The sequence below is a fragment of the Malania oleifera genome, chromosome 11, assembly GCF_029873635.1.
Source record: "Malania oleifera isolate guangnan ecotype guangnan chromosome 11, ASM2987363v1, whole genome shotgun sequence".
Lineage (NCBI taxonomy): Eukaryota > Viridiplantae > Streptophyta > Magnoliopsida > Santalales > Ximeniaceae > Malania > Malania oleifera.
This window is the reverse complement of record NC_080427.1, coordinates 32,685,855-32,757,943: the sequence shown is the minus strand read 5'-3', so window position 1 is coordinate 32,757,943 and position 72,089 is coordinate 32,685,855. Positions and strand designations below refer to the sequence as shown.

At 36.3% G+C, this 72,089-nt stretch overlaps 4 protein-coding genes across 4 annotated transcripts; 1 reads left to right on the top strand and 3 right to left on the bottom strand.

The window, feature by feature from the left end:
* Window positions 1–21,574: 21,574 nt before the first annotated feature.
* Window positions 21,575–27,479, bottom strand: LOC131167907 (uncharacterized). The gene is made up of 3 exons (XM_058126972.1): window positions 27,078–27,479; window positions 23,172–23,436; window positions 21,575–22,021 (listed from the first exon to the last, which is right to left on the bottom strand). Exons 1-3 carry the CDS (start codon window positions 27,331–27,333, stop codon window positions 21,787–21,789), a joined length of 756 nt encoding a protein of 251 aa, XP_057982955.1. The 5' UTR covers window positions 27,334–27,479; the 3' UTR covers window positions 21,575–21,786.
* A 1,476-nt stretch (window positions 27,480–28,955) lies between these two features.
* Window positions 28,956–31,019, top strand: LOC131168445 (lycopene beta cyclase, chloroplastic/chromoplastic). The gene has a single exon (XM_058127874.1). The coding sequence runs from the start codon at window positions 29,372–29,374 to the stop codon at window positions 30,884–30,886; it is 1,515 nt and encodes a 504-aa protein (XP_057983857.1). The 5' UTR covers window positions 28,956–29,371; the 3' UTR covers window positions 30,887–31,019.
* Window positions 31,020–34,343: 3,324 nt separating this feature from the next.
* LOC131168446 (putative UPF0481 protein At3g02645) lies at window positions 34,344–36,154 on the bottom strand. The gene is made up of 2 exons (XM_058127875.1): window positions 35,925–36,154; window positions 34,344–35,807 (listed from the first exon to the last, which is right to left on the bottom strand). The coding sequence occupies exons 1-2, from the start codon at window positions 35,939–35,941 to the stop codon at window positions 34,367–34,369; spliced, it is 1,458 nt and encodes a 485-aa protein (XP_057983858.1). The 5' UTR covers window positions 35,942–36,154; the 3' UTR covers window positions 34,344–34,366.
* Window positions 36,155–41,806: 5,652 nt separating this feature from the next.
* LOC131168355 (putative UPF0481 protein At3g02645) lies at window positions 41,807–43,404 on the bottom strand. The gene is made up of 2 exons (XM_058127719.1): window positions 43,357–43,404; window positions 41,807–43,239 (listed from the first exon to the last, which is right to left on the bottom strand). Exons 1-2 carry the CDS (start codon window positions 43,371–43,373, stop codon window positions 41,820–41,822), a joined length of 1,437 nt encoding a protein of 478 aa, XP_057983702.1. The 5' UTR covers window positions 43,374–43,404; the 3' UTR covers window positions 41,807–41,819.
* Between the last annotated feature and the right edge of the window lie 28,685 nt (window positions 43,405–72,089).

Sequence of the window (72,089 nt, the reverse complement as noted above, 5' to 3'; positions counted from 1 at the left end):
AGGCATCTACCACTTTGTTCCCTTCTCTATACCAATGATTTATCGAAAAGTCTACTCCCTCCAATAAACCAATAAGTTGCTCCCAAAAATCCCACAAATACCACAAAGAGCACCTACTGGATCTTATCCAATTTACTACAATATTCAAATCACATTCAATATCAATACTAGCATGGCTCAAATATTTGAGAATCTTTATTCCCTCCAACACAACTCTCAATTCAGCTTCAATATTTGAATAAGAACCAAAATATTTTGAAAAATCAAAAACAAAAGAACATGTATGGTCTCTAAGGATGCCACCACCACCCGTCGGCCCTGGGTTCCCCAAACTGCTCCCGTCCAAATTTAGTTTCAACCTCCCTTGCCTTGGTTTTATCCATCTCACATATTGCATAGTTTTAATTCTTTTATTCATAATTTGCACTTCCAGATTCTGCAATATCCGAAAATCAATGTCCTTTAACTGAGTCATTCTTGTCATGTTCCTGCTCAAAACCCTCACCAAATACTTAATGGATAACCACACATATGTACTACTCTCCAATTTCCCCTCAATTCTAGCCGCACATCTCCTTCTCCATAGCCTCCAAACTACTTAACAAGAAACCAAACCCATCAATGATCCCAATTGAGAAAATATGGAAGCCCTATTAAACCACATTTGGACTCTTTCTTTCCAACTTTGTTGCCTAAGGAAAGGTACACCTACCTCCACCGAAACCTTCCTCCAAATCTCAGTAGCAAGGTCTCCTTTATTTTACACATACTCTATATCTTCTGGCTGCCTCATCTCACAACAATTACATGCCGAAGCAAGTGAAACCCTTACCCTTCTTACCTTTTCATCAATGCTTAAGCACTCAAAAGCGGCCTTCCACATACAGATAGTAATTTTCTTCGATAACCATTTATTCCAAACCCACTTTGCCCAAACAAATTTTGGAGCTCTAACTCTGATAACATCTCATGTGGACTTTGTATTAAAGCAATCATCCTTTTCCAGGAGCCATAACAGTATGTTCGAAGAGTTTCTAAGATTTCCCACTTTTTCCTTCACTTCTTCCGCTTTATTATACCCCAAAATCCTCTGCAAATTTTCCACATCCCACGCATTATTGATAACCAAATCTTTTAATCTAATATGTGAATGTGCACCATCTGGACAATTTGCAAACAAAGGTCCCGAATCTAGAAACTTATCATACCACAATTTTACATCTCCCTCTCTAACCTTCAATTTAGATTTACTTAACAGTTCAGGCATACCCTACAGAACTTTCCTCCAAAAGGAAGAATCTGATCCATGAGGTCTGTAAAGAGTAATATGTCCTCCTTTCACATATTTAACTTTAAAAAATCTAGCCCATAAAGAATTTTGTGTTAATAAATGCCAACCAAACTTCATTAACAAAGATCGCTGCACTTCCAAAATGTCCCTTACTCCTATGCCCCCCTCCTCCACAGGAACACACAATTTCTTCCAAGCCCTCCATTTCATTTTTTCTTTTCTATCCTTAAATCCCAAAAAAAAAAAAAAAAGTAAATATACCTTGTATCTTTTTTATCACCAATTTCGGGACATTTAGAACAGCTAACAGATACAATGACATACTCAAAAGCACATGTCTCAACAAAACTAGACGACCTCCTTGAGACAATAGTTTACTTTTCCATCCCTCAACTCTCTTACTAATTTTTTGAATTAAAGGGTCAAAATGACAGCCCTTCAATTTACCATCCACTATCGGCATACCCAAATATGTAAAAGGAAATTTACCTTCAATAAAACCAGTCTCTTGAAGAATTTCTCCCTTCCTATGAACACCCAACATCTTTGAGAAAAAAAATAACTGATTTATCTTTATTCACTCTTTGGTCAGTCCAATTTTCATACTCCTTAATCACCTTCATTATCTGCCTAACAGATTTTTTTTCAGCATTAGCAAATATAACAACATCATCTACGTACATTAAATGCGATATAATAGGTGCACCACACGGATGTGCAAACGGTAAAATCCGCTTCTCAGACAACTTTTTTTGAATTAATTTAGAAAGAACTTCTTCCATGATGATAAAAATAAACGGCGACAACGGATCCCCTTGCCTCAAGCCCCTTTTTGACTTGAAGAAACCTCTATATAAGTGGTATGCATCATGATAGAAAACCATGAAGTAGAAATACAATTCTAAATCAACTTACAAAACCAATCTGGAAAACTTAGAGCATGGAAAATCTAATCTACCACCTGCCACTCCAATCATACGCTTTGCTCATATCAAATTTTAGCATTATATTACCTCCTCTTACCCGCCTATGTAATAATTTTGTCATCTCTTGAACAAGCGTTATATTTTCAAAAATATTCTTCCCTTTCACAAAAGTACTTTGTTCTAAAGATATTAAATCACCTATCACCAACGAAAGCTTACCAACAATGATTTTGGAGAAAATTTTATAGATTAGGTTACAAAAGCTTATCGGCTGCAATTTATCAAAAGACTGAGGATCCTTTACTTTAGGAATAAGCACTATGTAAAAGGAACAAAAATACCGAGACAACATATCACCTCTGAAGAATTCTCTTACCGCATCCATCACATCATTTTTAATAATCTTCCAACAGGTAATATAGAAAGAAAACCCAAACCCATCCGGTCCCGAGCTACTATTCATAGAAATAGAAGAAATAGAAGAAATAGCTTCATAAACCTCCTCCACAGTCGATTCTTCCCTCAACTAACCTATAGACTCCTCAAAAACCACCGAATGGATAATACCACCGAGATTTGACCTTTGCACTGAACTATTTCACTTTAAGAATTGTTCAAAATAATTCACAGCCTCATCATGGACCATCTGCATATTTTCCAACACCAAACCATCAGAAAGCACCATTGAATTTACACAAGAGTTACGCCTTTTTTATGTAATCACAGCATAGGAAAATTTTGAATTCTAATCACCATCAATCAACCATTTCACCTTTACTTGCTGCGCCAACCTAGCCTTTTCCCTTTTATACCATACCTCCAATTCAGCCTTAGAAATAAGGAACTCTTCTTCAACTGATTCTGAGTACTCTATCTGTAGTAAATTCACATATTTTTCCATCATTTCCTCCAACTCTTGAATAAAACCACCAACATGACCGAAAGTTTGTTTATTCCACACCCTAAGCCTTTGTTTTAGTCTTTTCAATTCACCCGCCAATTAAAACAATCCTGAATCCATCACAATGTGTTCTCTCCAAGATGATTCAACCATTTCCAAAAAATCCCCATGCGACGTCCATATGTTCTGAAACCTAAAAGGCGCTGGCCCATACCTCTCCATACTTGCACATAGTTGTAAAATGATAGGAGAATGATCTGAAGTATTACTTTTCAACAAAGATGTCTTAGCTTCACCATATTTTATAGAAAAAATATTATTAATCAGCACCCTATCTAGTTTCGCCCAACTTCTCATCAAACCTTGTTGGCCGTTACACCATGAAAATTGACTTCCTTCGAATTTGAGGTCCAATAATCCACAACTATTAATACAACCATTGAATTCAGTCATAGATGAACCCAAGCGAGGTCTACCTCCCACCCTTTCCTCATCTGACTGAATTACATTAAAATCTCTCATAACAACCCAAGTCACATCAAAACTCGACATCCCCTAAAGCTGTTCCCATAAATTTCTTCTCTCAATATGATAACATTTAGCATATACAAAAGTAAAAAGCAAAGAACCTTTATCCTCTGTTAACAAAATTATCACACATTGATTTGAGGCACCCACCCAATCCACTTGAACATCATCTTTCCAGAACAAGCAAATCTTCTCACCTTCCTCTACATTAGAGTAAAAGTTAGTAAATTGCAAATACAGCGCCCACCTACGTATCTTTTCTATATCTTAAAAAGGTTATGAAACTGCCAAAATCAAAACTTTCTGATCTTTCACAATTTGTTTCAATCTTCTCTTCGACGTGCACAACCCTCTTATATTCCAAAACATAATTTTTTCAATCATAAGTTCAACTTTTGAGGCACTGCCTTAGCCCTCTTAGACTTTCTCACTTGACCATCATATTTATTTCTTCCTTCCAATTCTCTCATTGTTACATTACCTGGATCAGAGTAATATTCTTTTTGAGTATCAATGTAAACCTCCATATCTCCCTCATATAACACATCATAATTATCCCTACACACTACACCCTCCACATCCCCTCTCTCTCTCATCCACCTCCTCCACCAAAATCACCTCCTCATCCTTGTCCTTTTCAACTTTTCCCCTCCCCCTTTCATAAACAACTCCAATTTCTTGGGCAGACCTAGAACAACCTCCCAGTTCTACCTGCACCCCTACCACCCCTGACTTCTGGTCTTGACAACGATCAGCTTTCTCTCCACTATTCTTCTTTACCAAATTAACTTCATCCACTTTTTGAGTACCCACATTATTAACCTCATTTACAATTTTTTATTTTTCTCAATCACATTCGACGGACCACTCACATTTGCCTCCTTCTTCTCCTCCACCCTCTGATCCTGAATCTTCAAAACAAGACCTTCCTCTTCAACTATCATAATCTATTTTCTACCCACTTCTTTCCAAACCATCTCATCTCCCTCCTTCCTTATACCTACCTTCTTTTTATCCTTAGGCTTAACTCCAAACTGGCATACTACTTCAGTGTGACCTTGCCTACAACATTTATTACAATAGAAACCCCTCTTCTTATATATTACCCTTTGTCAATTCTACTTTTTTCCTACCACCAATGGAAAACCCTCCACAGGATCCTTCTGCAAATCCACTTCAACACATAATTTCGCACCAGTGGCTCGTGTTCTATATAATGTGGCATTATTTGTCCCCAAGAATTTACCAAATTTAGTGGCCAAACTTTGTAAACAATCCATTCTATATAATTGTAAAGGTAGACCTGGTAAGAAAATCCACTAAGGCGCGATCGATGGCTCCTTGTTGACATCAAAATTCACAGATCAGTTTAAAAGCTGAAATTGGCACCTTGCCACCCATCTTCCTTCTCGTGCCCATGCATGAATGTACTTCTTTTTGTTTACCAAATGCAACAGAACATGATAGTTGTCTATAAAATTTATCATTGGGACTTCGAAGAGACCCCAGGATTGGATAATATGCCTTCGAAGGACATCGATAGACGATTTTGTAGAAAGAAATTTAAGTACCAACGCAAACTTCAGATCCTTAGTAGCCTTTTCTATCTCCACATCCGAGAAAACAAAACCTAATTCCCCACTAATTAGTTCCGGTTTCCTTAACGGGATTTTGAATTTTGAAGATGGAATTGGCCTCTTCAAGGCTTCTGCAAATGATTTTCCCCTAGCGAAACCTTCCCCCTTTTTGACCTTATCATCCCCCAAACCACTTCCCGCAACCCGTAAACTAGCGTTAACACCTCCCCTCAACCCTCCGATAACAGCTACCATAGACGGCGCGATCATGTCTATCAGCTACTTGTTTTCCATATCGAACACCAAAAAAACAAAATAAAAATAATCAATAAAAAACCAAACCTGCAGTAGACCTACGTCTGCCGTCACCGTATGTCGCCGATGCAGGTTCGCCATCACCATTTCGTCGTTGTTGCCGTCTCAAATTCTCGCAGCCCAACTCGCTGCCAACGCCGGAGACAAAGTCACTACTTCTCTCCGATGAGAACCGCTGCCACTGCAATGCCTAAGTTCTGACTCCTCCTCCTCGTGTGCGGCGTAGATGGTAGCACAAAGATGCTGAGGCGGACAAGTTCTTCAATGCGGAAGAGATGGTGGCGCTGGCAAAGACAGATGCAACTCCTCCTTTCCCTTGGAACTGCACGAGAGCTAGTCCCAACGCCACCACTGGCCGCCAACAGCACCGACGGTGACACCCAATGTCGTATGGGGCGACGAAACAACAGGGCACAACCAGTCCCCTCGCTGAAGTCCTCGCTTAACAGAGGCAAAGCTCCAACGCCGTCGTCATCGTCTCTCGTCGCGACGGTGACAAGGGTTTCACAGAAAACCTCGCGGGGCAGAAGAGAGTCTTTTCGCAACCAGCAGAGCTCCAACGCCGTCGTCGTTCGTCGTGACGGCGACTAGGGTTTCACAGAAAACCTCGCGTGCAAGAGAAGCCGAAGAAAGACACCCGAAGTGTCTCGCGGACCTCCCTGTAAGGGGTTTTGTCTTTTACGTTATTGTCTTAAATGGTTTATCATTAGATTAATTAGTTTCTTTGCCTTTTACTTTATTGTTTTGAATGGTTTATCATTAGATTAATTAGTTTCTTTATTTTCAATTGTCCATTTATTTTAGTGTCTTGAATGAGTCATTGTAGGTTAATTTGTTGCATTTTTTTTTTGTGTAATTTTTTGATTTGATTGGTGTTTATGGACTGTTTTATAACTCAAGGAGATTAGAACCTAGTTTAATTTCAAGGTGCACACAAGGTGTTTGAAAAAATGGCCCTTAGAGCATAAGTATTGTACCTTGCCATTTATTGTTGGAAATAGGAGGATTATATGATGTTGATGATTATGATTTAACTTCTTGAGCAAGGATAACCAAAATTCATTCAACACACATTCTCAAATTCCTTTAATTTAGGGGTAAGAGTAATGTTACTGTAATAACCCGAACCCAGAAGATAAAATAAAAATAAATAAAAGAAAAAGGAAAAATAAATATAAAAAGAAGAACATTTTAGGGCAGCACAGTGGGGCTTCGTCGATGAGTGCCCTGCACTCATCAACAAAAAGATACCGAGAGCCAAAAAAATTCAAATTTAATGGATTCGTCGACGAACTGGATGTTCTCGTCGACGAATGTTGTTCTTGGGTTCGTCGACAAACCTTTTAGACTCGTCGACGAACACCAATTTATAAAGAGGCCCTGGATCCATTTCAGCAAAAAAATTTCTCTCCTCTCTCGCTCTCTCTCTAGGGCTATGGCTCCTTCCTCTTCTCTTTTCGATTCTGGCCCGGATTTAGCTCGATTCAATGATTAGAAACCACCACGAGGTTCCTAGGGCGATTCTCTCCAAGTTAACCGGAGTAGAAACTTGATTTGGAGTTCTTAGGCACCACTCTAAAATTAGGGTAAGTATGATATTTTTAATATTAAATTAATTATTGGGAGTGTGTGGGCATATGAGTTGTTAAAGAATAAATATTTTGGCGTTGAATTGATTAAGTTAGGATTTTTGGAATACAGGGTTCCGTTTTCCGTTCGTTTTAAACAGAACTTCGAGGATCGGGTAAGAGGAATAAATTATACTAGGCTTTTTATTAAATTGAATCGGTTATTTTTGAGTATAGGAACCGTATATATATAGTATGATTTTTCTGAACAGATTAGGCATTTAAAAATGATTGGTTTTGATTATAATTCATATTTAGGAAAAACCATGTGGCATGAAAATAATCCTTCATAATCAACTGGTTGTAAATATTGTTCAGTTGTGAATACTGTCTGCTTGTTAGTGCTGTTTGGTTGTGGATACTACTTGGTTGTGAATACTGCCTGTTTGGGTGAATACTGTCTGTTATGAGTGTAATCGTGCAGTAAAATACGTAGTTGCCTTATGTGAGCCACGTACGGAGATAGTACGTAGTTGTCCTATATGGGCCACGTACTAGGTAGTACACAGTAGTCTTATGTGGACCACGTACTGGGTTGTACACAGTAGTCCTATGTGGACCACGTACTAAGATAGTACGCAATGGTCCTATGTGGGTCACATACTGGGTAGTACGTAGTAGTCCTATGTGGGCCACGTACTGGGTTGTATGTAGAAGCCCTATGTGGGCCACGTACTGCGAGGTATGCAGTTGTCTTAATTGGGTCACGTACTAAGATCAATGGAATGTATTGTAATTCTGTGTGGTGATGTATGTGAACACGTACATTTCTAGAATATGATTGATATTGGAATATGTGTGAATACTGATTTGTGAATTTTAATTACGTGAATATTTATGACAAAGTAAATCTCTCTGACCGAGGGCTTATTGTGAAAGGTAAGTGTCCTAATCGGTATCAATTGTAGCCACACCAGAATCAAAGGGTACAGTTACAAACGGTATCAGAGCAGAGGAAAGGTACATGTATAGGCGTGTAATCTTTCCAATCCTCGGGAACTTTCGCTATAAATGTTGGTTTTGTTTGTGTGACTACAGTTTGTATACGCTTTGGCAGTTGTTGTTGATTAATTGATGAGTTTATTATATATATATATATTAAAACTCTTGTACCACACATTGCTATAGTTTATTTCTTCCTTACTGAGAGGTGTCTCAACCTAGCGAATTATTATCTTTTCAGGTCCTTCAAGTGATCGAACTTAGAAAGCTCTGAGGGCAGGGTTAATTTCTTTTGGAAAGTTTGGGTTGATGTAAGAACATATATATGTTTAGTTAATATTTTGATATTTTTTTGGTGATGTAATATGAAGAATTTGTTATACTCCTTTTTGGGGTTGTATAAATTAGAACTCTAGTATTTTATTTGTGGTTATTTTATTATTCCGCTGTGAGAATGGTATCAGAGATGTTGAATGGTCTCATCACACCCCGAGCCCCACCTGGCAGGTTTGGAGCGTGACAAAGTGGCATCACAGCTTTAGGTTATAGATTCTATAGACTTTAGGAGGATTAATGCCAGAGTATAGGTTCGATTTAGGATGAGGGTAAAAACGTGTAGATTAAGATATTGATAGGAATTTGAGTATTATTTCATAGCTTGAAGGCATAAATCTCTTGACGGACTTCTATGATTTTCTAAATCGATCGATGCTTTTAGAAAACCACGGTAAATTCATCAACGGTGATGTTTCCAAGCAAGGAGACTGAAACTTGGAATTAGAACTTGAAAGTTAAGATCGTTAAGGTTAATTGGGTGTTGGATGTTTAATTGAGGATTTGAATATTAATCTGGTTTCTTTTTTTATAACTGTGTCAGTTATGTTAAGATGTGGAGATTTTAAACTTGCCTCTTTCCTATCTTCAGGATGGATCCTAGAGGTAAAGGTGTGGAGCTAGATGGGAGAATGAGTTGGGGGCTTCCAGCGGAGATGAGATTGAAATCTCCAGACTACTGCGAGGTATAGCTCGGCAAGTCAGGGAAGAGATGATGTGGGACCCCAAGGGATCGAGCTGCCCACCTGTGAACCAAGGTTGTTCAATCAATCAATTCACTCACCTGAAACCCTCTTATTTTGCGAGAGGTACCGACCCAATCATAGCTGAGAATTGTGTGCAAGAGATGGAAAAGATACTGATAGTGCTGGATTGCACTGAGAAATAGAAGGTTCTCTTTGCCACTTTCAAATTGATAGGAAAGGCCGCGCGGTAGTGGCTGGTAGTGAAACTGTTGGAAGAGCAGCGAGCAGTACCAACAGTTATGACATGGAAGCGTTTCAAGGAGGTCTTCTACGGCCGGTATTTTCCCGCCACCGCCAAGAATGCGAAGGCGGAGGAATTCTTCAACTTGACACAGGGACATCTCATTGTGCAGCTATAACGACCAGAAGAATAATGGTATTTAAAAAAATAAAGAGGGAGGGAAATGGAAACAGAAACAGAAGGAGGCAGCAGACTTCGTCGATGAACGTGACGCATTCGTCGACGACATTGCACTTTGGGATTTAATGACCCAAGAAAATATATCAAGACCTCGTCGACAAACACAGGAGATTCCTTGACGAGGGTACAAGTGGGCCTTGTCGACGAAGAGGAGTTTCGTCGATGAGAAGATACCGAGAAGCTGTTTTCTAAACTCTGAAATTCGTCGACAAAGAGATGGTGTTCGTCGACGAACATTCTTCATGACCTCGTCGACGAGATGATGTGGCTCATTGACGAAGGCAAGTGTATAAATAGTGTTAAACTTGGATTTTAAGCAGAATTTTCAGAAAAAAACTTTACTTTTTCTCTCCTCTTCGGTTTCTCTCCCTTCTCTCTTCAATTCTGGCCCCGTTAGTCGCCAGATCGACTATATGAGGCAACCACGACGCTCCTGGGGAAGTTTTCTTCAAGTTACCAGAACAGATCGTCAGTGGGATGAAGTTGGACTTCATCTCAGATTCAGGCTAAGGTCTTTTAAGTGGCTTTCCAGTAGTTGTAGGAAATGCAGTAGATGTAAAAATAGTGATATTTTGTTCTGGAATATATGGTTTTCAGGGTGTTGAGTGGAGAACCCTGCAGGTGCAGGACCCATCATATAGGAGATTTTTAGCAGGAATCAGGTAAGGGAAATATGCTATGCTAGGCAATTCTAATATATTTTTAGTATAAATTATACGTTTTTACCAGATTATTATTCACAGCAGAAATTTATACAGTTTATCAAGTATGCTTAATATGCTTTAAATTAATGTGTGGCTTGAGAATATAGATATAGTACCGAAACATGCTTTACAGTATTTTTCAGAGTTATGTTTTACAGAATATACAAACAGTGGATATGTTTTATAGCAATTATAGAATACCATGATTATACAGTTTACAGTACCATGACATACATATTTATAGTTAATTTTAGAAACATAGTTGATATAGATACAGTTTACTACAGCGTCATGGTTAATACAGTTATTACAGAATCATGGTAAAACAAATAGTTGTATATAGAGATGTATTATATAGTATCAGACCCTAATGGACCATTACAGATACAGTTACAGAGTACGGTACCGTTGTTATGTATAGAATAGAGTGCAACCACCTATTTAGATAATACATGGTAAGTAGGTCGATCGTGCCCACGTGTGGACAAGCTCCCCATTATATATGGGTTGAGGAGGGCTGATCAGACTAATGGAGTATAGTGGTTTACCCTAGTCGGCCAGTCAGGTTAGATCCCGCCTACGGGTAGAAATAGATTTTCATAGTATTGTAACTCATTTGCCACACACTAGTAATAGCATATTTCGTCTTACTGAGCATCGTCTCATCCCATTACTTTAACATTTTTCAGGTGATCCATGCAGGCGAGCAGATCAGGCTCGCAGATAGAGGGACTTCAGTACCGCCCTGTCAGCAGAGTGAGTATTTTTGGGAGTATTTATCTAACCCAGTTGAGGGTATTTTGGGAAACAGTCATATATGTATAGTTTGGGAACATTGTAGCTCTTTGGTATTGTACATATTTATATACGGTGGTAGTTGTGTGTGATTTTAGCTTCTTGCTACTTAGGTGGATGACTAATTTTATATAGGAAGGTATCAGAGAAATGGAATTTCACGATAATTATTTATAAAAGAAAAACTCTGTTAATTTAGGAGGTCGTTACAATTTGGTATTAGAGCATTATAAATTTCATAGTATATAAAAAAAAAAAAAAGAATTGGAAAATAAATAGTAGGTCGTTACAGCAGCAGTACATTGCTAGGTTCGTGAAGCTTTCTCGTTTCGCTCCTTTCATGGTCCTAGATGAATATCAAAAGGTAAGGTGGTTTGAAAAAGGCTTGAAATAGAGAATCCTTGAGCGTGTGGCATGCTTACATATAAAACTTTTCAGAATTGGTGGATAAATTCACCATTGTAGAGTCGGGCCTACAGGGAGGTGTAAGGATATCAGAGCAGAGAAAGAGACCCATGTCTCCCAGCTCCCATGCTAATGTCAGACAGGGTCCATGGAGGGGAGACAAAGATACTGGGGGCTAGAGGCCAGTTAGGAGTGATCAAGGCCATCGGGGTAACTCAACACCCTCTAACTGTGCGAGGTGTAATCAGAGGCATTGGGGAGAATGTCGGTGTAGGGGTCCTATGTGCTACTGATGTGGCAAGTACGACCACATAGCTCGGGATTGTCATGAGCCGCTGGGTCAAAACTAGGGACCGTTGAGCAACACACCCACTCTAGATCAAAATCGGGGAAATAATCCGGTGCCACGCGGCGAGCCAGCGCGTGTCTACACACTTTGCCCCACCTGAGACAGACACTGCTAGAGGCACAGGTAATGTGTTTATATTTGGGATAAAAAATAAGTTTCATTTGATTCTAGGTGATGCAATTGTACGCATGCTAAAATAGATTGAAATGTGTGAAATGCGTGATAGAATATATGTTGATTAATGAATTTCGAGAACAAAATTTTGTAAGGGGGGGAGAATGTAATAACCCAAACCTAGAAAATAAAAGAAAAATAAATTTAAAAAAAGGAAAGGAAGAACATTTCAGGGCAGCACAGTAGGGCTTCCTCGACAAGTGCCCTGCGCTCATCGATGAAGAGATACCGAGAGCCAGAAAAATTCAGATTTAATGGATTCGTCGACGAACCGTATGTTCTCGTTAACGAATGTTCTTTTTGGGTTTGTTGACAAACCTTTTAGACTCGTCAACGAATGCCAGTTTATAAAGAGGCTCTGGATCCTTCCCCTTCTCTATTCGATTCTAGCCCAGATTTAGCCCGATTCGACGATCAGAAACCACCACGAGGTTCCTAGGGTGATTCTCTCCAAGTTAACTGGAGCAGAAACTTGATTTGGAGTTCTTGGGAACCACTCCAAAATTAGGGTAAGTAGGATATTTTTAATATTAAATTAATTATTGGGAGTGTGTGGGCCTATAAGATGTTAAAGAATAAATATTCTGGCGTTGAACTGATTAAGTTAGGATTTTTGGAATACAGGGTTCCGTTTTCCGTTCGTTTTAAACAAAACTTCGAGGATCGGGTAAGAGCAATAAATTATACCAGGATTTTTTTTAAATTGAATTGGTTATTTTCGAGTATAGAAACCGTATATATATAGTTTGATTTTTCTAAATGGATTAGGGATTTAAAAATGATTGGTTTTGATTATAATTTATATTTAGGAAAAATCGTGTGGCATGAAAATAATCCTTCATAATTAACTGGTTGTAAATACTGTTTGGTTGTGAATACTGTTTGATTGTTAGTGCTGTTTGATTGTGAATACTATCTGTTTGGGTGAATACTGTCTATTGTGAGTGTAATCGTGCAATAAATACATAACTGCCCTACGTGGGCCACGTACTGAGATAGTACGCAGCTGCCCTATGTGGGCCACGTACAGGGTAGTACGCAATAGTCCTATATGGGTCACGTAATGGGTAGTACGCAGTAGTCCTATGTGGGCCACGTATTGGGTAGTACGTAGTAGTCCTATGTGGGCCACGTACTAGGTAGTACGAAGTAGTCCAATGTGGGGCACGTACTGGGTTGTACCCATAAGCCCTGAGTGGGCCACGTATTGAGATCAATGGAATGTATTGTAATTTTGTGTGGTCGTGTGGTGATATATGTGAACACGTACATTTATGGAATATGATTGATATTGGAATATGTGTGAATACTGATTTGTGAATTTTATTACTTGAATATTTATGGCAAAGTAAATCTCTCTACTCGAGGGCTTATTGTGAAAAATGAGTGCCCTGATCGGTATCAGTTGTAGTCACACCTGAATCAAAGACTACAGTTACAAACAGTATCAGAGCAGAGGGAATGTAACGACCCAAAAAATAATGATATTTAAATCTTAAAGAGAGAGGAAAATGGAAACAAAAGCGGAAGGAGGCAGCAGGCTTCGTCGACGACATTGTATTTTGGATGGAATAACCCGAAAATTTTACACAGGGCCTCATCGACGAGGGAGGAAGTTCGTCGACAAAATTATTGAAGGACTCGTAGACGAGGTGACATGTCTCGTCGACCAATCCGGCTCTATAAATAGTGAAAACCCAAATTTTTATGAAATTTCAGCGTAGGAAATCCCCTTCTCTCTCTCTCTCTCTCTCTCTCTCTACGTCCCTCTCTCCTTCTCTCTTCGATTCCGGGCTCATTTCTCGCCAGATTGAAGATCTGAGGCTACCACGACGCTCCTGGCAAAGTTCTCTGCAAGTCTGTCGGAACTGATCGTTGGAGAAGTTGGTTTGGATTTCATCACAATCTTGGGGTAAGACATTTTATTCAATATTTGTCTTTCCCTCAGTTATAAGAAATACAATATACGAAAAAATACTGATGTTTTGTTATGGGGGATGTGATTTTTAGGGTGTTGAGTGGAGAGCCCTATGGGTATCGGGTTAGAGTACAGTATGGGCTTTTTTGAGATAAGGTAAGCGAAATATGCTATACTAGGAGATTTACTTACGTTATCAGAAATTTTATATATGTATGCATGTATACCAGATATTATACAGGATATGAATTTTTAAAGCATGTGTGACCAGAGTATATGATATTGATATGGAGTTTTATGTAGTTTTTCAGTATTTCAAGTTATACAGATACAGTTAGATAATTGCAGATTTTATACAGACATAATTTGCATACATATACAGTTTATTTCAGATGATTATATAGACAGTTATATATATATATATATATATATATATATATCAGTATACAGATATTTATTTAGAATAGTATATACAGTATATATAGAAAGTTATGTTTTCCTAAATGTCATAACACTTAGATTATACAGAATGGAAGTATAAACAGATTATATAGAAAGAAAGCACAGACAGATTACACAGTTATAGCATCAAGATGCTACAAATATTACAGTATTTACAGTACAATAATATAGTGTTATGGTTATTTTGGAAATATAATGAAAAAAGTATAAAGAGTATAGTATGTATATATATATATATAGTATCAGATTCCTGTGGAAAGATTACACACAGATACAGTAGAGATATAGAATACAGAGCACGATACCGTTGCTAGATATAGATAAAGTGCAACCACATATCTCATATAGTGTGTGGCTACCGTCAGCCGTGCTCGGAGAGTATGCAGCTCTCCAGTTCGCTGGGTTGAGGGGGCCGATTTGACGAGGTAGTAGCCAATCTCGCGCCTAGGAGAGTATGCAGTTTGGCCGAGCTGAGGTAGTGTAGAGTATAGTGACTTACCTAGAGGGCTGACCAGGTTAAGTCCCGCCTACGGGCCGCACAACCCTGTCATAAGGGGTCAAATCATGACATACAGAGTCCCAGAGAAAGAACACAGTTATGCATATGTATACAGTTTTACAGCTTCTATTGTATATAGTATGATGTAGCACTATGAAAGATAGAAAGTTCAGATGATACAAATGTTTTAAGTTATTATACATGTGTTGTACAGAATTACCAGATTATGTAGTTTTTAAATACTATTATTATAATTTTATGACTCGGTCGCCACACACTAGTAATAGCATATTATTTACTTACTGAGCGTCGACTCACCCCATTACTTTACCATTTTTCAGGTGAGATAGTTAGGCGAGCAGATTAGGCTTGCGGATAGAAAGTTTACTTGATTACCCCGATTGTAGGGTGAGTTATGACAGAGTTTTGTATTTTTGAGGAAGATGATGCTGGAGGGGTTTATTTTGTATGGTATGGCTTGTATATACTAGATTCTGGTATTGTATAGTATATATATATAAATGGTTATATGATTTGTGTTTCCGCTACTTAGGTATGGATGTAGATATACAAAAAAAAAAAAATTATAAGAATTTTGAGGATGTTACAGGAAAGGTACATGTATAAGCATGTAATCTTCCCAATCCTTGGGAACTTTCATTATAAATATGGTTTTGTTTGTGTGACTACAGTCCGTATGCGCTTTGCCAGTTGTTGTTGATTAATTGATGAGTTTATTTTGTATATATATATATATATTAAAACTCTTCTACCACACACTACTATAATTTATTTCTTCCTTACTAAGATTTGTCTCACCCTAGTAGATTATTATCTTTTAAGGTCCTTCAAGTGATCGAGCTTAGAAAGCTCTAAGGGTAGGGTTAGTTTCTTTTTGGAAAGTTTGGGTGGATGTTAGAACAGATATATGTTCAGTTAATATTTTGATATTTTTCTGGTGATGTAATATAGAGAATTTGTTATACTCCTTTTTGGGGTTGTATAAATTACAACTCTGGTATTTTATTTGTGGTTATTTTATTATTCCGCTATAAGAATGGTATCAGAAACGGTGAATGGCCTCATCACACTTTGGGCCCCACCTAGCGGGTTTGGGGCGTGACAATTACTGCCAAGAGCATCAGAGCATAAATCCTAAACTTGTTATGTAGCTGTGTTCGACTTCTCACTTGGGTTTACTAACACGCTGCATTTAAAATTCTTTTAGTTTATTGAGTACACATTTTATCAATCTCATACAAAAGAAGAACAAATAATTTTTGGGTTATGCCCGAAAACCCCTTTTCACAGTAAATAACACTTTAATTTGTTGTAGTGTTTAATTCTCCTTCATTTTTTATAATAGTTAAATTTGGAACTCGAACATACCATTCCTTGTGGAAATGACTTAGGGACTTCCCTAATACTACTTGGTGACACTCTTATACTTAGGAGTTATTCTCTAAGGTTTTTAGAGTGAGTCATCCGGCCTCGTACATACCATGGCATGCATCAGACACCCCACTGCAGTGGTATAGGGGACCTTCGACATGTCACGAACCTCATCATCCGTCTTTGGGCATTGGGCAATAGACAGCCTGAAATGACTCGTCAACAGTGTGCTCACCGGCTTAACATTAGTCATGCTAAACCTCTTTAGTGCTTTCTCCATATAGCCGCTCTGAGATAATCATAGTCTCCCTACAGCTCTATCCCTGCGAATATCCATGCCAAGTATCCTCTTAGTTGCACCCAAGTCATTAATCTCGAACTCTTTTCTCAACAGAGTCTTCAACTAATTTATCTCAATTATGTATTTAGCAGTAATCAACATGTTGTCAACAAACAGCAATAGAAATATGAGAGACCCATCTTCAAGACTCCTCACATAGACGCAACAATCGTACTCACTCCTCCTACAACCAATACAGAACATATAGGGGTCAAACTTTTTGTACCACTACCTCGGAGACTGTTTCATCCCGTTAAGTGATTTCTTCAGTTTGCAAACTAAGTGCTCTTGTCCAGGTTGGCTAAACCCTTCTCATTGTGTCATATACGTCAGCTCCTCCAAATCACCATGGAGGAACGACATCTTTACGTCCATCTGCTCTAGATGCATATTATGTTGCGCCACCAGTTTGAACACTACCTTGATGGAAGTGTGTCTAACCACAAGGGAGAAGATTCATCATAATCAACTCCCTTCCTCTGCAAGTATCCCTTTGCTACCAAGCGAGCCTTATACTTCCCTTTTTCCTTTTTTGAAATCGCTTATATCTTTCCATATACCCACTTGCATCCAATCGCCACCTTCCCAGCTGAAAGCTTCATCAAGTCTTACGTCTAGTTCTTATGCAACGACTCCATCTCCTTCACCATAACACCCATCCAACTATCTTTCTTCTAACTATGCACGACCTATTGAAAGGTAGTAGGATCCTTGCTATTAGTGATAAGCGCATAAGACACCAGATCATCAAAATCGTACCTGGGGGTGGCCTGACGATGCGTCTGGGTCTGTCTACAGCTATTCCGCGACGCGGCTACTGGTCATCCGAGCTAGAACTCCTCGTGTTTTGAACACCGTCATCTCCACCCTGAGTTTCTAAATCCACCTACACCTCCAGCTAATCTCTCAAGCTAAAATTCCCTGCATTTCTACCCCGAGTCTCCAACTCCACCTGAATCACATGCTCATTGTTGTTACGATTTTCTAGCATCTATTTCTCTATCCTCTTGAGTACGCCACAACATTGCTTTCTCATCGAAAATCATGTCTCTACTAATCACCACCTTGTTTACCACTAGATCCCACAACTTGAATCCTTTCACGCCTTTCAGATATCCCAGAAAGATGCACTATTTATACTTCGCCTCATGCTTTGATCTCTCCTCACCAGGAATGTGTGCATAGACTAGACACTCAAAATACTCTCAATCCGGAATAGTCTACCTCGTTACCTATCCATACCTTCGCGACAACTTTCCCATCTTGTGATGCCCTTGGTGATCTGTTTACCAAGAAACAAGTCATACTAACCGCCTTAACACAGAAATTCATAGCGAGCCCAGGATTCAACCTAAGACACTAAACCCTCTCAGCTAGGATTCGGTTCATCTTTTCTGCCACACCATTTGTTATGGTGTCCGGCGTATTGTAAAATGTCTCCTTATGCCATGCTGCTCGCAGAACTCTCTAAAACTCGAGTTTGTGTACTCAGTTGTATTGTTTGTCCCGCGGAACTTAATATTTCTCTCGGTTTGGTTTTCCACCTTAGCTTTCCACAGTTTAAACTTGGCAAATGTCTTTGAATTGTACCGCATGAAGTACACCCATACCTTCTGTGAGTAATCATCAATGAAACTCATGAAATACACATGTCCCCCTAGTGATGCCACTCTCACCGGCCTCTAAACATCCGAATGAATGTAGTTCAACATTCCCTCCATCTTGTGCGTGGCTATCATGAATTGAACTCTATTCTACTTCCTAAGCACACATTATTTGCAAAAATCCAGCTTACATGATTTGACCCCCTTCAAAAGATTTCTCTTGTAAAGTTCCTTCATTCCACGCTCACCCATATGCACTAAACGCATATGCAACAAAATAGTACTATCATACTCAGACTCTGCGGCTGCAACTCCACCTACAACCGTAGTACCTAGCAGTGTGTATATATTTTCCGGTACTCTCTTTCCCTTAATCACGATCATAACGCTCTTTCTCACCTTCATTACCCCACCTTCAGATTTGTAACTAAACTCGTTACAATCTAAGGTGCATAACAAAATTCTTCCTCAACTGCAGTATGTGCCTCACATCACATAATGTCCTCACCACACCATTATACATCTTGATTATGATATTCCCCATCCCGACAACTTTGCACGCAGTATTGTTCCCCATCAGATCCAAAATCTGTATGTAGTGAACCAATCCTTGTTGGGCGTCATATGATAAGAATAGGCCGAGCCCAAGATCCAAGAATATGCGAACTCATCCAACCCAGATGAAACTGAGAGCATATCACCATCACCACTCCCAAAGTCTCTTTTTTCTACTACATTCGTTGTGTTTAATGACCCTTCTTTGTTTTCAGCATTTCCCTTCATCCTCTCTGAACACTCGGTTTTAAGTGCCCCTTTTTCCCGCACTTAAAACATCGCATGTCCTTTCTCTTCTTGGAATTGAATAAAGCCTTATTGTTGCTCGATCCACCACGAAACTTGTCTCTCCCATGATCTTAATTATCCTTCACCATGAGCCTTTCACCTTATGAACTCTCATCGCTGGCCTTCTTCCTCTGATGGAACCCCAGCAATGCACTTGTGATGTCCTCCAACTCCATGGTTTCTTTCTCCCAAGTCAGAGTCGTAACCATATTCTCGTATGTAGGAGATGTAGGTAGGAAATTAAGCAGCATCAATGCTTTGTCCTCTTCCTCAAACTTCACATCAACTCACTTCAGAATACTAATGATCTGATTGAATGTATTGATGTGCTGAGTTAGGTCTGAATCCTCTGTCATCTTAAGTCAATATAGTTTTTTCTTAAGATATAACTTGTTCGTGAATGACTTTGACATGTACTGAGTTTCTAGTTTCAGCCAATCCCCTGCCTGTGATTCCTCATTCATGATGTGATACATCACGTCATCGGCTAGACAATGCCAGATAATGGACACAACTTTCGCTTCCAGCTCCTTCCAACTTGTGTCATCCATGTCATCCAACTTCTTTCCGTATAGTGCCTTCACCATACCTTACTGCACTAGCAAGTCTTTCACACTCCTCTGCCAAAGTCCAAAATTTCCAATTACATCAAACTTATTAACATCAAACTTCATTGAAAAAATCTCAATCATTGCAACCAATAGCTCTGATGCCAATTATTGATGCGAGTGCGCAGCGGAAACCTTACACAAACTTGAAACAATCACGGAAAAAGCAATGCAAGCACTCAATGATGAACAATATGGAACAAGCAAACACTCACAAAGAGAATTGACGAAAGCAATAATCAAAGACATAAGATTTACGTGGTTCAACAATTTGCCTACATCCACGGGAGCAACAATTGAATTTTCACTATCAATAATGTCCAATGTACAACTAGGGTTACAAAATATGATTATATATGAACCCTAAGCATCCAGGAACCTTAGAACCTATCTAAATCATTCATGTAACAATCCCTGGAGGAAAATCCTCCAATCCCCCCAATCTACTGATCACCAAATTCAAAAAATCGTAACCTGCGCCGAACGAAACTGTTGACGGTTTCAGCCAAACCGTCAACGATTTGAAGCCAAGAGCATTCCTTCTGTAGTTTGTCTAAAACCATTGATGATTACAGTGAAATTGTCGGCAGTTATCCCTCGATGCTGAATCCGTCGAGCAAATCGTCGCCCAAACCAGCAACGATTTCTTCCTACAAACTTCTCCCTTTGTTCTTTACTTTACGATGTTTTCCCGGTATATGCATTCCACTCAAAATATGAGGCACAAACCCAACATTTTGGGCCTTAAATTTGAAATTATGTAAATTTAAATGAGGTTCAATATAATTTTATACTGTATTTTGTTTAAGCCTACACAAATTCACCAAATTATCAAACACAAGATAAAAAATGTTGAGCCTTAAAAACATAAGGGCCTATATAATTATGGAACATAATTTTTATTTTTCATTTTAGTTTCCCAACAAATTACAAGTTAGTTACCTACTTTTCATTTTTATGACATTTGTGTGGAATGAATGGATAAGAATAGACATGTTTAACCGTGAAAATAGTTTTATTTTTTGTTTTAAAATTTTCAAATAATTACATAAATGCCACCTTACTTTTCAATTTTTTAAATTTATATACAAAAAGTTAGAAAACATTTTTTCATTATTTTTTCTTTCTAAATTTCTAACTATTTTTGTATAGAGAACATGGAATTCAAATCTTAGCCTGTTTTTATGTATATGATTTCTTTCAAATCTACACAAACCCAAATTCAAGTTTCAAAATCTATAATTTCAAATATTACTATATGTAATTTTAAAAATGAACTTTGACAATATTATTGATTCCATAATGAGTAAAGTTTTACCTACATTAGCCCCAAAATTAGAAAACAACTTGTCCTTTTGTGATTATTTAAAATTTGAAAAAATAAAAATAAAAATTATTTTGTATAAAAACAAAATTTTTTATTTTCAGCCTTTCTGGTACAAATTTTGAAAATTTTAAAAATCAGCTAAAGTTTTTTCTAATTCTTCAAAAAATAAAAATTGGGAAGAACAAAAACAGAATTTTTTTTTTTCAAAACCAAACAGTCCCAAATTTATCAACATTAGAAAAAATTGCTTTCAGAAAGATACAATTCCAAATTCATCATAAATCTTACTAAAGTAAAAACAAAGCATGATCCAACTCTGATCAGCAGTAAATTGTCTTGGTTTCCAATGCTGTTATGGTCTAAAAACTACTCAGGATTCAGAAATCACCATGGATAATTGTTGTGATCTTTCCTGAAAAAATAAAAAGGTGAAAAAAATGCATGCTGGAACTGTTATAGCTCATTAACATCTCTCTCTCTCCACTGCATGCTTGCACAAGGTAAAAAAGAAGAAGGATAAACAGAATAAAGAAAGGGAAAGCAACAAGACACAAAGCAGCACTCCAGTGCATGTCTCAAACTAAACGTGCATAGAAGTAAAACATTACATTTCAGGAGGGCAAATCTCATGCATGTATCCTTAGAGCATGCTGAAACTTAGGTCACAACCATAAGTTATAAGAGCTCACAGCAGAAAATATGAATTTAGTACTATACAAAGCTCATGCCCTCACGACAAGCTATATAGATAGCCAGACTTAAGATGTGCAATCCCTAGATATCCATCTCTCTTCATACCTCCCAAACGTATAGGCTGTCAATGGAATCTCTGTTAAGTGAAGCGGGTCTGGTTCGATTCCATAGTCTGTCAGCGGTCTATGCTCAAGAATATCATCATGATTTTTCACAAATTCGGGGATATCAACCTCTCCCTTCTTTATGTCATCCCAAAGGTATTGCAGGCGGCTAATGTACTTTATTTTCCAGTAGAGACTGCAATAAAAAGAACATGATGAGCACAATGCATATGCTAATTTTAATTCACAATTACAAACTAGAGAAGTTTGGTGATGTACAACCAGAATGAAGATGGTGGAGGAGGATGGAGAGAGAGAGAGAGAGAGAGCAAAACACTTACATTTTATTCATTTTAATTAGCTCAATCTCATTTCGGTACAATAGACCTTATTTATAAACTCTAACCTAGTGTTTGGGATCTTAGGATCAGATCTTGATTTGGATTTAGTGTGGATTTGAACAAAGCATAATACAAAATCATATTGAATTTCATACAAACCAAATTGAAGACTCGAAATCCAAGCTTTCAAACACAACCATAGAAACTTACTCGACAAGTACACACCTCCAAAATACAAGCCTTGCTGCAATTAAACTAGGACTCAAATTTCTCTAAACTGAAAAAAACAATTCCCATAGCCAAAGTGACCAATCAAATTTTAGTAATATCTGAATTACAAAAGTACCTTCTGATGAGACATAACAATCACAATACAGGGGAACATCCAAATAATCCTAAATTAACCCACAACCAATATTTTCTTATCTTCCTCAAGATGACTATTTCCCGCAGGGTATTATACAAATTCGGCAACTACTTCCCAGAACACAAAAGCCAAACTTTTCTGCAGTCATATTTCTCACTTCTTCAACTTAAGCAAATATCATGTGAAAAAAAATTCATGACGAATTAAGACAAAGAATTGGGGAATAGCATTGGAGAAATTAAATAAAAAAGGGAGCAAAAACTGATCCAAATAATTCATGGGAATGAGATTATTTTAAGAACAGAAGAAAGAATTTCCAATAAGATGATTCCTTATCTTCAAATATCATTTTAAGGATCTTTTTTTGGTTACTGCTGCATTTGCTTTTTCAAGAAACCACTGCATCACCATATATAAGCATTTCATTGGCAGGTCCTATGATCATAAACGCACCACATATCTTAACTCCAGACACCACTACCATTAAGAAACCATTCTTCCTAATACTTCCAAATAGACAATTAAAGTTTATGACGGACTTATCTGAATCAATGCTTGTTGAAACACAAATTCATGTAGTAATAACACGTCCAAGTAATCAAGTTATGTGGCCCCCAAAACATCAAGAAACCACTCACCCTCCACTTAAGAAGAAACGACCAACGGTGGCAAAAAGAACCCTTGAGCGCAGCCCAGGATGTATGAAGTACACAACTTGAAGCCTGTCTTTGAAGTCAGACGGAAGTTCTTCATATATCCACCGCAGCATGGTCATGCCAGGAGAGTTGTCATCCTTCTGCACAGTGCTATGCATGTAAACAATGCAGAATGGTCCTTCTGGAAACTCACTGAATATTTTGTGAAATATATATTTTTTCAGCCGTTCCCCACTGACAACAGAAGCTGGATATCACAAGGAAAAAGAAAATGTTTCCTTAGAATATTAAATTAACCCTGAAGGGGGACATAATAAATATCAAAATAGAGGGAAAATTTTAGACAAGTTGGCCCCTGTAAGTCCAACCCAAATACATAAGTATCAAAGGGAAAAAAGGATGGTGTAGAAAATGGGGGAGCATACAACCAGAGAAGGCACAACAATAAGTAATGTTAAAATTTATTTCTTGAAATCCTAGAAAGAGTTCACCAATAATTGCATAAGAATCCTTTGATTGATCGTTAATTTTCCTGTCTTTGGAGTGTCTGCCTTCAGTCTCAAGCCGAGGCAAAACCTTAACATTCGCCTATATGATGGACATGGATGACATTCAAAGTATATTATGCATTGAGAAATTGGTTTCTTTCTAACAGCATGATTTTAAAGAAGATGCACAGCACAGACCATTTGCCACCAAAAGCATCATAGAAAATGGTATCAACCACCAATGCGGAAGAAAATAAGATCTTCCTTCCACCATATAAGAGATCAAACAACCTTTTTCCATGAGCAGGACTTTAAAGAAGAGGCACAGCACAGACCATTTACCATGAAAAGCATCATGGAAAATGGTATGAAGCACCAATGCAGAAGGAAATAAGATCTTCCTTCTACCATATAAGAGATCAAACAATCTTTTTCCATGAGCAAGCATAGTTGGCTACTCATGGCTGCAATGCTAAATCACAAGAAAACTACCCTACGTTCCAACTTTTCTTGTGGTTACTTTAATCAATTGTTAAACAATTAGATAGCAATTATTCATGATATAAAGAAATTGAAGTGCTCTTTAGAATCCTATGTCAACTTCTAGTCTACTGAAGTACAATTGGCAAACAAGTGCCCTTTTTTATGAACCAGACATAGGGTCTCTTAAGGTCTAATCTACTCTCATCTTTCAATACAGGATATCCAATAACAAACATAGACCCATTTTCGCTTTTATACACAAGGAAAGGTACTAATCCATCACTGTGAACAAGGCCGTTACAGAAACTAGCTGTCACCAACTCAGCATATATCTGTAACTGCAGCACAAATTAAAATCCAGCATGATTTCATATCACAGTTTGGTGATAACTGCATCTCTGGTTGATGGTCTCATCCTAGATGAAATTTAACGATTCACTTCATTCAGGAAATCTTTAAAAATTTCAGAGAATGTAGACTATGAATCTTAATACTTACTTTTAGTTCGTCTCGAGAATCTTATGTGACTAGCATCCAAGGTTCTCTGGAATCCACTATTGCAGTTTTTTTTTTTTTACTCACGATTCGCATGGGGCAACTTCCAATTACTATGTAAACTTCTAGTCTACTAAAGTACAATTGGCAAGCAAGTGCCCTTCTTTATGAACCAGACATAGGGTCTCTAACGGTCTAATCTACTCTCATCTTTCAATACAGGATATCCAATAACAAACGTAGACCCATTTTCGCTTTTATACACAAGGATAGGTATAAATCCATCACTGTGAACAAGGCCGTTACAGAAATATATCTGTAACTGCAGCACAAATTAAAATCCAGCATGATCTCATATCACAGTTTGGTGATAAATGCATCTCTGGTTGATGGCCTCATCCTAGATGACATTTAATGATTCACTTTGTTCAGGAAATCTTTAAAAATTTCATAGAATGTCGACTATGAATAATACTTACTTTTAGTTTGTCTCGAGAATCTTATGTGACTAGCATCCAAGGTTCTCTGGAATCCACTATTGCTGTTTTTTTTTTTAAAATCACGATTCACATGGGGCAACTTCCAATTCCTACGTCAACTTCTAGTCTACTAAACTACAATTGGCAAACAAGTGCCCTTTTTTATGAACCATACATAGGGTCTCTTACGGTCTAATCTACTCTCATCTTTCAATACAGGATATCCAATAACAAACATAGACCCTTTTTCGCTTTTATACACAAGGATAGGTATAAATCCATCACTGTGAACAAGGCCGTTACAGAAACTGGCTGTCACCAACTCAGCATATATCTGTAACTGCAGCATAAATTAAAATCCAGCATGATCTCATATCACAGTTTGGTGAAAACTACATCTCTTGTTGATGGCCTCATCCTAGATGACATTTAACGATTCACTTCATTCAGGAAATCTTTAAAAATTTCAGAAAATGTAGACTATGAATCTTAATACTTACTTTTAGTTCATCTCGAGAATCTTATGTGACTAGCATCCAAGGTTCTCTGGAATCCACTATTGCTGTTTTTTTTTTTAAAATCATGATTCACATGGGGCAACTTCCAATTCCTATGTCAACTTCTAGTCTACTAAAGTACAATTGGCAAACAAGTGCCCTTTTTTATGAACCATACATAGGGTCTCTTACGGTCTAATCTACTCTCATCTTTCAATACAGGATATCCAATAACAAACATAGACCCTTTTTCGCTTTTATACACAAGGATAGGTATAAATCCATCACTGTGAACAAGGCCGTTACAGAAACTAGCTGTCACCAACTCAGCATATATCTGTAACTGCAGCATAAATTAAAATCCAGCATGATCTCATATCACAGTTTGGTGAAAACTGCATCTCTTGTTGATGGCCTCATCCTAGATGACATTTAACGATTCACTTCATTCAGGAAATCTTTAAAAATTTCAGAAAATGTAGACTATGAATCCTAATACTTACTTTTAGTTCGTCTCAAGAATCTTATGTGACAAGCATCCAAGGTTCTCTGGAATCCACTATTGCTGTTTTTTTTTTTTAAATCACGATTCGCATGGGGCAACTTCCAATTCCTATGTCAACTTCTAGTCTACTAAAGTACAATTGGCAAGCAAGTGCCCTTCTTTATGAACCAGACATAGGGTCTCTTAATGTCTAATCTACTCTCATCTTTCAATACAGGATATCCAATAACAAATGTAGACCCATTTTCGCTTTTATACACAAGGATAGGTATAAATCCATCACTGTGAACAAGGCCGTTACAGAAACTAGCTGTCACCAACTCAGCATATATCTGTAACGGCAGCACAAATTAAAATCCAGCATGATCTCCTATCACAGTTTGGTGATAACTGCATCTCTGGTTGATGGTCTCATCCTAGATGACATTTAACGATTCACTTCGTTCAGGAAATCTTTAAAATTTTCAGAGAATGTAGACTATGAGTCTTAATACCTTTAGTTCGTCTCGAGAATCTTATGTGACTAGCATCCAAGGTTCTCTGGAATCCACTATTGCAGTTTCTTTTCTTTTCTTTTTTTTCTTTTTCTTTTTCTAAATCACAATTCGCATGGGGCAACTTCCAATTCCTAAGTATAGGATTTCAAGCACAAAATTCCTTAAATCAAACACCTAATTAGTTCAACGATTAATTAGGTAAACTCAGAACAAGAACATCAAGTAAGCAATTTAAAACCCTGATGCACTTACCCTCTCCCATATCACGATTTCAAAACAACCAAATTTGCTTATATTTTGGGTTGAACAAGAACCAAGACAACCCACTTTAACTAAACCACTATGCGGCAAAAAAGAAACACAAATGAAACCCAAATATCGATAAAAAGACAGAAACCATAAATCCTACGTATTGATTTGAGGATTGAGAGATGAGAAAGGGACCTGGGAAGAACTTCCCTACGATGCGCAGTATACGGTTACCACATCTGTCGGAGCCTTGGGCGCAGGCGAACTGTAGGAAATCAAGATCGGAGAAGTCTTCGTCAGCGAGGTAAGAGGGACAGTCTTGCCAGTTCTCTTGAGGCTCTTCAGGTTCTTCCGTTCCTCTTTCAGATGGGGTTAAGAAGGGCCGAGCATCCATACCCAGATCAGATGCCAACACCACCACCAAAAAATCATCGGGCGATGAACTCCCCATCTCCGATACTCTCCCGGCTGGCGCCTCAAAAGTTTTCTGTTTTTCGTTCTGGTCAGTCTGTGCGCCGAAGAAATTTGGTTGCGGATAAGGACGGGGAAATTAAGTACGCTGGGCACGTGAGCACGAGCATGCTTTTGAGCTTTCCAAACTAGAGAAAGTAGTAAAATTAGTAGGTTAATAATCAAATATTTGAATTTTATTTATTTATTAGATAAGAACTCCCGTCACTAATAAATTTTTCGGATCTCTTGGTGGGACACCAAACTTACATATCAGCGTCCTCCTCCTAGGTCTCTCTGATCAGATAAAGTTCAGAAAGCGGACACGACTTCCTCAGTTGGGCGTTCAACCAACTGTTAAATGATTGAATGTTTAAAATGTAACATGGATGAGTATTCTAATATAATAATTATATAATAAATTAAAATTTTATGGCTTAAAAATATTTTGAAATAAAAAATTTTTAAATTTTTTATCGGAGAAATTGTGAAAGAAATAAAATCAATGTATATTGTAAATAGGAAAATATAAATTTTATTATGCATGTTATTAATTTTTAAGTTTTTAAAAAATTAATCATAGCATAAATATTTTTTTATTTTAATAGTATTTTATTTTTAATTTTTTTTTCTTTTTCTTAAGCAAAATTCTTGATCGAAATAATTAAATAATATTTTTGAATAATATTTGTTTTGAAACAGAATAAAAAAGTGAGCATGCTCACATTTGGAACAAAAAAAATTAAATTAAGCGAGAAAAACATGTGAAAACTTTTCTGAACATAAAAAAGAGAAAAAAATCTTTTAGATGCAAACAGTATTGATGGTAACTATATTAATCTTTTATTAATTAATACACTTTTAGTAAAATATGTGATTGATCGACTTGAATACAAGCGAAGATTATTAGTCATATATCTTAAAATTTAATTAATTCATTACGATATTAGTTTTTATTATAATTAATCATTAAGGACAAGTTAATTTTTCACATTATACAAAAATAGTATTAGCTAAATGACTAAGTTTGCATAATTTAAATTTAGGAGATAAGTTTTTAAGATGGTTAAGAATATAAGACTTATATGTTCCAAATAGTAAAATGTTTTTAGTCCTAAAAAATTGTAGCGCTTAAAATACAAATTGTAATTGAATATGCCTATAATCAATATATTTTGGACTTCCATGGCTTATTATTAAATGTCATTACTTTATATTTGTGAGTATGAATTTTATATCTTAAATTTGGATAAAAAGTAATATAAAATTGTATTGAATTTCTTATAAATCCAGATAAATTCAAATTTTATATGTCAAATCTATACTCTAAAACACTATCATATAGTATGTTTGAAATTGGATAAGGTACAACATCCAATAATGTAACATGGTCGCTAACACCATGCCCAATGTACATTATCTGATTTTAATAAATAAATAAAAAAAATAGTACCACTCACATATAAATTAATATAAAACAGGTATTTGGATACTTGGAATAATTTTTTTTTTTTTTTTGTAATTTCCTAAGATATGGGCCCAGAGCCCTTGCCCTCCTCCCTCCTACTGCCACGTGGGCCGTGAGTGATCAGTTGAATTTCCCATCCAGAAATTAGTGGCGCACCACGGCTTGTTGCTGCGGTCGGCCACACAACCTTTACCTTTAAACCGGATCTTTCCGTGCGCTCGTTAGCCGCATCAAGTTGGACTTCGTCGGAGTCCCTAGACGTCCGGTCGTCTGTAAGTCAGCGTCTCTCTGTTTTCTGCTAATTCAGTAGATAGCTTTAGTTCCTGAAGGTTAAAAGACCTATATCACTTCATTCTGCAACACTAGCAAATGTTTGCTGTAATTTTGGTTATCTCCAAGACCCGCTTCAGATTTTATGGCTCTTTGCGCACCCTGCCTTGAATTTGCTGGAAACTGATTTGTTACATGAATTGACAAAATCTCGTACCAAAATTTTATTTGCAAGCATTTGTGGAGACCCAGGTTGGTTTTTTTTTTTTGAAGGAATATTTCAAAACCGTAGTAGAATTTCATGGATACTTTACTCAAGACTCATAACAAGCTTGAATTTCTACACCCAGTTCATGGGTTTGTGGAAAAACTGAGCAATTTAAGCCCTTCAAGGATTCAGAACAAGGAGCTTAGATTTGGCCCCAAGAAACCTCATCTAAAATGTGTTAGGAATGGTTGTGTCAAGGCCTGCAGTAGTGCCCTTTTGGAGCTTGTTCCAGAAACCAAGAAGGAAAACCTTGAATTTGAGCTTCCTATGTATGATCCATCAAGGGGTGTTGTGGTGGACCTTGCAGTAGTGGGAGGCGGCCCTGCAGGGCTTGCGGTTGCACAGCAAGTTTCAGAGGCAGGACTATCAGTTTGCTCGATTGACCCATCTCCCAAATTGATTTGGCCCAATAATTATGGTGTTTGGGTGGATGAGTTTGAGGCCATGGATTTGCTTGATTGTCTTGACACCACCTGGTCTGGTGCTGTTGTATTTATTGATGACGGATTAAGAAAAGATCTCAATAGGCCTTACGGGAGAGTTAATAGGAAGCATCTAAAATCAAAAATGATGCAGAAATGCATTGTAAATGGTGTTAAGTTTCATCAAGCTAAGGTCATAAAAGTTATTCATGAGAAATCCAAATCTCTGTTGATTTGCAATGATGGCATCACAGTTCAGGCTGCCATAGTTCTTGATGCGACTGGTTTTTCTAGATGCCTTGTTCAGTATGATAAGCCCTATAATCCTGGTTACCAGGTGGCTTACGGGATTTTGGCTGAGGTTGAAGAACATCCATTTGATTTGGATAAGATGGTTTTCATGGATTGGAGAGATTCACATCTAAGCAACCGCCAGGACTTAAAAGAGAGGAATAACAGGATCCCCACTTTTCTGTATGCAATGCCCTTTTCATCTGAGCGGATATTTCTTGAAGAAACTTCCCTTGTAGCTCGGCCTGGAGTACCCATGGAAGACATTCAAGAAAGAATGGTGGCTCGGTTAAAGCACTTGGGTATAAAAGTTAAGAGCATTGAAGAGGATGAGCGATGTGTCATTCCAATGGGTGGTCCTCTTCCAGTTCTCCCTCAAAGAGTTATTGGAATAGGTGGTACAGCTGGCATGGTGCACCCTTCGACTGGATATATGGTAGCTAGGACTCTAGCAGCAGCTCCAATTGTTGCAAATTCTATAGTTCAGATCCTTGGTTCTAATGGAAGCTTTTCAGGAAGTGAATTGTCTAAAGAAGTTTGGAAAGATTTATGGCCCACAAAAAGGAGGCGGCAAAGGGAATTCTTCTGTTTTGGTATGGATATTCTGCTGAAGCTTGATTTACAAGGCACAAGAAGGTTTTTTAATGCGTTTTTTAATCTAGAACCCCGTTATTGGCATGGATTCTTGTCATCTCGTCTTTTTCTTCCTGAGCTTCTATTTTTTGGTCTTTCATTGTTTTCTCATGCGTCTAATACGTCTAGGATTGAGATTATGGCAAAGGGTACTCTTCCTCTGGTAAAAATGATCAACAACTTAATACGGGATATGGACTAGGATGTTATTTGTATTCTTTGTCCAGTAAATGTAATGCACCTGCATTTAAAAGTTCATATTGCTTACCCTTGCTCAACATTGTTTATGTAAACTCATAAAACAGCTGTTATTTAATTCTTACTACCTTGCTTTCTATGCTTGCATTGCTTCTGTTGGAGATGGCTGCTGTAAATGCCATGAATCCTGCTTACCCATGATATGTGAAAAATAAATGTGCAAACACAGAGTGGAGGAACCAGGTTTTGCTAGAATAGCTAGTGGTCAACAATTTATGATTTCCTACTTGGATTTTCTAAAAAATAGTGCTGTGCAACCTCCATAGCTTAGCTAATAAAAGTGAAGATGCAAGCTGTCAGTTTGACATTGTGAGAATATGATTTTCCTGTTTTCTGAAGATAGCATTTTCAGCTATGCTGGTAATGGATACTACAGCTAAGGTATATATGCTGGTATTGAATAATGGAGCTAGAAATAATGAACTTGCAAAAAAGTACAAGCTTCTTAAGCCTGGACTACATTTATTGAGTCTGTGATCACTTGAGAAGAAATAGAAAATAAAAGGTTGTGAAAAAGAATTTCTTGCTTTATTTATTATTTTTCTAAAAACGGGCTAAATTGACAACCAAAATATCATGAGAGCATTTAGAATATGGGTTTCATGAACATTATAGACAGGTCATGGGTTTCATGAACATTATAGACAAGTCATTTTTCTGGCTTTTCAAATTCATCTGTAGTAATTTGTAGAATAAGAAGCAACGCTTCGAGAGAGAGTGAGAGAAAGGCAACCAAAGAAGAAATTGTTGATTTAGGTGTAATCCCAAGAGGGGGGTTGAATTGGGTATTTTAAAAATTCTTTGAAAACTTATTTATCAATCAATCCCTATTTCTATATTTAACTAATTAATGGCTGGAATTTGATGCTAATTTGAATTACTAAATCAATGAATTCCTTTTTACCCAATTAAATGCGTGTAAAATTATTCAACATACACAAGCAAGCAGGAAATTGAAATACGATGCGGAAAATGAAAAGGATAAGGGAAGAGAGAATGCAACCACGATTTTACGAGGTTCAGCCAACCCGGTCTACGTCCTCGCCTTGAACAACCCACTCAAGGATTCTACTATAATCCCTGCTCCTTAAATTTGGACGAAACTTCCCTTACAATCCGCTGCTTACAAGAGGTACAACTTCCTCCTCACACCGGGTTTACAACCCAAACCGTGTTTACAATTTAGGCTCAAATATGCAAACACTCAATGTTGCTTCTAACAAAAGCTGGTGAGTACAATTCAAAATCCTAGTACATTGACATATGAGGTAACTTGAAGCTCAGAATGTTTGGAAACGATACAATCGTTTATGTATGATATGCTTCAACACACAAATACTCTTTTTATGAAATCTCCTAAATAAAGATATATTTAAGCACTTTGGAGAATTTTAGGGTTCTAGTTCACTTGGTAAAAATGCACAAATATATCTTTTGTGAACTTATCAAAAAGCTTTGAAGATTATATCAATTACAATCAAAAAGGTTCCTTTCAAATATTCAATCTTAACACAATCTTTGTTATATGCAAGCATGTATATATATATATAATGATGTTCAACACTCACAAACTGAATATATTGTTATTCAGAAAAATATCCCTCAATAAAATGTATATTTATAAAAACCAAGGATATTTAATCAAGCGTTAATATATCTAAAATATAGATCTTTTAACAACCACACACTAGAATCAAATCTTTTTAACCAATAAAAAAAAACTTAATCAAGTAGTGAGATTATCCAAATAATTTATGTGAAAATATACTCACTATCAATCACCCGGCTTATTTCAACAATAGATTTGGAATGAGAAGTTCTTTGAAAAATATATTTACTCTTGAATCAAACACTATTCAATCAATAGTTAAAACCTTTTTCAAGTAATGATCTTGAAAAAAAATATTTATATGTATATGCACATTCAAAATCAATTTTTCTAATGATATTCAATAACAAGTAATGAGTTGAGAAACTCTTGTAAATATTAACTTGAATGATCAAACCTCAATACCAAGTTGACAATCAAGATGTATAAGAGAGATCCTTTGAGATTCTGAGTTGATTTGCCCAAGTTCGATGAGTAGAAGTTGAAGTGTAGGCAATCGTATAGCAATGAGAGCAAGTTTCTCAATATTCTTTCAATAAGATGTGTTCTTCTTTTCTTGTGTGTCTTAGCTTCATTCTAGGGTTTAGATATCCAGTATATATAGTGTCTTACCCTTAGGATTAATCTCAGTCGTTGGATCAAAGAAATGGCTCGCGAGTTCATCTAATAAAAATCACAATTTTAAGTTTCCCACAAGTTCAGGCTCCTGAGGCTGAACGCCCAGGCGACCGAAGTTCCTTAACCCTTTGAAAATTTAATTTAGGATGCAGGGTCAGGCGCCTAAGGATAGGGTCAGGCTCCTGAAGTGGTTCAGGTGCCTGAGGTTCCAGGGTCAGGCGACCGAGATGCCTCGGCCAACTTGTTGTGTTTTTCCATTAATTCTTTAAGCTACCAAACTTAATCTTCAGGCTCTTGAAGAAATTCTTCAGGCTACTGAGGGTGAGTTCAGGCTACTGAAGTCCCATTTTTCTCAATTTTTTTTTTTTTTTTAATTTAAAAATCTATTTTACTTTCTTTCTTGACTCTTTTATAAAGGTACTTTTCAAGGTTTTAAGAATATTTCTAAGTCCATAAAAGTCTCCTAATGATATACATGAAATGCATGAATTCTAAAATCATTCTAAGTTATGTTGAGCCTCAAATTAAATCATATGAAAATGTAAATACATAAGTTCTAAATACCCATTCCCAAGATGTTCTTGAACTTTGCCGCTTGCATCTTGATTCTTGTACTCTTTGATTTCCATGGAGCTTTTCAAAATGTATCAGCTTTACTTTATGGCTTTCATGACTCGTTATCTTTCCGTGCATGCTTAATATAGGTCCTGTTCACAAACTCAATGCACAGATCAAATACCAAGTGATTTGTCATTATCAAAACCGGATTGAACTCGTAGAGTCAACAGAAATCAAGGCTAACTTGACCACATATTGGTTATTTACTTGTTTGGAGTTCACATTCTTGTTTGGAAGGCCTAGAGAGGCGCATAGATATGTTCTTCACCATTGAATTATTGGGCATTGAGAAATAACTTCAGAGATTTACCTGAGGTGGCATAATGTCATAGAGTGCTTTTTTTATCATTTGAAGCTGGCCTGGACTATACACCAGTAGCCCTTCTCCCTCCATTCAACTTCCTACCCCTCCTAGGATTCGGAAGCCTTAAGCTATAGCTTATGGAATGTGAGAATTTCCACCTCGTTGAAGACCTAGTGGTGCTACCCAAAGATGGGTGGCCCATAGGGGAAGAAATCACAGAGTATATTCATTTGGAAAGTGCTTACACAAACATTAGATGTTCGAAAATGCATTCATTAAATATGCCGGTTGGGAATGGGGAATACTGTGAAGTAAGTTTGGATGATACTCAGAGCAATGATAAAAATAGCAGCAAAGAGAGCAACAACAGTCCAGGGGTTGCTAAAATGTTTGTCAACCACCTCAGCTATCCAAGTCTTCATCTTGCTGTTACAGTGTTTCTGAATGCATTCTTTAACTTCCTTGTACGTATCTAGGTTGTGCATTGAGAAAGCTGCGATCTCTTTGAACATTTCAAGTACTTCTTTGTCACTGCCAAGGAAGTTCAGTAGTATGCCTTGCGATCGTAGCTCTGCCACATCATCTGGGCGATTGATTAGCGAATTCATGAAATATATGTAGGAGGCGACTCCCATATCATTTGGAGTATTTGGACCCATCTCATATGCTATTAAGTTCAAAAATACCTGCTTGGTTTGAGGACCAATCACCTTTGGGGGAAGCATCAGCTGTCCATAGACACAGTTTGATTTGAACTTTATATTTTTCAGACAACGTGTGTTGCTTGGTTTGAAATGGATTCTCTTTGCTTTGAGTTCTGTGACTGAACAAAATAAGTCTGGATGATCCATTGCAGTGCCTTGAGTTTTCTTTTTTGATTTGAGCTGGTGGAGTTTGTAGGATTGTAGTTTTTGGTGATCTTTGCCGCATTCATGGAGGAGTTTTGACCGCAGAAATTCGAGAAGATGAAGGGGTTGAAGACACTGTGGGTCTCTTGCTTCTTCCTTTTGAGACTGAGCTTGTGGGAAGCTAGAGGCTAAAAATATATCATCGATGAATGTTTCAATCATTTTTGCCCCCTCATCTCCTTGGAATTTTAAGCTCATCAAGGCTTGGAGAACAAAAAATGGGATTTGGTTCTCTAGCAAAAACAAATCTGGAATCATGAGTGTCGATACCAAGAAGCCCAGATGATTGATAATCATGTGCTTCATTTCCAGCTTATTGTGGACTATGCAGTCAATCATCTGCAGAATGAAGCAGCTATCAAGAAACATCATCTGTGCAAATGCCTCATCGCTTAATTGATTTGTCGATCCTCCGACGTAAGAGTTCCTAGCATCACCGGCAACCTGCAAAATCTTGTTGTAGAAGGCATCAACTGGCTTGCCACTTTCCAAAACAAACTCCCGTGCAATAATGGGCTTAAATCTCTCCACCAGCTCAAGCTCAGGCTTGCCGTGGTGGTATGGACCGAGTGAATCCACAATAGGATTGTAGTATCTCCATCCATTCATTTGGAGAACTGGTGAAACTCTCTGTATTTGTGGTTTTGAAGATTGATTGTTTCTGTCATCCATTATCTGTCGTAGCCACTCATATCTGCTACTCGGAGGGCATGGGCGGCTTGCTTCTTCTGAAATTGCAATTTTATGAGTCGTTTTGTGCTCGTGCTTGTCTGTGGGTATGGTGCTGCAGCTGCCTCCTTGATGAGAGCTGCATGCATTTACCAGGAAATCTATGCATTCAGATTAGGTTCTGACTTCTGAACTGCAGTGAAATCATGAGTAGGAAAATGACTCCTCCCATATTTGAACTGTATAGAAAACTAACCTGTTATAGAAAAACATGGTTTCCTCGTCAGATGAGTGGGTTTCAGGTGCAAGGTTTCAAGTATCTGTTGTGTTATAGCTTTGATACCAAGAGAGAGAGATGATAAATATAACTGTAACCTTTGGGTGGAGCTGGATGAACAACCACTGCTTATGTTGAAAGTCTTGAGTTTGAATTCTAGAGAAGTTCGACGTAGTCTAAATAACCTTAGTGAACTAAAATAAACAATCAAAATAAATGGTTTCAATTCACACAAATTTAACTATCCGGGGAATTAATTAATTAATTGTCGCCCCTATCACAAAATGGGGTCAACGTCAAACGTCCAGGGTGACTGAGCTGCTGGGCGTGGCTCTTGGTCTGAATTTAGAATTGGTCCAGTTCCCACTTCTCTATAAGAAAAATTAAATCTTAATAACATGTAAAATTAAATTTTATTAATAAATATATTATATATATTTTACTTACTTGCATAATCACACATAAGAATGTAATTTTTTTTTATTTTATATTTTTCTTTCTTTTTCTAGAAGTTTTTAAGTTTTAAACAGGGACTTAATAAATTTAGAACGATAAATGATAATAAAATAATAATAGGATTAAGATCAAAATGGATAGAGAGAATCATACAAATTAAAAATCAATTGCAGTAAAATTTTTATTTTTTTATTTCTGTTTTTGAATATGTTGAGGTTTAGGCTACATAGTAGGAGATAGACCAATTTATCATCCATCCAATTTTTATTTTTTTTTTTCTCTTTTCAAAATTAGAATGGATACCATAAGCCATATGGTCTCGTATGGAACTTAAATCTATAAATAAAATTTTTATTTTACATATAATTAATATTTAATTTTTTTTAATCTTTAGTCATATTTAAATAAATTTTGATTTTTAATAGTATTTAATAGGGAAGAAAAAATTAAGATAAAATTTGTTTCCTCTTTATTTTCCTTTCTTTTCCTATTCCCAAGTAAAATCCTTTATTTCTGTTTGGATAAAAAATTTTGATTGGAAAAAGGAAAGAAAATGAAAATAAGGAAGAAACTCATTTTTCTTTATATTTTTCTTCTCTATTAAATATATCAAAAATAAAAAATTATTTTAATATGTCTAAAAATTTTTTAAAAAACTAAATATTAACTGTGTGTAAAGTTAAAATTTTGTTCATAGATTTGATATATATTTTATTTTCTTCCTTATTTTCCTTGATAACAAGCATGAAAAAGTGGATTCCTAGATATATTCTTTTTCTTTCCTTAATACTTTCCGAGTTCCAAACGGAGCCTAAGTGTGTGTTTGGATCAAGGATTTTACTTGGGGAAAAAGAAAGAAAGAAAATGAAATAAGAAACTTATTTTTCATTATATTTTTTTTTTTCTATTTTAAGTATTTAAAAATAAAAGTTTATTTTAATAGGATTAAAAATATTTTTAAAAAAAGTCAAATATTAATGATGTATATAATCAAAATTTTTTTTTTTGATAATATAGGAACTCCAGTCACCAACGAATCCTTCGGACCCCCTAGTGCGGTATCAAACCTACAAATCAATGTTCTCCATCCTCAGGTCTTGCTGATCAGGGTAAAGTTCAGATACGGACACGACTTCTGTATATCAGTTGGACGTTCGGTCAACTTGACTACCTTGTGAAAAACTTTGACTTCCGTGTTTCCTAATTCTAATTCGATGGATATGAACACAATGTAATCAATGATGTGAACAAAATGTAATGGGTTGAATGGTCAAGGGCCGGTGGGCAACAATTATTGGGTGCATAAACCTTCGGTGGCAAAAGGCCCACACGCTAAGCAGGACCATCGTAGTTGTATATTATATTATACTACTAAAAATATTATATTATAATTTTCCACTGTGTCAAATTTCATAATATTTAAGAGATTATTAATTTTAATTAAAATTGCACTCCTATTTATTGTGCTTTTCTTTCTCTTCAAATAATTTCATTTATTAACCTTTTTATTTTTTACTATTTCTTCTTTTCCAAATAATTCATCTCCCAACCCTTTTATCTCATACATCATTCTTTTTTTTTTTACTTTCTCACTCCACTTATATATATCTTTAGTGAAGAAAAAAGAATAAATAATAGTTCAAAAAAAAAGTCAAAAGACTATAATGACAAGTAGAACTCAATTTTTTAAAGAAACCCAAAATTGAAGACAGATTGTTGAAAAAAAGAGGTCATGACAATGATTTCACACCTGATTCAGCAACTATCCCAAATCAAGCAAGGGTTCAAGAGGAGAGCTCTCAATGTGTATGTCAAGTCGGGCGATCGAATCATCAATCCAAGTGACCAGATCATAGTGCCTGGCAATTTTCCATGGGGCAATTCTTGCGATGTTCGGTCGCTCGAACTAAAGGTCATAGTACCATACACAATAGTACTGTGTCTCACTATGGTCCACCGGAGTTCTCAAATCATGAATTACAATTTAACATTCACATTCAGTTCTGATTAACAATATGCACGCAAATAAATCCAATACATTTCAGTATTTCCAACATGTCATATATATATATCACAACTCAACTTAGTATTTTCATTTTACTCATGCCACACATTTCAAATAATAAGCATAATTATATCCCATTAAAATAGTAAGCCAACCCATGTTCATCATCCATTTTACTTAAGATACACATCAAATTATCTTCACAATTTTCAGAAAATACATTACTTTAATCATTCCATTTTCACAAATAATAGCTAATATCACAACCATAGGTTCAAAAACATCACAGTTCAAACAGTTGGTTTTTTCAAAATTCGCATGATAATTTTAGCTATGGGGTTGCTGAACGGAAAAATAGACATATACTTGAAGTAGCCCGGGCTTTAATGTTTACTACCCACATGAAACATTATTTTTGGGGCGATGCCATCTTAACAGCCACACATCTCATTAATCGAATGTCAAGTCGAGCACTCTCATTTGTCACTCCTCTTAAGAAATTTCAGGAAAACTTTCCTACTTCTCAACTCCCTTCCAGTCTCCCACTGAAAATTTTTGGCTATATTGCTTTTGTTCATGTCCATGCACACCATCGCAATAAATTGGATCCTCGTGCCATTAAATGTGTCTTCATTGGTTATTCACCTACCCAAAAAGGTTACAAATGTTATGATTCGGGCTCAAAACAGCTGTTCGTTAGTCTTGATGTCACCTTTTTTGAAACTACCCCTTATTTCTCAAAGCCCTCTCTTCAGGGGGAGAAATTGAGGAGTGAAGATCAGTTCTTTGATCCTTTTACTACTGAATCTACGGTTACTCCAGTTACTTCATTCCCTGATCCATCTATTTAGTCTTCCATTACATTACTTCCCGACTTGCCAAACACAACTGAACACTTACCCTCAGGGGGAGATGCAGGAGAACAAAACAACGCAGACATACTGGTTTACTCAAGAAAGCCGAAAACAAAGGAGAGGGAGAATCTCATACTTGAGGCACCAAGAGCGTTGGAACCGGTGATGGCTCCAAATAATCATGAGCCCTTGACTTATCCTGATCTGGTAATTGAGTCTTCCTCTAATAATTCTGCACCTGATGATATCAATCTACCTATTGCAATCAGAAAACAAACCAAGTCATGTACTTAATATCCTTGGTCGAAATACATGTCTTATAAAAGCTTGTCTATAGGATATCGTGCATTTGTCTCTAATATTGACAAGATGAAAGTACCAAAAAACATTCAGGAAGCTCTAGAAATACCTGAATGGAGAGAGGCAGTCTTGGAAGAAATGCGAGCCCTAGAAAAAAATGGAACTTAGAAGTTAACAGATCTACATAAAAGGGAAGAAGCCAGTAGGTTGTAAATGAGTTTTCATAGTGAAATGTAAATCTGATGGAACAGTTGAAAGATATAAAGTCAGACTTGTTGCAAAAAGCTTTACACAGACCTATGGCATTGACTATACTGAGACATTTGCCCCAGTGGCAAACTTAAATACAGTTCGGGTTCTCTTGTCCCTGGCAGCCAATTTAGATTGGCCGCTACAACAACTTGATATTAAAAATGCTTTCTTAAATGGAGAATTAGAAGAGGAAGTTTACATGACTATACCACCAGGATTCAGTAGAACAGGTGACGAAAACAGAGTGTGTAAACTAAAGAAATCGTTATATGGCCTCAAACAATCTCTGAGAGCGTGGTTCGACATATTCGCAAAGGTACTAGAAAATCAAGGGTATTGACAAGGGCAATTAGACCATACACTATTCTTCCAACAGTCTGAAAGAGGTAAGAAAACAATTCTAATAGTGTATGTTGATGATATAATCCTTACTGGTGATGATAATGTAGAAATGGAGAGATTCAAGAAGGTTCTGGCTACTGAATTTGAAGTTAAAGACTTGGGACATATGCGGTATTTTTGGGCATGGAAGTGGCAAGAACGAAAAAGGGGATTAGTGTTTCTCAGCGAAAGTATGTTACCGACCTCCTAGTTGAAACTAGCATGCTAGGGTGCAAACCCAGCGAAACCCCAATAGAAATAGTAAAGAGGGTTGAAGATTGTGGAAAACCAGTAGAAAAAGAGAGGTATCAGAGATTGGTTGGCAAACTGATCTACCTATCACATACTAGACCAGATATTGCATTTGCAGTTAGTGTAGTAAGTCAACACATGCACTCACCAAAGGAAGTTCACTTCGATGCTGTATACAAGATCCTCAGATATCTCAAGGGATCCCCAGGAAAAGGACTCTTCTTTAAGAAATGTGAAAGTAAGGAAGTAGAGATCTTTACCGATGCAAATTGGGCAGGATCATTGGAAGACAAAAGGTCAACCACAAGATATTGTACATTCATTTGGGGAAATTTCGTGACTTGGAGAAGCAAAAAACGGAATGTGGTGGCTCGTAGTAGTGCTGAAGCTGAATTCAGGGCAGTCGCTCAAGGGATTTGTGAAGGATTGTGGTTACGAAAACTATTGGAGGAATTACAGGTACCGGTGAACCTTCCTATCAAACTCTACAGTGACAATAAGGCAGCTATTAGCATCTCTATTAATCCAGTCCAACATGAAAGGACTAAACACGTGGAGGTAGACAGACACTTCATCAAAGAAAAAATTGAAGAAGGAATTATATATATGACCTATGTACCTACCAAGGAACAAACTGCAGATATCCTCACTAAAGGCTTGGGACGACAAAGTTTTGATGATCTTATTAGCAAGTTGGAGATGATTAATATTTATGATCCAACTTGAGGGGAGTGTTAAAATATCAACCCCGAATATCTTTGTAAATAAAATACAAATTAGGAAAGTGGGTAATTATGGGAGATTTGGTGTTATTCAATAGGAAATTGTTTCCTTATTTAGAATAGGTAATTGTATTATATATTGGATTGTACGTTAGAACAAAATAATGAAGAAATATTTTTTCCCAATCGTTTCTTCTTTCAATCATGTTCACAAACTCAATGCACACATCAAATACCAAATGATTTGTCATTATCAAAACCGGATTGGACTCGTAGAGTCAACAGAAATCAAAGCTGACTTGACCACATATTGGTTATTTGCTTGTTTGGAGTTCACATTCTTGTTTGGAAGGCCTGCAGAGGCGCATAGATATTTTCTTCACCTGTGGCGGCATAATGTCATAGAGTGCTTTTTTTATCATTTGAAGCTGGCCTGAACTATACACCAGTAGCCCTTCTCCCTCCATTCCACTTCCTACCCCTCCTAGGATTCGGAAGCCTTAAGCTATAGCCTATGGAATGTGAGAATTTCCACCTCGTTGAAGACCTAGTGGTGCTACCCAAGGATGGGTGGCCCATAGGGGAAGAAATCACAGAGTATATTCATTTGGAAAGTGCTTACACAAACATTAGATGTTCGAAAATGCATTCATTAAATATGCCGGTTGGGAATGGGGAATACTGTGAAGTAAGTTTGGATGATACTCAGAGCAATGATAAAAATAGCAGCAAAGAGAGCAACAACAGTCCAGGGGTTGCTAAAATGTTTGTCAACCACCTCAGCTATCCAAGTCTTCATCTTGCTGTTACAGTGTTTCTGAATGCATTCTTTAACTTCCTTGTACGTATCTAGGTTGTGCATTGAGAAAGCTGCGATCTCTTTGAACATTTCAAGTACTTCTTCGTCACTGCCAAGGAAGTTCAGTAGTATGCCTTGCGATCGTAGCTCTGCCACATCATCCGGGCGATTGATTAGCGAATTCATGAAATATATGTAGGAGGCGACTCCCATATCATTTGGAGTATTTGGACCCATCTCATATGCTATTAAGTTCAAAAATACCTGCTTGGTTTGAGGACCAATCACCTTTGGGGGAAGCATCAGCTGTCCGTAGACACAGTTTGATTTGAACTTTATATTTTTCAGACAACGTGTGTTGCTTGGTTTGAAATGGATTCCCTTTGCTTTGAGTTCTGTGACTGAACAAAATAAGTGTGGATGATCCATTGCAGTGCCTTGAGTTTTCTTTTTTGATTTGAGCTGGTGGAGTTTGTAGGATTGTAGTTTTTGGTGATCTTTGCCGCATTCATGGAGGAGTTTTGACCGCAGAAATTCAAGAAGATGAAGGGGTTGAAGACACTGTGGGTCTCTTGCTTGTGGGAAGCTAGAGGCTAAAAATATATCATCGATGAATGTTTCAATCATTTTTGCCCCCTCATCTCCTTGGAATTTTAAGCTCATCAAGGCTTGGAGAACAAAAAATGGGATTTGGTTCTCTAGCAAAAACAAATCTGGAATCATGAGTGTCGATACCAAGAAGCCCAGATGATTGATAATCATATGCTTCGTTTCCAGCTTATTGTGGACTATGCAGTCAATCATCTGCAGAATGAAGCAGCTATCAAGAAACAGCATCTGTGCAAATGCCTCATCGCTTAATTGATTTGTCGATCCTCCGACGTAAGAGTTCCTAGCATCACCGGCAACCTGCAAAATCTTGTTGTAGAAGGCATCAACTGGCTTGCCACTTTCCAAAACAAACTCCCGTGCAATAATGGGCTTAAATCTCTCCACCAGCTCAAGCTCAGGCTTGCCATGGTGGTAAGGACCGAGTGAAACCACAATAGGATTGTAGTATCTCCATCCATTCATTTGGAGAACTGGTGAAACTCTCTGTATTTGTGGTTTTGAAGATTGATTGTTTCTGTCATCCATTATCTGTCGTAACCACTCATATCTGCTACTCTGAGGGCAGGGGCGGCTTGCTTCTTCTGAAATTGCAATTTTATGAGTCGATTTGTGCTCGTGCTTTTCTGTGGTTATGGTGCTGCAGCTGCCTCCTTGATGAGAGCTGCATGCATTTACCAGGAAATTTATGCATTCAGATTAGGTTCTAACTTCTGAACTGAAGTGAAATCATGAGTAGGAAAATGACTCCTCCCATATTTGAACTGTATAGAAAACTAACCTGTTATAGAAAAACATGGTTTCCTCGTCAGATGAGTGGATTTCAGGTGCAAGGCTTCAAGTATCTGTTGTGTTATAGCTTTGATACCAAGAGAGAGAGATGATAAATATAACTGTAACCTTTGGGTGGAGCTGGATGAACAACCACTGCTTATGTTGGAAGTCTTGAGTTTGAATTCTAGAGAAGTTCGACCAACCACGTAGTCTAAATAACCTTAGTGAACTAAAATAAAAAAATCAAAATAAATGGTTTCAATTTTCTCTCCTCCTGATTTCAAACTTAAAAAGAGTCTTTCGGCAGTATTTAGAGCATGAATTTTGGATTTTAGATTCAAATTTATGTGAATTCAATAAAATATAATATAATTTTATACTGTATTTGATTTAAATTCGCATAAATTTAACTATAAGTCTTAAAATCTAAACTCTGGGGAATTAATTAATTAATTAATTTTTTTATTATTGCTTTTTAAAAAAGAGCTTGATAGTTGGTAGTCGCCCCTATCACAAAATGGGGTCAACGTCAAACGTCCAGGGTGACTGAACTGGCTAGTGCTAGGTGTGACTCTCGGTTTGAATTTAGAATTGGTCCAGTTCCCACTTCTCTATAAGAAAAATTAAAATGCTAATAACATGTAAAATTAAATTTTATTAATAAATTTATTTTATATATATAGATATATATATACACACACACACATAAGAATGTAATTTATATTTTTTATATTTTTCTTTCTTTTTCTAGAAGTTTTTAAGTTTTAAACAGGGACTTAATAAATTTAGAACGATAAATGATTGTAAAATAATAATAGGATTAAGATCAAAATGGATAGAGAGAATTATACAAATTAAAAATCAATTGCAGTAAATTTTTTTTTTTTTTTTTCTGTTTTTGGATACATGGAGGACTCGATGAGTTTAGGCTACATAGTAGGAGATAGACCAATTTATCATCCATCCAATTTTTTTTTTGCTCTTTTCAAAATTAGAATAGATATCATAAGGTCTTGGAACTTGAAAAATGTGAGGGAAAGGAAAGGAAAGTATGGAGGAATTTATTTTTTCATATTTGATTATCAAAAAGAAAAATAAGAAAGAAAGAAAATAAAAATCTACCAAATCAATAAATAAAATTTTTTTTAATTTTTTAATTATTTTAAAATATTATTCTATTTTTATATTATTTGGTATATGTAGAGAATATAATGAAAAATGCATTTTCTATCTATTTTTCTATCCTTTTCTTTTTTCCATCAAAATTTTGATTCAAACAGATCGAAAGCTCCTGTTTGGAACTTCGGAAGTATTAGGGGAAAAGAAGGGAAAATATTAAGAAATTTAGGAAAGTTAAAAATAATATATACATATATTTTATATACACATTAAATCTATAATATAATTAATATTTAATTTTTCTTAATTTTTAGTCATATTAAAATAAATTTTGATTTTTAATAGTATTTAATAGAGAAGAAAAAATTAAGAGAAAATTTGTTTCATCTTTATTTTCCTTTCTTTTCCCATTCCCAAGTAAAATCCTTTATTTCCGTTTGGATCAAAAATTCTGATTGGAAAAAGGAAAGAAAATGAAAATAAGGATGAAACTCATTTTTCTTTATATTTTTCTCCTCTATTAAATATTATCAAAAATAAAAAATTATTTTAATATGTCTAAAATTTTTTAAAAAAACTAAATATTAATTATGTGTAAAGTTAAAATTTTGTTCATAGATTTGATATATATTTTATTTTCTTCCTCATTTTCCTTGATAACAAGCATGAAAACGTGGATTACTAGATATATTCTTTTCCTTTCCCTAATACTTTCCGAGTTTCAAACGGAACCTAAGTGTGTGTTTGGATCAAGGAATTTACTTGGAGAAAAAGAAAGGAAGAAAATGAAAGAGGAAACTCATTTTTCATTATATTTTTCTTCTATTTTAAGTATTTAAAAATAAAACTTTATTTTAATATGATTAAAAATATATAAAAAGTCAAATATTAATGATGTATATAATCAATTTTTTTTTTTTTATAACATAAAAACTCTAGTCACCAACGAATCCTTCGTTGTATATTATATTATACTACTAAAAATATTATATTATAATTTTCCGTCTGTCAAATTTCATAATATTTAAGAGATTTTTAATTTTAATTAAAATTGCACTCCTATTTATTGTGCTTTTGGCTCTTCAAATAATTTCATTTATTAACCTTTTTATTTTTTACTATTTCTTCTTTTCCAAATAATTCATCTCCCAACCCTTTTATCTCATACATCATATTCTTTTTTTTACCTTCTCACTCCACTTATATATACCTTTTGAGAAGAAAAAAGAATAAATAATAATTCAAGAAAAAAAGTCTAAAGGCTATAATGAGAAGTAGAATTCAAATTTTTAAAGAGACAAAATTGAAGATAGATTGTTGAAGAAAGGAGGTCATGACAATGTTTATTCAGCAACTATCCCAAGTCAAGTAAGGGTTCAAGAGGAGAGCTCTCGACGTGTATGTCAAGTCGGGCGATCGGGTCATCAATCCGAGCGACCAGATCATAGTACTTGGCGATTTTCCATGGGGCAATTCTCGCGATGTTTGGTCGCTCGGACTAAAGGTCATAGTACCATACGCAATAGTACAGTGCCTCATTATGGTTCATCGAAGTTCTCAAATCATGAATTGCAATTTAACATTCATATTCAATTCTGATTAACAATACACACGCAAATAATTCCCATACATTTCAATATTTCCAACATGTCATACATATATATATATATATATATATATATATATATATATATCACAACTCAACTCAGTATTTTCATTTTACTCATGCCACGCATTTCAAATAATAAGCATAATTATATCCCATTAAATTAGTAAGCCAACCCATGTTCATCATCCATTTTACTTAAGATACACATCAAATTATTTTCACAATTTTCAGAAAATACATTACTTTAATCATTTCATTTTCACAAATAATAGCTAATATCACAACCGTAGGTTCAAAAACATCACAGTTCAAACGGTTGATTTTTTCAAAATTCGCATAATAATTTTAGCTACGGCACGCACTACCTTCATGCTCGGCTCCCTACAATTTTCTTTTTCATTTGAAGGAATAATTATAGAGAAATAAATAGGAGTTAAAAGGGCATTTTATTTAATAAAGGGAGCATTTATGTGTATTTATAAGAGTTTTCTTTCGTAATAAACCAAACCAATGTATAAAGGATAGTTGTCATGGATTATAGGTGTATTTTAGGAAATTAAAAAAACAAACTAACATAAAGATAAATACCCTTTTTCCTATTAAAGATTCAAAAATTCAACTCTCCTATTTTTATGGGGTTGAGTTTTGTTTATATATTTATATTCTTGATTTTTATTTTTTTTTAAAAGAAAATTAGAGATAGTTACATAAGGATAAATTTGACATTTGTGAAAAGCAACATCAAAGGGGATCCCATTTATAGTATTCCAAAGATAGGAATGAAAAGTTTAAAAATGTACTTGAAGATTGAATAAGATTCTTGTCGACAAAGGCAAACAACCACACTCAAGTATGACGAATTCTATGATATCTTTTTGGTTTGTGGAATGGAATTAACAAAGAAGACACAGCAGGTTTAGACTCCATAGCCATCAAACATAAAATTGCAAGACAGAATAATACTAACTGTATGAATAAATCAATAACATATTGCCAAAAGGTCACGAGCTTACTGTCGCATAAGCTTTTCATAGACAACTACTAGCATCTAGAAGACTGTGCACATATTCCAAAGTACAAATAACTACTAATAGTTCCATAAATAGGCTATTGACATCCTCAAAAATCTCAATTCAACAACAGGGCTAACTGTTCTTGATCACGAAGCACTAGAACAGATAGTCCACACCCAGAACACCACCAATGACTACCATGAAGTGCAAACTATCCAATTTCTTTGGAAATATTCTAGTTTGTATGATCCAATCACAATAAATTTTGACCATATCATACAGACAATAACACTACGTACTAAGTGAGAAGGAACTTCTCTACACAAATTTCCTCGTGTTATCAATTGAAGCAAGTCCTAAAATCTCTATCTTGATATAGATTTGTTAGTAAGTAAAAATGCACTAAAAAGGAATATTGCCAAAAATGGAGTATATGCCATGCTAATCAGAAACAATCTCTCAAACAAATTACAGATATATATTCACCCCACGAGGTCGCTTTACATTAGACCTTTTGATAATTCTGTCATAAGGTGAAAGTAGCCTATATTTTACTGATCCCACAAACAACGTGTGTACTAGTTATGTTTGTTATCTATGTTCCTTGAGATGTGTGTTCTTGAAGTTTTGATCATCGTTAGATACAAAGGAATAAGTAAAGGGTGAGAAATAATGAGAAGGAAAAAAATGAACGATGATAGAGCTAAGGTTTTCAAACAATAGAGATACCTATTCAAATAATTTTATCGTTGTAAAAAATAATGACCCTTCCAATAAACAGAGATACATGCTCCATAGGAGGCATAACACTAGAGTGCATTATTGAAAGCATCATATCTCATACTTCTTATTTCATGTGTTGTTCCATGTCTTTTAATAGCTTATTCCGAATCTGCTTTTCGAATATTTGTTACATACTTATTGTCTCCTGATTTAGCAAATGATCTTGCAAAGAATAGTTGTCTTTGGTCTGGAAACCTTTTCTGAGTTCACATCGAATCAAAAGCAGTGAAGTTGAGAATGATGCTCTCACCTTAGGACTTATCCAAGATATCGTTTGGCCCTACACGAGACAATTGTGTGCATTTGACTTTGTCATTCCTATTATACCTAAAATACAAATGATTTAAAAAAAAAAAAATAACATCATATATTTTACAGAAAAAAAAAATTACAAATATATTTTTCTTACAATCTTCTTCCTAGGGGATTAGACACTTGTCCCTCACTATTTGTGCATCCCACTTAAAACATCTCATCTCATATTGGAGGGGAACAACCTTCTTGTTCTCGTTCCACAATCTACATGTTCAAAAAAAAAAAAAAAAAAGTAAAGATCAAACAACATAAAAAAAAAAAATTACAAAAATGTTTCCATGATGGCATTTTATTCGATGCTCTAATCTTACAATCATTTTCATTGACTTTTCCTACAAAATTAATGACTAAGTTTAGAGAATTTGAAAACACTAAAATTTTCAAAACTATATTTAATGTTCTAATATTAGATATATTATTACCTCAAACTCTAGTGACTTCAACAAATCATAATTTTTTTCTAAATCCTTTCGAACAAGCCCCTTTGTCATATTTAAGTGCTTCAATCACAACTCTCTCCTTATTCATCTTGTATATGTGACAGCAGAAGGAGGAGAATTGTGACCCTACTTGTAAGAACCCGAACCATGATATATGGATTTAATTAAGGAAGAGAAGGGTAAAAAGGTAATTGAGCAAACTTCATCGACGAAGACAGATTTCATCGACGAAGGCCCTTTACTACTCAACGACGAATCTCAGGTACTCGTCGACGAGGAGAAGCCGAGAGGTTTCGGGAAATCAGGAATCTCAGGCTCATCGACGAGGCCACTGTTTCATTGACAAGCTGTCTACTTTGGCTCGTCGATGAAGTCGCCATTCGTCGATGAGGTTGGCCGAGTTAAAGGGGTTATAAATATCAATTTCCTTGCTTCCTAACTAAGAAAACTAAAATTTCTCTCTCTCTCTCTCTCTCTCTCTAGAACTAGAAGGCCACTCTCTCTCTCTAGATTTCTTCGTCATACATTGCTGGAATTGTCGATCCGACGTTACCACGAGGATCAGGGAAGGATTCTCTACAAGTTTAACTAGTCAGATCTTCGTTTCGGACGTTTTTGGATTTTGGCTCGAAATCGAGGTAAGGCTTAATTTTCTCTTCTGTTCAGATAGTTTTGTAGAGGACGGAATTGTGAGCATATCTTGTACTGGGTATTGTAGGTTTTGGGAACTCGAGTTGCGGTTTAGGGGCTGTAGAGCTTAAGTTTGGATTTTCGAGGAAAGGTAAGGGAATACAGTTTATGTCGATCATTTTAGAAATCGGACTCAGTAGAACTGTTGTTCACGGTCGTGCGTGCGTTTTGGTTACTCATTTGGGGAAATCTAATAGGTAAAATTATGGATTTTTCATGTTACATTTTTTGGGGGAAAAATGGGGGGATGGGCTGCATCTCTGGTTTTGTTGGAAAACTGTAAATATATTGTGATATTTATCATGATATAAGGATGACCGTGCCTAGACTTTTGTTAACTGTATAGGTTTGGAAAATCGTGATTTTTGGATTACCAAATGGGTGTGGTTTGTTTGGTTATATGAGCATGCATGGTTGTGTTTTGTTGAAATACAATAGGAACTGGGTTCCAAGTTATTCCAGGTACGGAAAGAGTGTCCAGCTCTATATTCAAGGGTGTATGAAATCGCTGGCCATGTTTGGTAAGAGTGTTCGACTCTATATCCGAGGGCGTGAGCCTTATCGGCTGATCATCGAAGGGTGTGGATCCACTAGTTTGTACCGATACGATGCCATGGGAGCCTGGGGCTACGCCATGTGTCAGGAAACTCGTGTAATGCGGGCCGGCTTCGGGCTGACGTCATGTAACATGAGCCGACTATGGGCGAAAGGGTGTGATGACACCAGATGGCTTGATCATGTGTGTGTGCGTGTGATGCACTATACTGAAATTGCATTTAACTGTATATGTTTTGCTGTCATGATAACACTCAAATGCCACACACCAGTATAACTTGTATTTGCCTTACTGAGATGTGTATCACCCCTGTTATACATACATATTTTTTAGGTCCTTCTAGTAACCGGAACTAGTGTCCTTGAGTTGGGAGCGTAGTGGTCGGTGTACTATGGATAGCGTTTGTGTAAGTGTTAGGACTTTTGTTTTCGGGTTGTCATTTTTGGGATATGGTTGGCACTCGGGTTTATGTTTTATGTTATGGAGTCTAGACTCCTATTGTATAGACTCTGGTATGGTATTGTGTATGTATAGAAAGACCTTTTCTCCGTTGTGTATTTGTAATGTGTATGAATATGTATAGGGTGCTTGGAAACCCCATGGGGTCGGACCCTCATTCATTGTGCTGTGTCGTTAATGATTTGCATGATATAGGGACAGGTTAGATTACTTATTCACCTCTGGGCCCATTACCGGGTTTGGGGCGTGACAGCTTGGTATTAGAGTTAACTAGGTTGTTAGGTCTTGTAGACTTCGTTAGGAGTAGCTATATGTACATATTAGAGCATAGGATGTAGGAGATGGGTAGAGTAGGTCGAGGGGTTGTTTTGTTGTTGGACCGAGACTTGTCGGCAGTGTTCCATGTTTTTCCTAGAATGACGATTTTAGTAAAATCATGGAAAATCATTGATGACTTCTGTGTCGGTGTGATAGGACAGACCTAGACCTAAGATGTTTTAATTAACATGATTAGTTATAGATAATTGTGTTAACCGTATTTGCGTAGGAATGCTGAGAGGTTCCTATTGAATTTTTAGAACGAAGCCCATGGATAATAACTTGGAGAGTGGCTCCGAGGAGACTGCGAGCGATGAGCCTCCGTCAGTGCCTCGGGGTTTGACGAGGCAGGTGATGCTAGAGATCAGGTGGAGTGTTAGGAGACGCGAATGCTCTCCTACTTCTGCAGGGTGTACTATCTAGAGGTTCATATGCACCCTCTGACGTTTTCAAGAGGACCCGGTCCGATGGTGGCTGAGGACTGGGTTGAGAAAACCGAGAGAACTCTAGAAGTCCTCCACTGCATCAATAGACAGAGGGTCTTATACGCTACCTTCCAGCTGTCTGGGGAGGCAGGGCATTGGTGGACTGTAGTGAGTCTGTTGGAAAGACAGAGAGTTGGTGTTTCAGAGATGTCTTGGAGCCGTTTCAAGGAGGTGTTCTTTGATAGATACTTCCCGGCCTCCACTCGTGATGCGAAGGCGGATGAGTTTTCTACTTTGTCGTAGGGAGATATGACGGTGTAGGGGTATGTTGCTCGATATATAGAGCTATCCCGTTTCATGGCATGTTTGATCTCGAGCGAGTACGAGAAGACTCAGAGATTCGAGAAGGGTTTGAGGAAGGATATCCACAGGCTAGTGGGTATGCTTCAGATCCGCGAGTTCTCTATTTTGGTGGATAAGGCCACGGTGATCGAGATTAGCATTTGAGAGGATGAGGTGGATCAGAAATTGAAGAAGAGGTCAGTACATTCTAGTTCTTAGTCGGGATCTTGTCAATGATCATGGAAGAAGAAAAGCAAGGGCTCGAGTTACCGTTAGAATACCGAGCGTCAGGGTTCTCAGGCGAGCTAGTCTAGTGATCATTGTATCAGGTGCCACAAATGGCATAGTGGTGAATGCCACCCATTTGGGGGTAAATGCTACAACTGTGGTCAGTCAAGTTACATGGCTTGGGATTGTCATGCACCAAAGAGGAGTATGCCCGCTTCGAGTCAGAATCAGGGAAGTAATCAGGTATCTCGGGAAACTTATCAGACGAACACAACTCTATCCAGGGTATACTCACTTACTCTAGTGGATGCTGAGCATTCGGGGAATGTGGTGATAGTTACTTTGATGTTGCTTTTAAATAGAACTGTGGTTTTATTTGATTCGGGTGCAACTCATTCCTTTATATTTGCTAATTTTGTAAAACTGTGTGGGGTTGAGACCCGAGTTATGGATGAAGAATTATCTGTAGTTACACCATCTGGGAGTATATAATTCTATAGGAGGATGTTAGCAAACTGCCTAATGATAAATCAGGGAAGGCTGCTACCGGCGAATCTTGTGGTATACGATATGTTGGGGTTTGATGTCATTCTAGGGATGGACTAGTTTTTCTCCAGTTATGCTGACTGTCGTGGAAAGGTAGTGGCATTCAGACCTCCTGGGAGTAGGAGTACAAGTTCGTGGGATCGTGTGTGCATTCGACGCCATAGGTTCTATCGGCATTACAAGCAAGGAGGTTACTCTTGGACGGATGTTAGGGGTACCTAGCTTGTGTGAAGGAACCACCACGTGATGAGTTGGGGCTCGAGGATATTCAAGTGGTTAGTGAATTCCCAGACGTGTTTCCAGAAGATTTACCCAGTTTACCTCCGGATCTTAAGGTGGAGTTTGCGATAGAGTTGCTACCTGGAAAGGCATCGATCTCTAAAGCTCCGTACCAGATGGCTTCAGCGAAACTTCAGGAATGGAAGGAGCAGTTGCAAGAATTACTGGACAAGGGCTTTATCCGACCGATTGTTTCGCCCTAGGGAGCTCCAGTACTGTTTGTGAAGAAGAAAGACGGGTCAATGCGTATGTGCATTGATTACCATGAGATCAATAAGGCGACTATGAAGAATCGTTACTCGTTGCCTTATATCAATGATCTCTTTGACCAGCTACAGGGGACGTAGATATTTTCGACGATCGACCTACAGTCAGGGTATCACTAGGTGAGGGTTCGATCGGAAGATGTTGCGAAGACTGCTTTCCGAACCAGATATGGCCATTATGAGTTTCTAGTCATGCCTTTTGGGTTAACAAATGCTCTAACAGTATTCATGGATTTGATGAACAGGGTTTTCCATGAGTACCTGGATTAGTTCGTAGTGGTGTTCATTGACGACATTCTAGTGTATTCAAAGAGTTCGGATGAGCATGAGAACCATTTGAGCTTGGTACTACAGATTCTATAGGAAAGGAAGTTGTATGCCAAACTGAAGAAGTGTGAATTCTGGTTGAATCAGGTCGCGTTCTTAGGCCATGTGGTGTCTAAGGGCAATGTCTCAGTTGGTCCTAGCAATATTGAAGTTGTGGTCGACTAGATGAGGCCGAAGAGTGTGCAGAAGGTTCAAAGTTTTTAGGACTGGCAGGTTATTATCGTTGGTTCGTGGAAGGTTTCTCTAAGTTGTCTAGGCCTCTAACACGTTTGACCAGGAAGGGGGTGAAGTTTGAGTGGACCAGTGATTGCGAGCAATGTTTTCAAGAGTTGAAGCATCGTCTGGTTACTGTTCCAGTTTTGACCATTCGTTTAGGGGATGGCGGTTTTGTGATCTATAACGACGCATCTCTGAAGGGTTTGGGATGTGTGCTTATGCAGCAGAGTAAGGTAGTAGTGTATGCTTCTCGACAACTTATGGATTATGAGAAGAATTACCCTACGCATGATTTGGAATTAGCTGCTGTTGTTTATGCTCTGAAGATCTGGCGACACTACTTGTATGGTGTGCAATGCGAGATTTTCACTGACCACAAAAGCCTTAAGCATTTTTTTTACGCAGAAGGAGTTGAATATAAGGCAGAGACGGTGGCTTGAGTTGATTAAGGACTACGATTACAACATTAGTTATCACCCGAGGAAAGCTAATGTGGTGGCTGATGCGTTGAGTCGAAAGTTAAGGCATGCGACAGTATATGTGCTTATAGCTCAACATCACATCATAAGGGATCTAGAAAGCCTTGGTATTAAGTTGTTGGCCAGTGATCATCAGGCTTTCATCGCTAGTTTGGTGGTCCATCCAATTTTGTTTGAGCGTATTAAAGTTGCGCAGGCTAGTGATGTGGAGTTGGTTGAGATTGCAGAGAAAGTGCAGTAGGGGTTGGCTGCGAATTTTAACATCTCTGAGGGAGGTGTGTTGAGGTTTGGAACCAGGTTGTGCGTTCCAAATGACAAAGAGATTAGAAGGACAATTCTTGAGGAAGCGCATCGTTCCTTGTATACGGTACATCCTGGTGGCACGAAGATGTATTATGACTTGCGCGAGACCTTCTGGTGGACTGGTATGAAGAGGCAGATTGCTCAGTTCGTGGAGCGGTGTCTGACGTGTCAATAGCTGAAAGCTGAACACCAGAGGCTGACAAGGCTGTTGCAGCCCTTAGCTATTTCGAAATGAAAATGGGAGCATATTTCCATGGATTTTTTGATCGGATTGCTGCCAGCACTTCACGGGCAGAATGTCATTTGGGTGATTGTGGATAGATTGACGAAATCTACTCATTTCATACTAGTGAAGGTTAGCTATCCTTTGAATAGGCTAGCGGACATTTACGTGCAAGAGATAGTCAGAATGCATGGAGTGCTGGTGTCTATCGTATCAAATCGAGACCTGAGGTTTACCTCTCGTTTCTGGAAGAGCTTGCAGGAAGCACTGGGGACGAAGCTTACTTTCAGTACAGCGTTCCACCCCCAGACTGATGGACATTCAGAGAGAACAATACAGATCTTCGAGGATATGTTACGGGCTTGCGTGTTAGACTTTGGAGGTAACTGGTTACAGTTTATGTCACTGGTAGAATTTGCCTATAACAACAGCTTCCAGGCTAGTATTAAGATGGCACCGTTCAAGGATCTGTATGGTCGGAGGTGTCGATCTCCTCTATATTGGGATGAGGTTGGTGAACGTCAGGTGTTAGGACCTGAACTCGTGTACCAAGCATCTGAGAAGGTGTATGTGTATTACCCTACTTTGTATTAGAATAGGTGGTGAGTCTTTTGGAGTGTGTGTGTTATTGTGAACTCCTAATATAGTTTGTATATGTAACCATGATATTCCTTCACCATAAGTGAGGGTATGTGTATATGTATTGTAATGGGGCTTCGTTGTGATAGCCGCCGGTTCTATCTAGAGTCAAGTTTGTGTTTGAACATATTAATGAGTTCGTGAATGAGAGATTTCAAATTTCGAGGATGAAATTTTTGTGAGGGGAGGTTGTAAGAACCCGAACCGTGATATATGGATTTAATTAAGGAAGAGAAGGGTAAAAAGGTAATTGAGCAGGCTTCATCTTTGTCGACGAAGGCCCTTTACTACTCGGCGACGAATCTCAGGTACTCATCGATGAGGAGAAGCCGAGAGGTTTCGGGAAACTAGGAATCTCAGGCTTGTCGACGAGGCCACCGTTTCGTCGACGAGCTGTCTACTTTGGCTCATCGGCGAAGTCGCCATTCGTCGACGAGGTCCGCCGAGTCAAAAGGGTTATAAATATGAAAACTAAAAATTCTCTCTCTCTCTCTCTCTCTCTCTCTCTAGAACTCGAAGGCCACTCTCTCTCTTTAGATTTCTTCGTCGTACGTTGCTAGAATCGTCGATCCGACATTACCACAAGGATCAAGAAAGGATTTTATACAAGTTTAATGGATCGGATCTTTGTTTCGGACGTTTTCGGATTTTGGCTCGAAATCGTGGTAAGGCTTGATTTTCTTTTCTGTTCCGATAGTTTTATAGAGGATAGAATCTTGTACTGGGTTTTTTAGGTTTTGGGAACTTGGGTTGCGGTTTAGGGGTTGAGAGCTCGGGTTTAGATTTTCGAGGAAAGGTAAGGGAATACAGTTTATGTCAGTTATTTTAGAAATCGGACTCGATAGAACTGCTGTTCACGGTCCTGCGTGCATTTTGGTTACTCATTTGGGGAAATCCAATGGGTAAAATTATGAATTTTTCATGTTACAGTTGTTGGGAAAAAAGGGGGCGATGGGCTGCATCCCTGATTTTGTTGGAAAACTGTAAATATATTGTAATATTTATCGTGATATAGGGATGGCTGTGCCTAGACTTTTGTTAACTGTATATGTTTGGAAAATCGTGATTTTTGGATTACCAAATGGGTGTGGTTTGTTTGGTTATATGAGCATGCATGGTTTTGTTTTGTTGAAATGCAATAGGAAATGGGTTCCAAGTTATTCCAGGCACGGAAAGAGTGACTGGCCCTATATTCGAGAGAGTATGAAATCGCTGGCCATGTTTGGCAAGAGTATTCGACTCTATATCCGAGGGCGTGAGCCTTACTGGCTGATCACCGAAGGGTGTGGATCCACCAGTTTGTACTGGTACGATGCCATAGGAGCCTGGGGCTATGCCATGTGTCGAGGACGCCGGGTAATGCGGGCCGGCTACGGGCCAAAGGGTGTGACGACATTGGGTTGCTTGATCATGTGTGTGTGTGTGTGATGCACTATACTGGAATTGCATTTAACTATATATGTTTTGCTGTCATGATAATACTCAAATGCCACACACCAATATAACCTGGATTTGCCTTACTGAAATATGTCTCACCCCTGCTGTACGTACATATTTTTCAAGTCCTTCGGGTAATCGGAACTAGTGTTCTTGAGTTGGGAGCGTAGTGGCTGGTATACTATGGGTAGCACTTGTGTAAGTGTTAGGACTTTTGTTTAGGTTGTCATTTTTGGGATATGGTTGGCACCCAGGTTTATGTTTTATGTTATGGAGCCTGGACTCCTGTTGTATAGACTCTGATATGGTACTGTGTGTGTATAGAAAGACCTTTTTTCCGTTGTGTATTTGTACTGTATATGAATGTGTATAGGGTGATTGGAAACCCCACGGGGTCGGACCCTCATTCATTGTGTTGTGTCATTGATGATTTATATGATACAGGGACAGGTTAAATTACTTATTCACCTCTAGGCCTATTACCGGATTTGGGGCGTGACACTACTTCCCATCGAACCCAATCAATAGTAATGTTTTGGAATTTGTACTTCCTCTATAAAAACAAAAAGAAGTGAATAAATGTCTAAAAAATATTTAAAAAATGATTTGGTGGTAAGCAACTTAGCGTCACTTAAGAAATAATTTTATTCTTCATGGAAACTTTTAATTTAGGTGTAATCCCAAGAGGGGGGTGAATTGATTATTTTTTAAAAACCTTTAATATTATTTACCACTTAATCCCTATTTCTATATTTAACAAATTAATTGCAGGGGCTTGAGGCTGATTTAAATTATTATATCAATAAATTCTTTTGACCCAATTAAGTGCGTGTGAAGTTATTTAACATACACACGCAAGATAGATATTGAAATACGATGTGGAAAATAAAAGGAGTAAAGGAAGAAAGAAGGCAAACACAATTTTTACAAGGTTCAGCCAACCTGGCCTACGTCCTCGCCTTGAGCCACCCACTCAAGGATTCCATTAAATCCCTGCTCCTTTAACTAGGACGGAGCTTCCCTTAAATCCGCTGCTTACAAGAGGCACAGCTTCCTCCTTACCCAATTCACAACCCGAACCATGATTACAATATATAATATCAAGTCTGCAAAACAACTCAAGATTCACTTCTAACAAAGCTAGTGAGTACAATTGAATCCTAACACATATCCATATGATGAAACTTGAAACTCAGTATGTATGTAACGATACAATCGTTATATGAATGATATGCTTCAACCAATTTCCCTTTTATCAAATCTCCTAAGTAGTGATATAAGTGAAAACTTTGGAGAAAAATTAGGGTTCTAGTTCAACTTGCTAAACGCACAAATATCAAATGTGAACTTATCAAAAGTTTTTTCTTGAATATTATAATGATTAAAATCAATAAGCTTCCTTCCAAATATTCAACCACAATATGATCTTTGTAATATGTAAATATATATATATATATATATATATATATGATAAGATTTCCAAAGATAAAAAACCTAATATAATATTTTTCATAAAATATCCGTCAATAATATATATAGTCATGAACGCTAAGGATATTTACTCAAGTAGTTTTATGATATAAAAATATCGAGTTTTTAACTGAATACACACTTGAATCAAAACCGTTTGACCAATGGCGAAAAACTTTTCTCAAGTAGAGATCTTATCAAAACAATCTATATGTAAGCACACTCAAGATCAATCACTCAACTTATATTCAATAATGGATTTTAAGATGAAAACTTCTTTGAAAAATAAATATCAACAAGCAAATCAGTTTAGATGAAAAACTATATGAAAATAAATATTAACAAGTAGATCAATTTACCAAACCTCAATACCAAAATGATTGCACAACAATCACAAGAAAGCCTTTTGAAGATCAATGTAGCTTTAGCTCATATTTGAAGTATAAGATTTGAAATCACAATAAAAAACTCAGTGTGTGATCTCCCAAGGTGTGCTAATCGTACAATATGCTCAATCGTATGCCAAAGGTTCGATCTCTTTTCACTTCTTGTTTTTCTTCTTGTTGTTCTTGGGGCACTAGGGTTTAGATGTTGATTATATAGGTAACCTTGCCCTTAGAATGAATCTTAACCGTTGGATCAAAAAATACTTCCCATGTTCTCTCATTAAAAATTAAATTTTTAAACTTTCCTATAGGTTCATACAACTAAGGGTTAAGGTTCAGACGACTGAAGTTCCTTAGAGTTTCAAAAAAATTAACTTGGACACAGGGTCAGACGACTGAGGTTAGGGTTCAGTCTTCTAAAGTGTCGGGTTCAGATGACTGAAGTATGAGTTCAGTCTTCTGATGTGCTTTTGCCAAGTTCTGTGTTTCACCAATAATTCTTCAAACGACTGAACTTAACTTCGATCTTCTAAACTAATCATTTTCTGGATTTTCCTTTTTAGTTTGAAAATTTTTCTTTTGCACTCTTTCTTTGCTCTTTTGTAAAATATTTTTCGAGGCTTTAAAAATATCTCGAAGTCCATAAATATCCCTTAAAGATGTTCATGAGATGCATGAGTCCTAAGGTCAGTTTAGGATATATGTTGAGCCTTAAATTAAATCATATGAAATATGTAAATACATTCAGTTCTAAATACCCATTCCCATGACGATCTTGAACTTGCCGCTTGCATTTTCATTGTTCAACTCTTTTAGTTCCATGGATTTTGCCAAGATATATATACTTTAGTCTTCATGGCTTCCATGACTTGCTATCCTTTTGTGCATACTAAATATTGTTCTTGTTCACAATCTCAATGCACAGATCAAATACCAAGTGATTTGTCATTATCAAAAAAGGATTGGACTCATAGAGTCAATAGAAACAGACATGACTTCCAATTGTTTAGATAAACTAGGTTGGAGTTATCTCGAACAATGATTCCCAACCAAGATATCATTTTTTGGCTCCATTTTTTAATTAGGCATCATATTTGTTGACTTCTATTTGAATTGCATCTTCCTTCCTCCTTTGTGCAACTTTATCCAAAATTGTGGGGCGCAATTGGAAGATGCAAGTGTAGATATAGTACTACTAGAACCAATTATAGGTGTAATATAGGCCTCGATGGAGTTGCATCGGCCATACTCCCAACCTCACCAATGGACTCTTCCTCGGTTTTAAGTTGTCGAGACATCTAAAAAAATGAAGATTCAAATAGCTAACAAAAAATAGCAAAAAACAAACAATCAAACAAATAAAATTAAGTATCTAAAAAGAGCAAAAACAACTATCACGCGACAAACACTTGTATAACAAAATACAAAAGCATGTTCCATTGCAATCGTGAAACCATGCATTATGAAACCATCTCATTCAAGCTTTATTGTCCACACTTTTATAAAAGTTAGTTGCATTGCATTTATGAAACCATGTCCTTTATTGACTCAATTCAATTTAAATAACATGATAATAAGATTAAACTAAGAATCAAGGAAAAACAATAAGAAAATACAATTAAATCACTTGTACAACAAAATATGAAGCTTTACTCCTCACTCTCATCAAAATCTTCACTGACATGCACTTTCTCTTCTTCCTCTTCATCAAATATATCATTATGAATTCCTCTTTCTCTTCCACTACATGGCTCAAATGTGTGATCTCATTAGAAATATCAACCACTTCCACATTCCTATCTTCTTTAATTTAATCAATATTTTCTTCATTGATAGAGATGTTTTCTTTTGAAAAGGTTGAGAACTCCACCCTCTTTAGAATGATCAACCAACATCATACAAATTACGAGGCCTTGAGCAATGCACTATATGCCATCTAGGATTTAAATCATCAAGAGTATGAAACACTTGTTGGACTTAGATCGCAAGTACAAATGACTCATCCTCGTTTTTTACTCTTGTATAACATGTTTTGTTAAAATTAATAAGAGTATATCCTTAATTCTCTTTCTCAACACCAACTCATGGCTTTACCTGATGACAATGAAGTAGTACAAAAATTTAACTCCTCTGCATACTTAATTTGAATGATCTGCAATTATCTCATAATACTAAAAATCCCCTCTTACCTCATGTTTATCCCTCGCACTTTGAATATGAAGGTGTATCTGCAACTACAACTACTCCATTATTTTTATATGCATTTTTTCCTTCATTAAGTGATTATGGTCAAAACCTATATCCATTTATCAAATACCCAAATAAAAAATGTAATAATTGATGAAGACCACATTCGAAATTTTTGAATAATCATTGGAAAATGGCTACTAGTCCCCTCTAAATGAAAATCAAGTATATGATTACGTAACCAATTTCCAAAATCAACATGATGCACCATTTCCAACTCTCGAGGTTGTTTCAGGTATCTCTATTTAAAGTGTAAATGATGTTCACTAAAAATTTGACAAAAACAAAGTGTTCAAAGAATATTAATAGACATATCTCAACAGTCATGCCCCGAACCCGCAAATGGGTCTCAGGTATGAATATAGTAACCTAACCTGTCTCTGTATCAATTCAAACATATATGATACAGTACAATAAGAGGGTTTGACCCCGTGGGGTACACGGATGCCCTATACCCATACACATATGCATCCATATTCATTAGTCACGCAGTGAAAAAATGCTTCATCTATCTATTTAACATACCATTCCAAAGTCTGTACAAAGTTAGGATACACATACCCAAACAATACTAAGGTTTACACTCCTATAAATACCGTACATACTCCGGGTGTCTACAAAACCATCACGACAACCCGGTTACAAAAACTCATACCTAAATAGGTACTAACAGCAGCTAAAGACACCCCCGCTTTTGATTACTAGGATGCTAAATACGGCTACCTGATGGACCTAAAAACATTGTACGTACATTCGGGGTGAGACACCTCTCAGTAAGGAAAGAAAGTACGTTATATCAATGTGTGGCATACTAGTGTTATTTTACGCAAAACATAACACTATACAATACGATACAGTTCGAAAACATTTCCATACAGTTCCATACAGTTCTAGTATTTTCACAAATGCATTCCAGTACATACGATACCCAAAACATATGGTCAGTGTCGTCACACTAATAATGCAACTAAACTATGAAACCCGAAGCTTCACAACGATTACATTGCCAATACGATGTAGCTCACAATAGTATGCAACTACTCCATGAATCCAAAGTTCCACAGCAATTACATTGCCAATACAAAACTACTCCATGAAACCCGAACTTCACAGTGATTACATTACTAATACCGTATAGCTCACACCCCTCGGTGACCAGCCAGGATACGTAGTGATATTTCACACTCTCGGATATAGAGCCGGACACTCTCGCCCACGATTTTCACACCGGTACATGGCACAACGTACGGTAATTAGCTGCCACATAGCTATTTCAGCGTATGATAATTAGTCGCCCCTAGTCGATTTCACAAAACCTAGAATTATTTTCGATCTCACACTCATATACATATCATCGTACGGAAATTAGCCGCCACATAGTTGTTTTACAACATACCTGGAACAATTACATACAACCATACATACCACACTTACTTGGTTTACAACAAATCATATCGTTTTTCCATTTCAAGTATACAATTTATGAAAATATGGATAACAGTCATCTCAATAATACAGTTTAAACAAAATGAACGATTTTCCAAATAAAGCAGAGATGATACACGAAATCCCCAAATTTCCTGAAAACTATAACTCGAAAATCCCGTATTTTTACCCCATAAATTTCCCCAAATAAGTTACCAAAACATATATATGATCGTAACTTACAAGCTTACCGATCCTGATTTCAAAAATAAACAAATATAAACTGAATCCCCTTACCTTAACCCAAATTTGAACTACGAACTCTACGGTCCCCAAAACTACAAACCGAGACTCCAAAACCTACAAACCACAGTACAATACATGCTTACAATTCATACTACTACACATATACTGAATCAGAAACGAAAACTGAGCCTCGCCTCGATTTTAGTCCAAAACTCGAAACTCGCTCGAAACTCAATTCCAATCCACTAGAAATGTAGAGAATCCTTCCCTGATTCTTGCAATAACGTCTGATTATGAATCAAGGGACGAATGGCGAAGAAATCGAGGAGAGAAAGAGAGAGAGAGAGAGAGAGAGAGAGAGAGAGAGAGAGAGAGAGAGAGCTCCAAATTCTAGAGACAGAGAGAGAGAGGATTTCCAAATCTTAGCCAAGAAGCAACCCTAAAATATCTTTTAAAGGTCTTTGACTCGGGTGGATTTGTCGACGAATTGGCGTCCTCGTCGATGAGTTGGCTATTACCTTCATCGATGAAGCGGTGGCCTCGTCGACGAGCCTGAGATTCCTGGTTTCTCAAAATCTCTCGACTTCTCCTCATCGACGAACCTCTAAATTTTGTCGACGAGAACAAAAGGGACTTCGTCGACAAACTCTGGCTTCGTCGACGAAGCTTGCCCAAATTACCACTTTACCCTTCTTTCAAATATCATGATTCGGGTTCTTACATCAACCACTTGAAAGAAAAATTCAACATTTTCTATATTACTTGACATAAGACATAACATCCTCAGTATTTGTGAGAATATAATGAAGAACTTGTGTAAAATATTTTTGATCTAAAATTTCTACTTTTCCAACTCCAAATGATCTTTTTTTGCTGGATAAGATATTGTGATCAACATCACCCTTGAAGTCTCGCCTAACTTGATTGAACCAAGTGTCCACTCTAGAGACATACATGGAACAAAATGTCATACATTCATCAACTAAATATCCCTCAACAATGGAACCTTTTGGATATGCCCTATTCCTCACTTATTTCTTATTGCAATAAGGTAACCTATATGACAAAGATAAAAGTAATTAAGTATCATATATGAGTGGACGAGCAACTCGGCTACACAAAAAAAGTAGTATTAATCTAAACACCAAATTGCTTACCTTTCAACCCATCCATCGAAATTGAACAAAACTAAATGCACACATAAGAAAACCAACTGCACATATATAGGTGTTCCATAATTACAAAGAATGAGGGAGCAAAGAATCTTCGACTCACATAGAATCACAATTATTTTTTCTTATGGATCATCTAATTCACTCATTTTATAGCCTTGTTAAATTTCTAGAAAAAAAAAAAGACTAAAATCTATGAGTGAACGAGCAACTCCCTTTGGATTTTTATTTCTCACGCATATAGGGAAAAATTGTTGCATTATTTTATGACAAACATGACTTTTCAAACCATATATTCTACCTTCTATAAGGTTCACACATTTGGATATATTTGTGTAGTATCCATCTAAGACCCTGAACTCCTTCAACACCTTCAAGAACTGCACCCTATTTTTTTTTTTTTTGATAAATAATATCAGCCAACCGGCATAAAATTCTACTTGTGCCCTTCTCTTTGATTTGATGAAAAGAATGTCATATATTCATTTCTACCAAATCATATGGAGAGTATTATCCTTTGACTTTTCATCCAAATTCAAGATCATCGTAAATAAGTTGTCACGCATATTTTTCTCAATGTACATCATATTCAAATTATGATGAAGAAGATTGTGTATCGTGTATGACAATTGTAAAATTAATTATTAACAACTAACAAAATGATAAGAGTGAGTCACTAATAAAATATATTAATGCAATATATTTAAATATTTTTTGAATTTATTGTATTGAATTAAAGCTAAAAAGGGTAAAAAAAATTAGTAGGTTTCTATTAAGAGCATAAAAAAGAGCATGGCATATAAAGCCAAAGACAAGCAGACCCTTGACTGGAGTTTCAAAACGACTAGAAGTCTGGAACCCTAACTCTCGCACCCATTCCTCGTGTCATGCCCCAAACCTTTTAAGGTTCAAGGTGCGACTTTCTATAATAATTGCATAGGTGACGTAAGAAATAGAAATAGCAGAAATAAATAAAACAACATAATTGAAATGAAGAATAGCTTCCCAAGAGGGGGGGTGAATTAAGTTCTTTTTAAATTTTAATGATTTTTAAGATTTTCTGATTTTAATAACCCAAAAAACACAATTATATAATAACAATAACCACACTTAAGAAAACTGAAATTTAAAATTATAATTCAATCAATGGAATCAATCAATCAAAAATTATTTAGGCTTTCGTTGCTTTCCCTGTAGCCTTTTATTATACACTTTACTTGATTAAGATCTCCGCAGATTAATCAATGTACTCCCCTTTTGGGTTTCCGCAAACAATTAATCAAAACGTACTTTCTATTTATCAAGTACCTTTGTAACCTTCTCGATTTAGATCCTGCAACCTGCACTTAAAAAATCTTATAACAATAGCAAGTAAAGTACGTAAAATAAAGCAGAGAGAAAGAGACAAGAATTTTTACGAGGTTCGGTTTCAACACAGCCTACGTCCTCGCCTTTGGCAAAAATATCAAAGGATTTCACTATATCAGTTTCGTTACCTAGTGGAACAATACCAATTTATAACACACTCCTTCGATTAGGTTAGAACCCACCTCTCCAAATAATAATCCCTTATTCGGCTCAACGATTCAACAACTCTGAATCGCTTAGGAAAGATAATAAGGAAATTTGTGTACAAAAAAGAACTCTCACAATAGAGTAAATTAGTACAATGATCAGCTCACTTTATACCTCAAAGTAATCCAAATATAAGAAATTTCAAGCTCAATACTTAGTATGAATTACCAAATAATTTTCCAAAGAAAAAGAAAGATTCTGATTGTTGGAAAACTTTGCTTCAAAATGTAAATCAATTTCAGATCAGAGATTTATCCTTGAAAGAATTTTAGATCCTTTGAAAACAAAATTTTGAATACTTGAAGATAGGTCGATCTAAAACCTTTGAAAACTTACTTTGATCTAAAAGCCTTTGAATATTTCTGAATTAGAAAATTTGTTGAAAATCACTAGATCTGGAAACTTTAGAAAATTGCTCAATTTCAAAACTCTTTTGAATATCTCATCAATGTTCTCTCTACACTTTCTTCTCTTTTTAAAATTTTGAGATTAAGACTATTTATAGAGACTTTAGAAATCATCCATTACTCCCAAAGATTTCTAAAATTCATTTCCAAATATTTTGAAATAAATATATTTAAAAAGGTGGTTCAAAAAATCTTCTCGTTGAGAAATTTATTGCCAACGTTCGAGTGGCAGTAGCCTGTCACAAAGCAACTCTCAACACAGAATGCAGGCAGTCGCTTGGCTTATTCATCTAGGCGCCTAGCTAGTTAGGCAGTCGATTGTCTAGCTACTAACTTTGCGAGAAATCATTTTCTTAATATGGCAGTCGCCTGCTTTATTTTAGCAGTCGCTTGGCCTTTCATTATTTCAGAAAATCTTTTCTTTTTAAGTTCTTTTTATTTATAAAAATTATTTTCTTTTAATTTTCTATGAGCTTCAAACCTCTTTATATTTAAGTTTAGCTTTGAAGTACTTACATTTTTAGAATGTCCTTAATATAACTCTTTTAGTCTTCAAATGTGTTCTTCCATCAGTTTTGTGGTTACAATCTTTCCTTTGAGCTTTTCACAATATAACTTTTGTTCTTCATGCTCTTTATAACCCATAAGCCTTTCTTTATATACTGCAAGGATTCTGTGTAATTCATAAACCTCCTTTTACACTTGAGCTGTACTGTTTTCCTGAAAAAAACTTTTACTTGAAACATATTAAACACATCACTTTATTTGTTATCATCAAAATAAGAATTGTAAGCCTCATTAGGCCAACAATCTCCCCCTTTTTGATGATGACAAATCAAGAGCAAAAATAATAAGTTTTTAACATTCATGGCTCCCCCTATCAATAAGCATGGTATATTTAAAGGTATACATAAGGGAAAATACATTAACCATGTAAAATTTCACAAACCATACATACTCTCATATTGTATCATATTCACAAACCACATATTCACAAACTATACTTTCATATTGTATCATATTTTTGCGCGTACAACTTCCTCTCAAACATTCTCCCCCTTTGGACACCAATCAAAAAGGAGAAAAAAAAGATACAAAACAGAGAAATGCTGCAAGTCAAAATACTAGTTTTAGAACACCAAAGATAGCTTAGCCGATAAAAACACATAAAAACACAGAAAAGAACACATAAAAGTAATAGGTAAAGGCACATAAGTCTGATGCTTCCATATTTTCACTTTCATCATCTTCTTCTTCTTGTTCTTCAGAGTTATGATTTTTGTAATAGGTTTCAAGATGTTTTGAACAAGATTTTTGTATGGAAAGTGAAGAAGATGAAGGGTTTCTGAGAGAAAAATGAATGGTCAGGCGACTGGTGGGTTTTAAAATGACTTAAAATAGGGTTTTAAACCCTACCCGCTGCGAGGCAGTCGCCTGCTTCAATGTGGTAGGCGCCAGTCTTTGTGGAATTTTGAAAGACAGTAACCAGGCAGTCGCCTGGTACCCTGGTGGCAGTCGCCTGCCAACCAGAACAGTTTCTAGATTACTTCACGACTATGAAGCATGCCCAATTCTCTTCTTATAAATATGAATCTTTCTTTCGACAACAGTTTTGTAAAAATATCTGCTAATTGATCATGTGTATTTACAAATTCTAGTACTATATCTTCATTTTGTACATGATTTCTCAAGAAATGATGTCTTATATCGATGTGTTTTGTTCTTGAGTGAGATACTGGATTTTTTGAAATATTAATAGCACTTGTGTTATCACATTTGATAGGGATAATTTAATATTGTATTTGAAAATCTTTTAACTGTTGTTTCATATATAATGTTTGAGCATAACAACTTCCTGCAACAATGTATTCTACTTCTACTGTGGATAATGCTACAGAATTTTGTTTCTTTGAAGACCATGAAACAAGAGAATGTCCTAGAAAATGACACGTTCCACTTGTGCTTTTTCTATTTATTTTACATCCAGCAAAGTCTGCGTCTGAATAACTAATCATTTCAAATCCAGATTCCTTTGGATACCATAAACGTAGTTCAAGTGTACCTAGGAGATACGTCAGAATTCTTTTGACTGCTGTTTGATGTGATTCCTTTGGGGCTGACTGAAATCTTGCACACATACATACACTAAACATAATATCTGGCCTACTTGCTGTTAAATAGAGTAGGCTTCCTATCATTCCTCGATAATGTTTAGTATCAACTTGTTTCCCTTTTTCATCTTTGTCAAGACTAGTTGAAGTACTCATAGGAGTTCCTATGGGTTTACTTTCTTCCATATCAAACTTTTTTAATATGTTTTTAATGTATTTAGTTTGATTTATAAAGATTCCATTTTTTGCTTTTTTGATTTGTAATCCAAGAAAATAATTTAATTCTCCCATCATACTCATCTCAAACTTTTTTTACATACATGTGGCAAATTCTTTACATAGATCTTTATTTGTAGCTCCAAATATAATATCATCCATATATATTTGAACTAATAACAAATCTTTGTTTTTAGTTTTAATGAATAAGGCACTATCAACTTTCCTCTTGTAAATTCATTTTTAAGTAAGAATTTACTTAATCTCACCAAGCTCTTGGAGCTTGTTTCAACCATAAAGAGCTTTTATCAATTTGAATACATGATTTGGATTTTTAGAATTCTCAAACCCTGGTGGTTGTTTGACATATACTTCTTCGTTTATATATCCATTCAAAAATTCACTCTTCACATCCATTTGATAAAGCTTAAAATCCTTATGGGCTACATGGCTAAAAGCATCCTAATGACTTCCATCCTTGCCACAGGTGCAAAAGTTTCATCATAGTCAATTCCTTCTTCTTGATTATATCCTTGTGCCACTAACCTAGCTTTATTCCTCACAACAACTCCATTTTCATCCTTCTTATTTCTAAACACCCATTTGGTTCCTATAATTGATTTATCTTTGGGTTTTGGTATTAGTTCTCATACTTGACTCCTTTCGAATTGATTTAATTCCTCTTGCATAGCTATAATCCAAGAGTCATCACTTAAGGCATCTTCAATATTTTTTGGTTCATCTTGGGATAAAAAAGCATAATGATTGCAAATATTTTTTAGTGTGGCTCTAGTAGTTATTCCTTTTGATGTTTCACCAAGAATTTGTTCTTTTGGGTGATTTTTGTCATATTTCCACTCTTTAGGAAGTTTTAGTTTTTCTGAAAGATTTTCATTTAATGCATCATTGTTCTTTTCTTCTTTTATTTCAAGAACATCTTCCTTTTGTGAAGTGACTTCTTTCTCATCATTCATATCTTTAATGTTATAATGATTTGATTCATCAAAAGTTATATGAATTGATTCCATAATTGTAGAAGTTCTTTTATTATAAATCCTATAAGTTTGACTATTTGTAGAATAACCTAAGAAAATACCTTCATCTGACTTTGCATCAAATTTTCCTAGGTCATCTTTAGTATTTAATATAAAACATTTGCAACCGAATATATGAAAGTAGGATATATTTGGTTTTTTATCTTTTCAAAGTTCATATGGAGTTTTATCTATTTTGATCTTATTGATACCCTATTTACAATATAACATGCTGTATTTACAGCTTCTACCCAAAAATATTTAGGTAAACTATTTTCATTGAGCATTGTTCGTACCATTACTTGCAAAGTTCTATTTTTCCTTTCAACAACTCCATTTTGCTATGGAGTTCTAGGTGCTGAAAAATTGTGAGTTATTCCATGTTCATTACAAAATTTATCAACTTCCTTATTTTTAAACTCTCTTCCTTGGTCACTTCTAAAGCTTGTTACATTATAACCTTTCTCACTTTGTAGTTTCTTGCATAGGGTTATTAATTGATTGCAAGTTTCATCTTTGTTTGCTAAAAATATTACCCAAGTAAATCTTGAAAAATCATCTACTATTACAAAAGCATATTGTTTTCCACTTAAATTTAGGGTTCTAGTTGGACCAAATAAGTCTAAGTGTAGGAGTTCTAGGGGTCTTTTAGTGGATATGAATTTTTTCTTTTTAAAACTTGTTTTTACTTGTTTTCCCTTTTGGCAAGCATCACATATCTTGTCTTTTACATACTTAATACTTGGTAATCCTTTTACAAGGTTTTTCTTAGATAATTTAGATAGTAGGTCCATGCTAGCATGTCCTAATTTCCTATGCCATAACCAACTTGCTTCATTCATGGTTGTCGAACAAGTTATGTTTTGATTTGTTATTTTCTCAAGATTTATACAGTAAACATGATTTATTCTATGAGCCATAAACAAGGTTTCTTTATTTTTGGGATTCTAGATGACACATTTTTCTTTCATGAATATTACTTCGAACCCTTTATCACTTAATTGACTGATACTTAAAAGATTATGTTTTAGTCCTTCTACTAATAGCACATTATCTATAGTGAGTGAAGGTTCTCTAACTATTTTACCTATACCAACAATTTTACCTTTGGAATTGTCGCCGAAGGTGACGTATCCCCCATCTTTTTGTTTTAAGGTAGTGAATTTGTTCTTGTCACCGGTCATATGTCTTGAGCATCTACTATCCAAGTGCCATTTGTCTGTTATCGTTGTTGTCCTAAGGCAAACCTATAATGAGGGACACTAAGTGTTAGTTTTTGGAACCCAAATTCTTTTGACTTTTATTGTTTTACTGTTAGTTCCACTATTTGTCTTCCATTATCCTTGGACTTTAACATATTTTCTCTTTAATGGACAATTAAACATTATATGACCTTTAGTCTTGCACATATAGCAAGTGGTGTGTTCATGTTTGTTATTTGATGAAGTGCTAGCATAAAACCTAGCTTCCTTATTAAAGAATCCCATGTATAGCTTGTTATTCTTTTTATTTGTTTTACCATTGTAGCCTATTCCTTCTTTGTTTCCATGAAGCCTTTGCTGTCCAATCATCTTTTCAAAGTTCTCTTTACCTTTAGTGAAATTATAGATAATCTTTTCCTTATCCTTAACTATCCTTTTGAGTTCATTTATTTCTAACTCTTTCTTATTCAAACCATCTATATGAGTTTTATCTAACTCTTGTTTTATTTCTTCTTCCAGCTTCTTAATATAATTATTTCTTTCTTCTTTAATAACTTTGAATGATTCTAGTTGCTTTACTAGTTTTTGATTCAGATCTTTCAAAGTTATATTTCTTTTAGACACTTTTATAAATCTTTTATGTAGTGAAAATAATTCAGTTTGTAATTCCTTATAAGAAGGCAAACTATCACATGACTCATCACATGACACATTTTGAGATTCTGTTGAAGAGTAATAAGAATTTACCTCTTCATCGTTTTCCATGAAGCATATATTTGTCATCTCTTGCTCACTTGATTCAATTTCAGTTTCACTGGAGCTTGAATCATCCCAAGTAGCTTTCATTGCTTCCTTCTTTTTCTTCTTGTCTTTCTTGAATAATGGACACTCTGGTTTAATATGCCCTGGATTTTTGCAATGATAACAGATTGGTTCATTTTTACCTTTATTTTCTTTCGTACTTGTATCTTCTTTTTCAGTTTTCTTTTTATAGAATTTTCTAGGAAACCTTTTATTTCTTCTATAGAATTTTCCTAGTCTTTTAGTAATGAATGCCAATTCATCTTTATCTAGGTCACTTGTTTCACTTTCATCTTCACTAGAACTATGGCTAGATGCTTTTAGAGTTATGGATTTTTTATGCTTTGGTTCGGGATTCCTTTCTTTCAATGTCATTTCATATGTAAGAAGTGAGCCTATAAGTTCATCCAAAGAAGTAGTCTTAAGATTTCTACCTTCTGTGATAGCTGTGGCCTTTGGTTCCCAAATAGGAGGTAGACCTTTTAGAATTTTCCTAATAATTTCATATGTAGTATAGATTTTTCCTAAGGAACTTAGAGAGTTTATTATGTGGGTAAATCTAGTCTACATGCTTGATATTGTTTCTTCAGAATTCATTTTGAAAGCTTCGTATTCACTTGTCAGCATGTCTATCCTATTGTCTCTAACATCAACCGTTCTTTCATAAGTTACCTCTAGTTTATCCCAAATCTCCTTAGCTGTTTTGCAAGCCATAACTCGATTAAACTCATTTGCATCTAGTGCACAATATAACGCGTTTATAGCACTTGCATTTATTTGAAGCATTTTATAATCTGAGTCGGTCATATCTTTCTTTTCTTTTGGAATATGCTTTCTATCAACTAACTTAGAGGGAATAAGGTTTCCATCCATGACAACTTCCCAAGCTTTCCAATCCATGTGTTGGAGATATATTTCCATTCTCTTTTTCCAAAAAGTGTAATTGTGTCCGCAAAAGATTGGTGGACGGGTTGAGGATTGTCCTTCACCAAAAGCTGCTACTCCAATATTTGCCATTAGATCTTTTTATAGTTTCTTGTTAGGAATTTCTATAACCAGGTTCTGATACCAATTGAAATGAGGAATAGCTTCCCAATAGGGGAGGGTGAATTGGATTCTTTTTAAATTTTAATGATTTTTAAGACTTTCTGATTTTAATAACCCAAAAAACACAATTATATAATAACAATAACCACACTTAAGAAAACTAAAATTTAAAATTATAATTCAATCAATGGAATCAATCAATCAAAAATTATTTAGGCTTTCGTTGCTTTCCCTGTAGGCTTTTATTATACACTTTACTTTATTAAGATTTCCGCAGATTAATCAACGTACTCCCCTTTTGGGTTTCCGCAAACAATTAATCAAAACGTACTTTCTATTTATCAAGTACCTGTATAACCTTCTCGATTTAGATCCTGCAACCTGCACTT

Coding starts and splice junctions, on each gene's coding strand:
- LOC131167907 (XM_058126972.1), bottom strand. CDS start 27,333: ATGGGGAGTTCATCGCCCGATGATTTTTTGGTGGTGGTGTTGGCATCT. Junction 23,437..27,077: donor CGTAGGGAAGTTCTTCCCAG/GTCCCTTTCTCA, acceptor TGTGATATCCAG/CTTCTGTTGTCAGTGGGGAA. Junction 22,022..23,171: donor CGTTTCTTCTTAAGTGGAGG/GTGAGTGGTTTC, acceptor TTTTTATTGCAG/TCTCTACTGGAAAATAAAGT.
- LOC131168445 (XM_058127874.1), top strand. CDS start 29,372: ATGGATACTTTACTCAAGACTCATAACAAGCTTGAATTTCTACACCCA.